At 45.4% G+C, this 72,089-nt stretch overlaps 1 pseudogene; it reads right to left on the reverse strand.

Moving 5' to 3' along the window:
• Positions 1-3,163: 3,163 nt before the first annotated feature.
• LOC141241989 (vacuolar protein sorting-associated protein 37A-like) lies at positions 3,164-32,505 on the reverse strand (annotated as a pseudogene).
• Between the last annotated feature and the right edge of the window lie 39,584 nt (positions 32,506-72,089).

A 72,089-nucleotide genomic window follows, 5' to 3' on the forward strand; every position in this document is an offset into this window, starting at 1 on the left:
AAACTTCTCAAAAACTTGGAGGTTCAGTTTCTGCTTTGAAAGCGTCAAAAAGACTCCTTGTACTCACAGCCTTAGTATGATTGAGAAAAAAGCCATGTCCATCAAGTTCTATGGAGTGATTGGTAAGGGGTGTAGATCCATCCAGAATGTCTGATCCAATGCTTTACTAGAGCCGAAAGCTGGAAAATCTGGGTTATGTTAATAAAAAATAAACCTTAGAAAAAACAGTTTTCTGCCCTTTTCTTTCTGGTGTCATGCATGTGGTTTTCTTCTGTAGAATACACTAGATGTGCGAGTATACAAGTATTCCATGTCACCTCTGTGAAGTTACTGAGCATTCACATCACTTTGTAGAAAGCACCATGTCCATGTACCTGAACATCGCTGGTTGTATGGGGATCAGAGCCAAAAAAGGGGGAAAAAAGGGCCGATTTGTAATGTGTTTTTAAGTCACTTTTCTTTTTATGTCGTTTAGTATTCCTACATATTTTTGCGCCTGATTCTTATAAATTGTGCGTGTGGTGTCATGAATTTGGGTGGATTTAGCACAAGTCTCATATGTTCCACTACAATGTCGCAAAAAAACGGAGTAAAAATTCCAGCCGTCTATAGAATAATTTGGGGTGGGGGCCTAGTACATTTCTGCAGAAGGGTCTAGGCTATTTTTGCTGTCACTTGAGAGCTTGAGGAAGGTGAGTGGTTTTTGCTCCTTTCATGTGGTGTTGGTGCAGTGTGTCGGCCATTGTTGCTGTGGTTTTGTGCTTGTGGGGCGGCGTGGCCTGGAGTCATGGGGACTCGGTCTGGCAGCATGGGTGCTGTGAGGCACCGGGCCGCCCGCCCTGCTGGTGCAGTGTCGCTGCGGCGGTGGGTGGCGCACGGCTCCGCTCCCGTTCAGGCAGGAAATGTTAGGACCCTCTATGAGGTTTGCCGTGACGTGGCAGTGGGCTTCATACAGTCTGATCATTACATCAAATGGATGAGTTTTTGGAGGTGCGCTCCATGCTCCTTTTTTTACATTTCTGTAAAGACTTTGTAACATTTTAAATAAACCCAGGCGAAGACATAAAATAGACTTTACAAAAGGGGCAAATTAAAACCGTATAAGGCCGAAATGAGAAACAGCCAAAAACACCGAAAACCACACAAAAATGTGCAAATGAAAACATGGATTGCGCCCAAAGTTTATTATTATAGAGCGATTGATACCTTTACTTATAAAAAGGGACTTAAAATGGGAGTCGCATCACAGCTCAATACAACCTACTTTATATTTCACCAAATACATTAATGTAATTATAGCGGAGCATGGTATCGATGGTGTATATAAACATGCAGACAAGATGGCGGTATATTATCATACCTATAGCGGTGCATGGTATGGATGGTGTATATAAACATGCAGACAAGATGGCGGTATATTATCGTACCTATAGCGGTGCATGGTATGGATGGTGTATATAAACATGCAGACAAGATGGCGGTATATTATCGTACCTATAGCGGTGCATGGTATGGATGGTGTATATAAACATGCAGACAACATGGCGGTATATTATCATACCTATAGCGGTGTATAGTATGGATGGTGTATATAAACATGCAGACAAGATGGCGGTATATTATTATACCTATAGCGGTGCATAGTATGGATGGTGTATATGAACATGCAGACAACATGGCGGTATATTATCGTACCTATAGCGGTGCCCAGTATGGATGGTGTACATGTACATGCAGAGGACATGACGGTATATTATACCTACAGCAGTGCATGGTATATATGCACATGCAGAGAATATGGTATATTATTGTACCTATGGCGGTGTATGGTGTATATGGACATGCAGAGGATGCGGTGGTATATTCTACCTATAGCGGGTGCATGGTATGGATGGTGTATATGTACATGCAGACAACATGGCGGTATATTATCGTACCTATAGCGGTGCATAGTATGGATGGTGTATATAAACATGCAGACAACATGGCGGTATATTATCGTACCTATAGCGGTGCATAGTATGGATGGTGTATATAAACATGCAGACAAGATGGCGGTATATTATTATACCTATAGCGGTGCATGGTATGGATGGTGTATATAAACATGCAGACAAGATGGCGGTATATTATCGTACCTATAGCGGTGCATGGTATGGTATGGATGGTGTATATAAACAAGCAGAGAAGATGGCAGTATATTATCGTACCTATAGCGGTGCATGGTATGGTATGGATGGTGTATATAAACAAGCAGAGAAGATGGCGGTATATTATCGTACCTATAGCGGTGCATAGTATGGATGGTGTATATAAACATGCAGACAAGATGGCGGTATATTATTATACCTATAGCGGTGCATGGTATGGTATGGATGGTGTATATAAACAAGCAGAGAAGATGGCAGTATATTATCGTACCTATAGCGGTGCATAGTATGGATGGTGTATATAAACATGCAGACAACATGGCGGTATATTATCGTACCTATAGCGGTGCATAGTATGGATGGTGTATATGAACATGCAGACAACATGGCGGTATATTATCGTACCTATAGCGGTGCATGGTATGGTATGGATGGTGTATATGAACATGCAGAGAACATGGCGGTATATTATCGTACCTATAGTGGTGCATAGTATGGATGGTGTATATGAACATGCAGACAACATGGCGGTATATTATTGTACCTATAGCGGTGCATGGTATAGATGGTGTATATGAACATGCAGACAACATGGCGGTATATTATCGTACCTATAGCGGTGCATAGTATGGATGGTGTATATAAACATGCAGACAACATGGCGGTATATTATCGTACCTATAGCGGTGCATAGTATGGATGGTGTATATGAACATGCAGACAACATGGCGGTATATTATCGTAGCTATAGCGGTGCACAGTATGGATGGTGTATATGAACATGCAGACAACATGGCGGTATATTATCGTACCTATAGCGGTGCATGGTATGGATGGTGTATATAAACATGCAGACAACATGGCGGTATATTATCGTACCTATAGCGGTGCATAGTATGGATGGTGTATATGAACATGCAGACAACATGGCGGTATATTATCGTACCTATAGCGGTGCATAGTACGGATGGTGTATATGAACATGCAGACAACATGGCGGTATATTATCGCACCTATAGCGGTGCATGGTCCTGGCTGTGCAGGGTTATGGACTGTTGCAGCTTCTCTACTGTGGCAGCACTGAGAGATAGGAGACAAATCGTCAGTGATGTGAATGGCTTCTAGAGACATAAGTGAAACATGACAGGACTCGGCTCTGCACAGATGCACAATATGATCTAGAGAGCAATTACAATGCCACCTTGGGCCATGGAGCCAGTGTCAGTCACTATCTTTGTCTTTCCTAGGCTTCTTCGTGCAGTCGTTGTATAGGTGCACTATAGGTGCATCAGTGACTGCCAGTCATACTGAGATAACACAGGAGGACATACAATACAAGAGGGCTGTATCCAGCACCAGATCGGAAGAAAATCATTGTAAAAACAACCATTTATTGAAAAGTTTTTAAAACTGACGCACTTCAGACTCTGCGCTCTTAATCCTTGTATGGCGTAGTTCTCCAGCGCTAGGTCGTGGTTACATAATGAAGGTATAGGATATGATGTAGACAGATCATTAGTTCTCTGAGCTGAATATATAGACATTTGTTTCTCCAATCAATGATTTATTTAGTTAATATCCATTAAATCAGTTCCAGCATGCATGCCATCTGGTTCTCTGATCTTTAATGTGAGGAGCCATGAAGCCTCTATGTTTTCTACTACGTGATCCATCGCCTCCTCTCTTGGGTGGAGGAACTTTCTCAGCCGCATTAACCCCGAGGCTTCTGACATCACCATTGTGCTGATGTGGAGGCACCGGATACCCTATACCTTCATTATTTCCCCCCACCTAGCGCTGGAGAGCTAGAACATACTAGGAGAACACATGGTGTGAAGCGCGGCAGTCGTGCATGCCTCGGAGAAATGCTTTTTTTATTAGATGAATTCTTGGTAACATTTTGTACAATAAATGGTTTTTACAATGATTTTCTTCGGCCCTGGTGCTGGGTGCACCCCTCTTGTAGCCATTTTGCCCTGCTGGGGGGAGTATGCACCATCAGCAGGGGAGCTGGATTAACCTCTTCTTTCCTCTCTAGGAGGACATACAATGTGGAGGCCATGGCTTCCCGCTCATCGGTACAAGCCGTGTCCGCTGCTCCACCAGATCCAGACCGCAGATAACATTCGCTCTATGGATCCAAGGCTGACCAGCCCAGATACTGAACCATTAATGGCAGCAATTCCCTGTATACAGACATATCTTAGGGAACTGCTATTCATGCAATTCCCCAGTATAAGGTGCACCACTATTAAACCAATACCACAGCACTTACTCTTCTCTTTTCCATGAACAGAGTTAAAAAATCATCTATTTCTGTTTTTCCCTCAAGGAAATTTTCGGCAAAATTGTCAGAGTCCTCTTCAGCTTGGTGGGCAGCGACCTTTAACCTGGCCTGTAGTGCGCTGAGACTGCAGCTCTGCGAGGGGGGAAGGAGCAGGACGTTACACCTCATCCCATATGGCACAGGGACTCACCTATTTTACTAGCGGCAGTAGGTTTCCCCAGCAAATGGGGCTCATTTACAGATCGTCCATTGCAGCCAATCATAATGCAGCTTTCATTCCTCAAACTGTTCCTAAAAAATGAAAGCCAAGCTCTGGTTGGCTGCTGTGAAAGCATCTGGTCATGTACCATTCACATGCTATAACCTCACAGTACTAATCATCAGGATTAAATACAAGTCTGGACAATTGGACCTATCATCTGTCTAGTAGAAAAGATCAGCTGATATAAAAATGTGTATTATATGGAAAACTGGGCGAGATGATGCTGAAAACATTGCATAGGACTATAGTGGCAATCTGGGAACATGTAGCGACTAGTGATGAGCGAGCGTGCTCGTTTAACCCTTTAAACGAGCACACTCGGGTACTCGCTGAATAGTTTCGTCGTGTTCAGCATTTCCGTTGCAGCCGGGGCGGCTGCATGTATCGCGGCTGTTACACAGCTGTGACACATGCAGGGATTGCCTGTTTGTTAGCCAGTCTCTGCATGTGTCACAGCTGTGTAACAGCCGCGACACATGCAGCTGCTGCGGCTGCAACCGATATGCACAGCACGCCGAAACTACTTGGCGAGTACCCGAGCGTGCTCGTTTAAGGGTTAAACGAGCACGCTCGCTCATCACTAGTAGCGACATCATACATATACTAATATTTCAATATTCAGCCAATTCTTGCATGGACCCCTTACAGTGCACGCCGTCCATATCCCCCCGCACTGTAAACCTTTCAGAACGTTCCCTTTGTTCTACTGAACAATAATGTAATTGGTGGCTTCAGCGGCTTTCTGCAGATTAGACGTCCAGTTTCCACAGGACACATAAAGGGCTTTTATTACCCTTTAACTTATCAAAGAGATCTACTGACAGCACAGTTCTGCAATTAAAGGGAATGTGTCATCAGAAAATGACCAGGACTTTATGTTAAAGGTAACCTGTCAGCTCCCCCGAGATCACAAACCGTCACCATGTATTTATTTCTCACTTTATACCCGTCCTAACAAACCCCTTTTAGTGGCTTTCTGATTTCTGCATTTGGCGAAAATCTATTTTATAATTGTGGTGGCAATTTGCTAATTAGAGGGTGACTAGTGGTGGGGCGCATTGCAATGCCCCCACAAATATTCACCTACTTATTATCACGGCCGCAGTTATAAAAATGCTAGAAATCAGTAAGCCACTATTAATGGGCTCTTTACACAGGGTACAAAAAGATGAATAAATCCATGGTGGCGCTTCGGGAGGCATGAGAAAGCTGACAGGTTCTCTTTACATGTTATTTTTAACTACTGAGTTTTTTTTCGATTTTCCATAACACAATCTAGATAAAAAAAAAATGCAAACTGGCCATTAATCCTAATACTAGACTCAAACTTCTTATTCTGTTCACAAGGCTTTGCATCAGTCTCATGATCATCACAGACAGGATAATAATGAAAGGTAACAATCAATATAGAATAGAATCCACCATTCACAAGAGGTGATATCACTGTCCCGCAGGCGTCATCTCCTCTAGCCCCGTATCCGCCACATTACCTCGCTCAGCTCATGGTGTCTTTGCTGGTTTTCCTTTGAGTCAGAAGCTCATACTGGAAGAGAAGAAAAACACAAGGAAATGAGGATGAATTCACGCGGGCCGCATTTGCTGCAGCTTTTACGGCCAGATCAGAGCAGGTTTATAAGGTAAGTGGATGAGACTTTACAAATCTCATCCGCAAACTGTAAAGATTGCCCATATAGAAAAATGAGAACGCCAAAGATGTTCCAAATCCCGGCATATCATTGTGGGGTGAAAATACAGCAGATTATCAATGTGAATTTCACCAACTTCAATATAGCAAGAGTGAGATCGTCAGAATTCCTCAGCACAATCCACAAATGAACCAAACCTACCGTAAAGACTGCGCCTGCCATGTCAGCCCCATCCACAGTGGCTTACCTTATCTAATAATGCTTGTCGCTTTGACTCCAGAATTGGCTCAATTTGAAGATTCTTTTCTGGATTAAAAAAATTAAAAAAAATTCTATATTAATATACACATACAGAGGAGAAAATAAGTATTGAACATGTCACCAATTGTCTAAGTAAATATATTACTAAAGGTGCTATTGACATGAAATTCTCACCAGATGTCGGTAACAACCCATCCAGTCCACACAGGCAAAGAAATCAAATCATAAATGTCCATGAATTATGTGTAATAATGAGAAATGACACAGAAAAAAGGTACTGAACACATGAAGAGAGAGAGAGGCAAAAAGCCATGGAAAGTCATGACACCAGCTGAAATCTATCAGTAATTAGAAACCCATCCTGCCACTTAGTGAAAAATAATATTAGGTGGTTCAACTGATGGCCTATAAAAAGGTGTCTCGTTAGCAAGATGCCACACAAGAAACATCTCATGATGGGTAAAACCAGTGAGCGGTCTCAAGACCTCCGCAACCTAATTGTTGCAAAACATACTGACGGTATTGGTTACAGGAGAATTTCTAAATTACTGAAGGCTCCAGTGAGCACTGCTGGGGCCATAATCCAGAAATGTAAAGAACATAATTTCATAATAAACCAGCCACGACCAGGTGCTCCCTGCAAGATTAATTATCAAAAGAGTTGTCCATGACCAAGGACCACCTGTGGAGAGTTACAGGACAAGGGTGGACATTTCAGCAAGACAATGATCCCAAACACACAGCCAAGGAAGCGCTCAATTGTTTTCAGAGAGAGATAATTAAAGCTGCTAAAATGGCCCACCCAATCACCTGACCTGAATCCAACAGAATATTTATAGAAGGAACTGAAGCTCAGAGTTCATAGAAGGAGCCCAAGGGATCTTCAGGATTTGTAGCGTATTTGTGTGGAAGAATGGGACAAAATCACACTTGAGCAATGCATGCGACTAGTTTCTCCATACAGGATGAATCTTGAAGCTGTCATCACCAACAAAGGCTTGTGTACGAAGTATTAAATACATTTCAGTAAGCATAGTCAATACTTTTTCCCCGTGTAATTTCTCATTATTACACATAACTTCATTTATGGACATCTATTGTTTGATTTCTTTGCCTATGTGGATTGGATGGTCTGTTACTGATATCTGGGGAGAATTTCATGCCTATAGCACCTTTAGTAACATAGTTACTTAGAAAATTGGTGAAGTGTGAGTATTTCACCCGCTGTGTATATCCAGTGGGGAAAATAAGTATTTGATACACTGCCGATTTTGCAAGTTTTCCCACCTACAAAGAATGGAGAGGTCTGTATTTTTTTTTTATCGTAGGTATATTTCAACTGTGAGAGACAGAAGAAGAATCCAGAAAATCACATTTTATGATTTTTACATAATTAATTAGCATTTTATTGATTGAAATAAGTATGTGATACAATAGAAAAACAGAACGTAATATTTGGTACAGAAACCTTTGTTTGCAATTACAGAGGTCAGAAGTTTCCTGTAGTTCTTGACCAAGTTTGCACACACCGCAGCAGGGACTTTGGCCCACTCCTCCATACAGATCTTCTCCAGATCTTTCAGGCTTCGGGGCTGTCGCTGGGCAACATTGGAGTTTCAGCTCCGTCTAAAGATTTTCTACTGGGTTCAGGTCTGGAGACTGGTTAGGCTACTCCAGGACCTTGAAATGCTTCTAACAGAGACACTCCTTAGTTTCCTTGGCTATGTGTTTCGGGTCATTGTCATGGTGGAAGACCCAGGCACGTCCTATCTTCAATGCTCTTACTGAGGGATAGAAGTTGTTGGACAAAATCTCGCGATACATGACCCCATCCATTCTCCCTTCAATATGGTGCAGTCATCCTGTCCCCTTTGCAGAAAAGCACCCCCAAAGTATGACATTTTCCCCACCATGCTTCACGGTTGGGACAGTGTTCTTGGGGTTGTACTCATCCTCCTTCTTTCTCACGGCGAGTGGAGTTGATACCAAAAAGTTCTATTTTGGTCTCATCTGACCACAAGACCTTCTCCCATGCCAGATGGTCATTGGCAAACTTGAAATGGGCCTGGACATGTGCTGTTGTTTGAGACTGTGGTCCCAGCTCTCTTCAGGTTATTGACCAGGTCTTCCTGTGTAGTGATGGGCTGATTCCTGACCTTTCTCAGAATCATGCTTACCCCACAAGGCGAGATCTTGCATGGAGCCTTACACCGAGGAGAATTGACAGTCATCTTGTGTTTCTTCCATTTTCTAATAATTGTGCCAACAGTTGTTGACTTCTCACCAAGCTCCTTGTCTACTGCCTTGTAGCCCATGCCAGCCTTGTGCAGGTCTACAATTTTGTCCCTGGTGTCCTTAGACAGCTCTTTGATCTTGGCCTTGGTGGAGAGGTTGGAGTGTGATTGATTGAGCATGTGGACAGGTGTCTTTTATACAGGTTTATATGGTGCAATTAATAAAAGGTAATGAGTGCAGAGTAGGAGGGCTTCTTAAAGAAACACTAACAGGTCTGTAAGAGCCAGAATTCTTGCTGGTTGGTAGGAAATCAAATACTAATTCCATGCAATAAAATGCAATTTAATGATTTGAAAATCAAACAATGTGGTTTTCTGGTTTTTATTTTTAGATTCTGTATCTCACAGTTGAAGTGGATATACGATAAAAATTACAGACCTCTCCATTCTATGTAGGTGGGAAAACTTGCAAAATCGGCAGTGTATCAAATACTATTTTTACCACCATGTATATGTATGTGTGTGTATATACACTACCCACAAAAAGTTAGGAATATTTGGCTTTTGGGTGAAATTTCAGGATGAACCTAAAATGCCCTCTAACCTTTTCAGGTGAACTTAATGTGACCTTCTCTAAACTTTTGAATGCACATGTCCAACTGTTCAATGTTTCAGTACTTTTTGCACAACTTGCTGTTCTCTAACAAGGAGCTTAATGGCAAAATTCACATCAGGTGTTTGATCCATGTATCGCCCAATAAAATTTGGGGTTCAATTAGAATTGGTATTAAACAGCCCCTACTACTTGAATAACAACATTAATCCTGTCATTGTCCCTCTGCGTTCACAACACAGGCCTAATTTCATCTTCATGGATCACAAGGCTCCAGCTCATTGAGGTTGCATCATTAGGGAATGGCTGCTGGAGACAGGGGAACCTCAAATGGAGTGGCCTGCATTTTCTCCAGACCTGAATCCCATAGAAAACCTATGGGATCAGCTGAGTCGCTGTGTAGAGGCTCGTAACTCTGTACCCCAGAACCTCAATGACCTGAGAACCGCCCTTTCCAGGGCTGTGGTGTCAGTAAGCCAAACTTCCGACTCCCGACTCTGACTCCACAGCCCTGGTCACTACTGAGCGTGTACATAAAGTGCAGCACAGATTCATCTGAACTAAAAGCCGAGATCCTTAGATCAGGAACAGAACAGACATTTATAGGACATTTCAGAACTTTCACAAATTCTTATGGAAACATTTACAGCACATCCTGTATTGTACTGCTGTACCCAATTTATTCTATATTTTAGGAGTCGGAGTAGGTCCATTTTATACCGACTCCACCAAAATAGACACCGACTCAGACTCCACAGCCCTGCACCCTCCAAGAAGAGTGGGATGCCATGCCTCAGCAGACAATAACTCCACTTGTGAACAGCAGGAGAATTCATTGTCGAGCTGTAATTGATGCTGCTCAAGGCCACATGACAAGTTATTGAGACATTGACATTTTTTGTTGGGGTATACCCACCACTGTTGTTGGCATTTGTTTCAATAAATGGTATGAGATGAGGAAATCACCGTTACATGCTTCTACTTAAACGCCCTACTTGTATTATAATATATTACTGTAGAGGGAACTTTTTACATTTTCCATACATTTCACCAGAAAGCCACATATCCCTAACTTTTTGTGGTCAGTGTAGATATACAGGTGCTACTCACAAAATTAGAATATCATCAAAAAGTTAATTTATTTCAGTTCTTCAATACAAAAAGTGAAACTCATATATTATATAGAGTCATTACAAACAGAGTGATCTATTTCAAGTGTTTATTTCTGTTAATGTTGATGATTATGGCTTACAGCCAATGAAAACACAAAAGTCATTATCTCAGTAAATTAGAATATTTTATAACAGCTTATAAAATGATTTTAAAATCCGAAATGTTGTCCTACTGAAATGTATGTTCAGTAAATGCACTCAATACTTGGTCGGGGCTCCTTTTGCATCAATTACTGCATCAATGCGGCGTGGCATGGAGGCGATCAGCCTGTGGCACTGCTGAGGTGTTATGGAAGCCCAGGTTGCTTTGATAGCAGCCTTCAGCTCCTCTGCATTGTTGGGTCTGGTGTCGCTCATCTTCCTCTTGACAATACCCCATAGATTCTCTATGAGATTATGGTCAGGCGAGTTTGCTGGCTAATCAAGCACAGTGATACTGTTGTTTTTAAACCAGGTATTGGTACTTTTGGCAGTGTGGACAGGGGCCAAGTCCTGCTGGAGAATGACATTTCCATCTCCAAAAAGCTTGTCGTCAGAGGGAAGCATGAAGTGCTCTAAAATTTCCTGGTAGACGGCTGCGCTGACTTTGGTCTTGATAAAACACAGTGGACCTACACCAGCAGATGACATGGCTCTCCAAGGCATCACTGATTGTGGAAACTTCACACTAGACCTCAAGCAGCTTGGATTATGTGTCTCTGCACTCTTCCTCCAGACTCTGGGACCTTGATTCCCAAATTAAAATTGGAACTTTGGGACCTTGTGGAGTGTGTCAATGACTGCCTTCTGGACATCTGTCAAGTCAGCAGTCTTCCCCATGACTGTGGAGCCTACTGAAACAGATTAAGGGGCCTTTTTAAACACGTAGGAAGCCTTTGCAGGTGTTTTTTTCTTAATTATTCTAATTTACTGAGACAATGACTGTTGTGTTTTCATTGGCTGTAAGTCATAATCATCAACATTAGCAGAAACAACCACATGAAATAGATCACTCTGTTTGTAATGACTCTATATAATATATGAGTTTCACTTTTTGTATTGAAGAACTGAAATTAATTAACTTTTTGATGATATTCTAATTTTATGAGACGCACATATATATATATATATATATATATATATATATATACAGTACAGACCAAAAGTTTGGACACACCTTCTCATTTAAAGATTTTTCTGTATTTTCATGACTTTGAAAATTGTACATTCACACTGAAGGCATCAAACTATGAATTAACACATGTGGAATTATATACTTAACAAAAAAGTGTGAAACAACTGAAAATATGTCTTATATTCTAGGTTCTTCAAAGTAGCCACCTTTTGCTTTGATGACTGCTTTGCACACTCTTGGCATTCTCTTGATGAGCTTCAAGAGGTAGTCACCGGAAATGGTCTTCCAACAATCCTGAAGGAGTTCCCAGAGATGCTTAGCACTTGTTGGCCCTTTTGCCTTCACTCTGTGGTCCAGCTCACCCCAAACCATCTCGATTGGGTTCAGGTCTGGTGACTGTGGAGGCCAGGTCATCTGGCGTAGCACCCCATCACTCGCCTTCTTGGTCAAATAGCCCTTACACAGCCTGGAGGTGTGTTTGGGGTCATTGTCCTGTTGAAAAATAAATGATGGTCCAAGTAAAAGCAAACCGGATGGAATAGCATGCCACGGCAAGATGCTGTGCTAGCCATGCTGGTTCAGTATGCCTTCAATTTTGAATAAATCCCCAACAGTGTCACCAGCAAAGCACCCCCACACCATCACACCTCCTCCTCCATGCTTCACGGTGGAAACCAGGAATGTAGAGTCCATCCGTTCATCTTTTCTGCGTCGCACAAAGACGAATGCCAAGAGTGTGCAAAGCAGTCATCAAAGCAAAAGGTGGCTACTTTGAAGAACCTAGAATATAAGACATATTTTCAGTTGTTTCACACTTTTTTGTTAAGTATATAATTCCACATGTGTTAATTCATAGTTTTGATGCCTTCAGTGTGAATGTACAATTTTCATAGTCATCAAAATACAGAAAAATCTTTAAATGAGAAGGTGTGTCCAAACTTTTGGTCTGTACTGTATATATATATATCTATCTATATTTTTTTTCCCAAGAACCAGAAAAACTCTTCATTCCTCAAAACCGTATTCAACTACCATCCACCAAATCTTACTTGCCAGCTCCTCGATATTTTTCACTAGCTCCTCTTTATCAGATATAATCTGTTTTAGTTGTGGAAGATTTACAAACTGCTCCAGAAGAACATCCTCTTGCTCCATCATATCGGTGAGCTGTGACACGCTGAAGTAGAAAAAAAGAGAAACGAGCGTCGAAGACTTTCATGGAAATGTTACAACAGGGTACAGAGAAGCTAGTGTGCAGAATAAGCCCCCACAGACTTATCTATAGGGTGGCCCTGGGGAATACTAGGATGGATGTCATTTTATCATTAGAACTAATATAGAATTCAGAATTTTTTTTTTGACAAATAAAAATTAAACTTTTTTTATTTTTTTATTTTAGTTGTAAAAATACAAACCTCAAATCTGACAGCTCAGGAAACGTTTCAGGGAGATCAGGCATCTTGTATGTAAAGCCGTTCACACCCACCTAAGAAATATATACAGGTACTGGTGAGAGACTACAGAAACAGAAATGTTCGGTGCCTAGGTTACCGGCCACTGCTGCTGTCTATCAGTGGTGGCCAGTCTCCTAGGCAAGGAAAGCAGTTTGCTATACAGCTTGCAAGTGCAGCTCTGAAGTTGGCCGGATCCCTGGATTCAGTACCTCTGTGCTCCTCCGACGCTGCAAAGTCAAAGCGGTCTCTGCCGACAGCAGAGGAAAGTGCATAGTTCAGACCAGCGGCGCGACCATGCCGCTGGTTGAAACTGTCCATCTTCAGGAGAGCACTGCCCCCAGCAAGGAGGTAGCCAGCAAGACAGAGGAGCAGTGTGCTCCTGATGAAACAAGATTAGACAAGCTCTTAAAGGGGTTTTCTGATCCGACATGACACTGACTGCAGACTTGTGAATTCTCACATAGTGTGCACTGCTGTGTGCAAGTACGCGCTATGCATACTCCCAGCCAGAATCCAACTACAGTTCAAGGCCTCACACAATACACTTGCATTGAGCGCGCTGGAAACAGTGTAGCCAGATTGTGGCCGGAAGTACGCATATTGTATACTTGTGGCCACCTGACCGCCTTTCCCGGTGTGGACACCACAGAATCCTCACTGTGTGCAGTGTGCTCTATGTGAGGATTCACAAGTCTGCAGTCATACACAGTGACTGCAGACTTGTCGTTTTAGACCAGACAACCCCTTTACAGAAACATCTTCCCTGCCCACCTATTAAAGTGTAATTGACATTTTTTGGCTTTTTCTGATCACGGCTGCGCACTTACTTCAGACGGGGGGACAGGCACCGGCAGATCTGTAATTAGGCCGTATGCGGGGGCGGCAGTTTTGGCAGAGTTGTATGTGGAAGGAACAGGTTCAGATACTGGCACTGATCTATTGTTATCTTGTGTAGGGAAAGGTGGAAACAAAGAAAAGCCAGAAAGAGGGTACGGAGGCCTCCCTGCGGGATTGCTGTACAGGCGGAAAGACAAGAAAGGGTTTCCCTCATTAGATTAGTATTCTCCCAAGCACCATCGTAATGAAATAGGACATACAATATCTGTAGGTAGATGCTGTGTCGCCAACATGCCAGCAGATAGATCAGCCTATTATGTGCTGTAATTCTGCAGCTCTGAACATACTGTGTACGGACAGATACACACTATTAACACACAGTTACCCTGCAATCCTATTAGTATACCAGAGATGTTAATCTGCAGATAAGGTTACTGACAGGCTTCATGAGGACACAATGTAGCCCGTACTCCACATGGGCTGCCAGATGATCACCTCTCCTCTACTGCTAGTGTAGCCGCCATGCAAGGTGCACAACGGGAGAGAACTGTCCGGGCCCTGCTTACCGGCAGCAGCAACATACAGCACATCCACGGACAGAAAATGTACAAGAGAAGTAAGAGGAGCCGTCTGGATGGTATATAGCACCCTGTAATGCTGGGTTTAGTCATTATACCCATTCTGCCCATCAGCAGCATCATATCCATAGGCAGTCACTTCTGGAGATGTTTAGACAGGCGAGCCGCCCTTCTGTCCGCACAGAACGATGGTTAATATGATAGAATCTCAGCAGCACACGATCTGATCACACAGGGCGATGATGTGCTGCCAATAACGCTACAGCTTAAGCAGTCTTGAAAATGACCGCCCCATCGCACCAGCTTTGTGCTCCAAGTCTCTTCTATTCACCGCCACAGATTTCTGCTGAGTGATGGAGATAAATTGACATCACTGTGACTCCAACTTATCACTACAACTGAAGACTTCTTTGGTCTCTGAAGTGTAAATGATTGTGAACACACCGCCATTTCCACAGCTCCCATAGCATTAGCCTATGTTCACATGTCCAGTAATCATCAGTTAGGATGGATCCAGCAGCGATCCATTCACACACAAAAAAAAAATAATTGACACAACTTTTTTGTCCACCTGAAAAGAAACTAATTTCAACTCGGTCCATTTTCTTAACACTGACGTCTATGGAAAACGGATCCGTTTCTTAGCCATCTGTTTTCTTCCTTTTGAAACTGATCCAGTAAATAGAACAATTAACCTTTTGCAAAATGAAAAAAAAATGGATGGCTAATTAACAAATCAGTTTTCCATAGGGTTCAATGTTACAAAATGGATCAAATTGAAATAAGTTTTTTTTTTTGCCACATAAAAATAAGTTGGGCCTGCACAACTGTTCTGTTATCAGATTGCTGCTGGATACGGACTATGTTCACACATCCAGTAATCATGTTAGAACGTTCTAATGGATGATTACTGACGTGTGAACATAGTCTCATGTGCAGCGGCATCATGCAGAGTTTCCCCGACACACCGGGTCTGCAAATTGAGAATCTGGTTTGGCTTTTATCCTAAGTCATATGGCAAGGCTCGTTAAAGGGTCGATATTGACTTTTAGGATTACTTCCAAAAGGTGGCGCTAAAGTTCTAATCCTCTTCCTCTCTGAAGAGACAATTTGCATATTTAATTGCCCAGAGGAGCATGCACGGCTTATACGTCTCCTCACTCTGACATGCCAGGCTTGGCTTGGCATTCTCCACAAGGAGAAACGCTAGCCCTTAGACCCCAACCACTCGGTACAAAACTCTCAGCATTGGTGTACAGTGGGTATTCCCATCAAACAATATGGAAAGGAGGGGACCCATAATTTGTAAAGTCTGAATTTTGATAATGTTAAAAGTCTAAAGGAGAGAAAAAGAAATGTTCAGGTACAAGTTAAGGTACAACTCTACAAAGAAACCTGCAGTCAAAATTAGAACTTACTGTCATTTGCTACATGGAACCACAAATTCAGCCGCAATGTGAGGGTAAACAATCGTTCAGATGAGCAGAAATAAGTGCTAAAAGCGGATGTGCCATCTTATCAAGTAGAAGTGCACCGCTCCCCAGCCTCCTCGCTTCCCAATTTATGGGGAGCAGTGCGCTCCTGCTTGATTGACAGCTTGGTGCAGCGGCATGTGTTGTGCGGCTTGTCCGAACTATGCGCTCTCTGGTGCTGCAAGCAGAGATCATTTTGCCTTTGCAGCATCTGGGAAGCAGCGGCACTGAAGCCGGCAGTGCGCTCCAGCCATCCAGCCAGCTTCGGGCAGTGCTTACAAGCTCTACTGGGAAGGACTTGTATTTTGCCACCGCAGAAGCAGAAAAGAATAAAATTAAATATACTTCCATTGTTGAGAATGGAAAGGATTTTTAATAACAAGTAAATTACTAAATTGCTTGATTTTACAAGAATTTTGCAATTTCACCACTTTAAGAATATTGGAATAACCCTTTAAACTTAGATGATATTCCACCATAACAATGGAAGGATCTGAGATCTCAGGACAATATAATTACTTACTAGGGGAAAGAGCCAGAGGTTGGGGCCAGGGTTGGAGGGCTTTTCCAAAACTCTTCTAGTAAATTCTGGACTATTTTCCCAAGATCTGAGGGCATAGTAAACTAAAAAAGGAGAAAATTGTTAAGATGTTAACAGCTGTAAACTCTCATCAGAAAGAATCATGTGGCTAATGCCATAATAACACCTAACATGATCAGAGATTCCTGGCTTTACACTGTGTTCCAAATTATTATGCAAATAATATTTTCTCAGATTTTCCCAAATTACCTATATGAATTGCAGTCATTGTAATTTTCCAGTCAAATAACTATTCGAGTACAATTGAAAGGTTTTTGTACAAACTGCCTATGATAACAGTATATTTAAAAAAATAAAAAACTCAAACTGTTCTCAAAATGCATGTTCCAAATTATTATGCACAGCAGAGTTTTCAACCTTTTCATTTTAATAAAGAACAAAAAAATGGTCATTTTTGAAATTATAAGCATTAGCAGGTTATTACAAACTGAAATCAAACAGTTTTCAACTCAAAACTTTATTCTAGGTGATGTTACATTTGCACATAGGACCCCTTGTTCGAAAGGAGCTTCTGAACTCTCTCGTCCATTGAATTTGTCAGGTTTTGGATGGTTTCTGCTTCAATTGTTTTGCATGAGGACAGAATACCCTCCCAGAGCTGTTGCTTAGATGTGAACTGCCTCCCGCCATCATAGACACTCCTTTTGATGATGCTCCAGAGGTTCTCAATGGGGTTGAGGTCAGGTGAGCATGGGGGTCACACCATAAGTTTGTCCCCTTTTATGCCCATAGCAGCCAGAGAAGCAGATGTGTTATGTGCAGCATGAGACGGGGCATTATCATGCATGAAATGATCTCGATGGTCCAGATGGATGGAGTGGAGGATGGCTGGTTGATGGACACCCCATGCAAACACGGCTACGGCGCTAACAAGAAGGAGGTGGAGTAATGTTTTGGGCTGGAATCATGGGGAGAGGGATTGTCGGTCCTTTTAGGATCCCTGAAGGGGTAAAGATGAACTCCATAATGTATGTTGAGTTTCTCAAACAGCACTTCCTTCCATGGTTCAAGAAGAAGAACCGTGGATTCCGCAGTGAGATCATTTTCATGCATGATAATGCCCCGTCTCATGCTGCACATAACACATCTGCATCTCTGGCTGCTATGGGCATAAAAGGGGACAAACTTATGGTGTGGCCCCCATGCTCCCCTGACCTCTACCCCATTGAGAACCTCTGGAGCATCATCAAAAGGAGTGTCTATGATGGGAGGCAGTTCACATCTAAGCAACAGCTCTGGGAGGGTATTCTGTCCTCATGCAAAACAATTGAAGCAGAAACCATCCAAAACCTGACAAATTCAATGGACGAGAGAGTTCAGAAGCTCCTTTCGAACAAGGGGTCCTATGTGCAAATGTAACATCACCTAGAATAAAGTTTTGAGTTGAAAACTGTTTGATTTCAGTTTGTAATAACCTGCTAATGCTTAGAATTTCAAAAATGACCATTTTTTTGTTCTTTATTAAAATGAAAAGGTTGAAAACTCTGCTGTGCATAATAATTTGGAACATGCATTTTGAGTGCAGTTTGAGTTTTTTATTTTTTTAAATATACTGTTATCATAGGCAGTTTGTACAAAAACCTTTCAATTGTACTCTAATAGTTATTTGACTGGAAAATTACAATGACTGCAATTCATATAGGTAATTTGGGAAAATCTGAGAAAATATTATTTGCATAATAATTTGGAACACAGTGTATACAGACCACAAAGTATGGCAGTATCAGCGATCAAGCAGACAAGGGCTGGAGAGAGCAGGAGAGACGCTAGAAAGACGCTCGAGAGAGAGAGAGCAGGAGAGACGCTCGAGAGAGAGAGAGCAGGAGAGACGCTCAAGATCAGGAGAGACGCTCGAGAGAGAGAGCAGGAGAGACGCTCGAGAGAGAGAGCAGGAGAGACGCTCGAGAGAGAGAGCAGGAGAGACGCTCGAGAGAGAGAGCAGGAGAGACGCTCGAGAGAGAGAGCAGGAGAGACGCTCGAGAGAGAGAGAGCAGGAGAGACGCTCGAGAGAGAGAGCAGGAGAGACGCTCGAGAGAGAGAGAGCAGGAGAGACGCTCGAGAGAGAGAGAGCAGGAGAGACGCTCGAGAGAGAGAGCAGGAGAGACGCTCGAGAAAGATCAGGAGAGAAGCTCGAGAGAGAGAGAGCAGGAGAGACGCTCGAGAGAGAGAGAGAGCAGGAGAGACGCTCGAGAGAGAGAGAGCAGGAGAGACGCTCGAGAGAGAGAGCAGGAGAGACGCTCAAGATCAGGAGAGACGCTAGAGAGAGAGAGAGCAGGAGAGACGCTCAAGATCAGGAGAGACGCTCGAGAGAGAGCAGGAGAGACGCTCGAGAGAGAGAGCAGGAGAGACGCTCGAAAGAGAGCAGGAGAGATGCTCGATTGAGAGAGAGAGCAGGAGAGACGCTCGAGAGAGAGAGAGAGCAGGAGAGACGCTCGAGAGAGAGCAGGAGAAAAGCTCGAGAGAGAGAGAGCAGGAGAGACGCTCGAGAGAGAGAGAGCAGGAGAGACGCTCGAGAGAGAGAGCAGGAGAGACGCTCGAGAGAGAGAGCAGGAGAGACGCTCGAGAGAGAGAGCAGGAGAGACGCTCGAGAGAGAGAGAGCAGGAGAGACGCTCAAGAGAGAGAGAGCAGGAGAGAAGCTCGAGAGAGAGAGAGCAGGAGAGACGCTCGAGAGAGAGAGAGAGCAGGAGAGATGCTCGAGAGAGAGAGAGCAGGAGAGACGCTCGAGAGAGAGAGAGCAGGAGAGACGCTCGAGAGAGAGAGAGCAGGAGAGACGCTAGAGAGAGAGAGACGCTCGAGAGAGAGAGCAGGAGAGAAGCTCGAGAGAGAGAGCAGGAGAGACGCTCGAGAGAGAGAGCAGGAGAGACGCTCGAGAGAGAGCAGGAGAGACGCTCGAGAGAGAGAGCAGGAGAGACGCTCGAGAGAGAGAGCAGGAGAGACGCTCGAGAGAGAGAGCAGGAGAGACGCTCGAGAGAGAGAGCAGGAGAGACGCTCGAGAGAGAGAGAGCAGGAGAGACGCTCGAGAGAAAGAGCAGGAGACAAGCTAGAGAGAGAGAGCAGGAGAGACGCTCGAGAGAGAGAGCAGGAGAGACGCTCGAGAGAGATCAGGAGAGAAGCTCGAGAGAGAGAGAGCAGGAGAGACGCTCGAGAGAGAGAGAGAGCAGGAGAGACGCTCGAGAGAGAGAGAGCAGGAGAGACGCTCGAGAGAGAGAGCAGGAGAGACGCTCAAGATCAGGAGAGACGCTCGAGAGAGAGAGAGCAGGAGAGACGCTCGAGAGAGAGAGCAGGAGAGACGCTCGAAAGAGAGCAGGAGAGATGCTCGATTGAGAGAGAGAGCAGGAGAGACGCTCGAGAGAGAGAGAGAGCAGGAGAGACGCTCGAGAGAGAGCAGGAGAAAAGCTCGAGAGAGAGAGAGCAGGAGAGACGCTCGAGAGAGAGAGAGCAGGAGAGACGCTCGAGAGAGAGAGAGAGCAGGAGAGACGCTCGAGAGAGAGAGCAGGAGAGACGCTCGAGAGAAAGAGCAGGAGAGACGCTCGAGAGAGAGAGCAGGAGAGACGCTCGAGAGAGAGAGAGCAGGAGAGACGCTCGAGAGAGAGAGAGCAGGAGAGAAGCTCGAGAGAGAGCAGGAGAGACGCTCGAGAGAGAGAGAGCAGGAGAGATGCTCGAGAGAGAGCAGGAGAGACGCTCGAGAGAGAGAGCAGGAGAGACGCTCGAGAGAGAGCAGGAGAGACGCTCGAGAGAGAGAGCAGGAGAGACGCTCGAGAGAGAGAGCAGGAGAGACGCTCGAGAGAGAGAGCAGGAGAGACGCTCGAGAGAGAGAGCAGGAGAGACGCTCGAGAGAGAGAGAGCAGGAGAGACGCTCGAGAGAAAGAGCAGGAGACAAGCTAGAGAGAGAGAGCAGGAGAAACGCTCGAGAGAGAGAGCAGGAGAGACGCTCGAGTGAGAGAGCAGGAGAGAAGCTCGAGAGAGAGAGCAGGAGAGACGCTCGAGAGAGAGAGCAGGAGAGACGCTCGATAGAAAGCAGGAGCAACTGTCAATCACTTCCTCACTATATGACTCAGTAATGATACCTATAGCATATTACTCAGGGTGACAACATGGCAGGTCACAGAGTTACTTTCATGATCTAGATTTGCTAAATTGGAGACATATCATGATACAGAGCCCATGTCCATGACTTATGTCAGCTCCAAAGTGAAATATGTATTGAAAAAAATTTAAAAAAATTATATATATACTCACACATATACATACACTGCTCAAAAAAATAAAGGGAACACTCAAATAACACATCCTAGATCTGAATGAATGAAATATTCTCATTGAATACTTTGTTCTGTACAAAGCTGAATGTGCTGACAACAAAATCACATAAAAATCATCAATGGAAATCAAATTTATTAACTAATGGAGGCCTGGATTTGGAGCCACCCCTAAAATTAAAGTGGAAAAACACACTACAGGCTGATCCAACTTTGATGTAATGTCCTTAAAACAAGTCAAAATGAGGTTCAGTATTGTGTGTGGCCTCCACGTGCCTGTATGACCTCCCTACAACGCCTGGGCATGCTCCTGATGAGGTTGCGGATGGTCTCCTGTGCGATCTCCTCCCAGACCTGGACTAAAGCATCCGCCAACTCCTGGACAGTCTGTGGTGCAACGTGACGTTGGTGGATGGAGCGAGACATGATGTCCCAGATGTGCTTAATCGGATTCAGGTCTGGGGAACAGGCGGGCCAGTCCATAGCTTCAATGCCTTCATCTTGCAGGAACTGCTGACACACTCCAGCCACATGAGGTCTGGCATTGTCCTGCATTAGGAGGAACCCAGGGCCAACCGCACCAGCATATGGTCTCACAAAGGGTCTGAGGATCTCATCTCTGTACCTAATGGCAGTCAGGCTACCTCAGGCGAGCACATGGATGGCTGTGCGGTCCTCCAAAGAAATGCCACTCCACACCATTACTGACCCACTGCCAAACCGGTCGTGCTGAAGGATGTTGCAGGCAGCAGATCGCTCTCCGCGGCGTCTCCAGACTCTGTCATGTCTGTCACATGTGCTCAGTGTGAACCTGCTTTCATCTGTGAAGAGCACAGGTGGCCAGTGGCGACTTTGCCAATCCTGGTGTTCTGTGGCAAATGCCAAGCGTCCTGCACAATGTTGGGATGTGATCACAACCCCCATCTGTGGACGTTGGGCCTTCATACCACCCTCATGGAGTCGGTTTCTAACCGTTTGTGCAGACACATGAACATTTGTGGCCTGCTGGAGGTCATTTTGCAGGGCTCTGTCAGTGCTCCCCCTGTTCCTCCTTGCACAAAGGCGGAGGTAGCGGTACTGCTGCTAGGTTGTTGCCCTCCTACGGCCCCCTCCTTGTCTCCTGGTGTACTGGCCTGTCTCCTGGTAGCACCTCCAGCCTCTGGACACTACGCTGACAGACACAGCAAACCTTCTTGCCACAGCTCGCACTGATGTGCCATCCTGGATGAGCTGCACTACCTGAGCAACTTCTGTGGGTTGTAGAGTCCGTCTCATGCTACCACGAGTGTGAAAGCATAACCAACATTCAAAAGTGACCAAAACATCTGCCAGAAAGCATTGGTACTGAGATGTGGTCTGTGGTCCCCACCTGCAGAATCAATCCTTTGAGGGTGTCTTGATAATTGCCAATAATTTCCATCTATTGTCTATTCCATTTGCACAACAGCATGTGAAATTGATTGTCAATCAGTGTCGTTTCCTAAGTGGACAGTTTGATCTACTTGGAGTTATATTCTGTTGTTTAAGTGTTCCCTTTATTTTTTTGAGCAGTGTATATATACAGTACAGACCAAAAGGTGGACACACCTTCTCATTTAATGATTTATCTGTATTTTCATGACTAAGAAAATTGTACATTCACACTGAAGGCATCAAAACTATGAATTAACACATGTGGAATTACATACTAAACAAAAAAGTGTGAAACAACTGAAAATATGTCTTATATTCTAGGTTCTTCAAAGTAGCCACCTTTTGCTTTGATGGCTGCTTTGCACACTCTTGGCATTCTCTTGATGAGCTTCAAGAGGTAGTCACCGGAAATGGTTTTCACTTCACAGGTGTGCCCAGTCAGGTTTAATAAGTGGGATTTCTTGCCTTATAAATGGGGTTGGGACCATCAGTTGTGTTGTGCAGAAGTCTGGTGGATACACAGCTGATAGTCCTACTGAATAGACTGTTAGAATTTGTATTATGGGAAGAAAAAAGCAGCTAAGTAAATAAAAACGAGTGGCCATCATTACTTTAAGAAATGAAGGTCAGTCAATGCGAAAAATTGGGAAAACTTTGAAAGTGTCCCCAAGTGCAGTTGCAAAAACCATCAAGCGCTACAAAGAAACTGTCTCACATGAGGACTGCCCCAGGAAAGGAAGACCAAGAGTCACCTCTGCTTCTGAGGATAAGTTTATCCGAGTCACCAGCCTCAGAAATCGCAGGTTAACAGCGATTAGACTTGTTTGGGCTAAAGAACACAAGGAATGGACATTAGACCAGTGGAAATCTGTGCTTTGGTCTGATGAGTCCAAATTTGAGATCTTTGGTTCCAACCACCGTGTCTTTGTGCGATGCAGAAAAGGTGAACGGATGGACTCTACATGCCTGGTTCCCACCGTGAAGCATGGAGGAGGAGGTGTGATGGTGTGGGGGTGCTTTGCTGGTGACACTGTTGGAGATTTATTCAAAATTGAAGGCATACTGAACCAGCATGGCTACCACAGCATCTTGCAGCGGCATGCTATTCCATCCGCTTTGCGTTTAGTTGGACCATCATTTATTTTTCAAAAGGACAATGACCCCAAACACACCTCCAGGCTGTGTAAGGGCTATTTGACCAAGAAGGCGAGTCATGGGGTGCTACGCCAGATGACCTGGCCTCCACAGTCACCAGACCTGAACCCAATCGAGATGGTTTGGGGTGAGCTGGACCTCAGAATGAAGGCAAAAGGGCCAACTAGTGCTAAGCATCTCCGGGAACTCCTTCAAGATTGTTGGAAGACCATTTCCGGTGACTACCACTTGAAACGCATCAAGAGAATGCCAAGAGTGTGCAAAGCAGTCATCAAAGCAAAAGGTGGCTACTTTGAAGAACCTAGAATATAAGACATATTTTCAGTTGTTTCACACTTTTTTGTTAAGTATATAATTCCACATGTGTTAATTCATAGTTTTGATGCCTTCAGTCTGAATGTACAATTTTCAAAGTCATGAAAATACATAAAAAGTCTTTAAATGAAAAGGTGTGTCCAAACTTTTGGTCCGTACTGTACATACACACACACACACACACATATATATATATACATACACGCACGCAGTAGGGAAAATAAGTATTTGATACACTGCCGATTTTGCAAGTTTTCCCACCTACAAAGAATGGAGAGGTCTGTCATTTTTATCATAGGTACACTTCAACTGTGAGAGACAGAATCTAAAAATAAAATCCAAAAAAAAATCACATTGTATGATTTTTAAATAATTAAATCGCATTTCATTGCATGAAATAAGTATTTGATCACCTACCAACCAGCAAGAAATCTGGCTCTCACAGACCTGTTAGTTTTTCTTTCAGAAGCCCTCCTACTCTGCACTCCTCACCTGTATTTATTGTACCTGTTTGAACTCGTTACCTGTGTAAAAGACACCTGTCCACACACTCAATCAATCACACTCCAACCTATCCACCATGGTTAAGACCAAAGAGCTATCTAAGGACACCAGGGACAAAATTGTAGACCTGCTCCAGGCTGGGATTGGCTACAGGACAATATGCAAGCAGCTTCGTGAGAAGGCAACAACTGTTGGCACAATTATTAGAAAACGGAAGAAACACAAGATGACTGTCAATCTTCCTCGGTCTGGGGCTCCATGCAAGATCTCGACCCGTGGGATAAGGATGATTCTGAGTCCCCTGCTCACGCCAGCACATGTCCAGGCCAGTTTGAAGTTCGCCAATGACCATCTGGGTGATCCAGAGGAGGCATGGGAGAGGGTCATGTGGTCAGATGAGACCAAAATAGGACTTTTTGGTATCAACTCCACTTGCCGTGTTTGGAGAAAGAAGAAGGATGAGTACAACCCCAAGAACACCGTCCCAACTGAGAAGCATGCTGGGGGAAACCTTATACTTTGGGGGTGCTTTTCTGCAAAGGGGACAGGACAACTGCACCCAGCAACAGTCCCGAAACTTGAAAGATCTGGAGAAGATCTGTATGGAGGAGTGGTCCAAAATTCCTTCTGCAGTGTCTGCAAACTTGGTCAAGAACTACAGGAAACGTCTGACCTCTGTAATTGCAAACAAAGGTTTCCGTACCAAATATTAAGATCTGTTTTTCTATTGTATCAAATAATTAATTTGCATAATTGCATGAAATAAGTATGTAAAAATTATAAAATGTTATTTTCTGTTTTTTATTTTTAGATTCTGTCTCTCACAGGTGAAGTGTACCTGCGATAAAAATTACAGCCCTCTCCATTCTTTGTAGGTGGGAAAACTTGCAAAATCGTCAGTGTATCCAATACTTATTTTCCCCACTGTATATACTTTGTTACTAAAAAAGAAAAAACCCACCGGTCTTCTATGTGAACATAACAAAGACTATAACTAAAAATCTTATATATTAAAAAAAAAAACTAAAACAAGGTTGACCACATTTTCTTATGGTATTTTTATCTGAAACTTCCTTGGAAAATTCACTGGAAATATCAGAAATGTCTGAAGTGGGGACCTCAATGTAAGACCCCCACCCATTAGATGTAAGGTGGCTCCCAAACATCAGGTGTCGATGCAGCACAGCCATCTGCAGCCACATTTTACGTAGAGCACACGCAGAACCGGGTCATTAACACATACATTAATCCTTTCATTTCGTTCTCCTCTGCTGAAGATGTGTTTGACAAAGACCTCATCTACCAAAATAAAGAGGTGTATTCCCTATGAAGTAACAATACCGTGGCATCTCTTCTTCCCAGGTCCTCTGCGTTGTGCCAATCTTCTGGAAATGTGTGGATACATTGACAACTGGCCACTGCCAGGCCCCTGGTCGTAGTGATTATGCCTACTGTCCAAACTGATTAGACATGGACAAGGAGTAAGGTAACACCCCATTGTCAATTAGATGTAAGGCTATGTTCACACTAGGCGTTTTTTCACTACACATTACTTTCAATGGGTGAAATACACTGAAAGAAGTGACGTGCTCTATTCAGCAAAAAACAATGCAAATCACAAAATACTGATCATACAAAAACCAGGGTGTGAGCACGAGATTTCTGAAATCTCATAGACTTTGCTTGTACTGTAAAACACAGCTGAAAATTTGCATTAAAAAAACGCTGAAAAAAACGCAATGTGTGAACATAGCCTTCAAAGGCACTGCACAGTGGTCTGAAACACAAACTCTGCACATTTGTGATTTTATAGGGTTTATAAGATTACTAAAACAGATGTGTCAGGAGACCACACAGATCCACTTTATAAAAAAAAACACCTCAGTCATTGAAAGGTTAAATTACAACATTCCTAAGTCCAGTGCTCAAAATCTCCCAAGTCTCCTTACATTATGTAGTAAAGGACAGGTGACATTGGGGCCTTGCTTGTCCACCAGGTGATGTCTTATCGGTGGAAAGACTGTGATGAGAGGTTTGTCTTGAGGAAATTGTGGCGGAAGTAAACTGCAATAAAAACAAAGTATTAGAGCAAGACGCGGGATACATGACTGCAGCCTACAGAAACGTGACAGGTCCGGGGAAAATACCCAACAGCCTCATCTCATCTCAATGGAAAATCCATTTAGGTGGCACGTAGCGTAAGGCATAAAGGGACGTCAGCACCCTGACATATGATCGTAATGGTGTTATAAGACATCTGATGAGTCCATCATGACAAATCTAGTGTGGAAAACATATGCAAATCCGTCTGGAAGTGCACTGGGGCGTATCCCTGCACTTAGACAGCTCCTTTCAAGTGCACGGACACGCCCCTCTGCACTCCCACACCAATCTGCAGACACTCCATTTCCTTTTGACTGGCACATCGGAGCTCTGCAAAAAAAAGAAAGGATAATTTTTCTGGGGAGGGACAATCGACGATACTGTTCTACCACTACTTCCATATGTAAAAGGAAGCTGAGAGGACCCTATAAGCCTCCATATTGATTTAAAGTGATTTCTTATTAGTAGCAATTAAACAACTTGCATTAATACACATCATCTATAGTGACGTCATGAGCCGTCAAGCAACATCATTTAATGGCTCCAGTGCTACAAGACATGACTATGGATGACAAGTCATTGTAGGGTACCGATTACACGCAGTGGGGTCTATCAACAGCATGGGACAACGATATTCTAGAAGTACCTAATATGGTCTGCTTTCTTTCAGGGGTTGCCCACTACCTTGATATTGATCACTTACCCATTGGATAGGTCATTAATATGGAATCAGTGGGGGCCATCTTCACAAGTGAATAGGAGCATGCGGCTCCCTCTCTGGGGGGCTGTCAGAACCCCATCGATTTGATATTGATACCCAATGCTGATGTTATCAATATCAAAGTAGAGGACAATCCCTTTAATTCCCATTAGGTTCACATTTAATAACCCCAACAAATGCAACGTAATCTCTCAACTAAGACAATAGCACCCCGTGTCACTTACATATTGATGCTGATGGTGAAGTTCTTAAAGGTGATTGGCAGTCTGTACTCCACATCTTTCTGAATTTCAGTAATACTGGAAAGATAAAAAAAAGAAAACATTAATGATGACAATTCTACAAACTGCTGTGTCCCAAAAGAAAACACAACAGGTGGATATGTGTAAACCTAACCGATGCTCCAGTATTGTGGGTGCTGGAGCGTGCAGTCTCACAAGACACGATTTGTCTACCGTCTTGAATTGGAGGTGCCCCAGCCCCCAATAATGATCTAGGTCTGATTCGGCAGAACAGCATGAGGTCCGGCAAATCTGACCGCTTTATGGATACAACATGCTCCATATTACGACCACAAGAAAAAAGCCAAATAAAGAAGTGTGAGAACAGGACGGCGATGGGTGTATGGAGGATGGCAGAGAGATGACTGCAGAACGCAGCATAAAGCACTCAGACATTAATCATCCCTGACAAAACATAATACAAGTCCTGCTTCATGCTGGCTACGCTTCTCAGGTAACCCTATACTGAAGGACTTGTACTGTTCATAGACCTAACATACAACACATTACATACAAGTTATCCCGCATCAAGAGACACATGACATAAAATAATAACCATCCTAGACATCAAGTTCCCCTTTGAGAGGTCACAAGGTAATATTCGATGGCTCTAAAATGGAATCTGCCACCAGGTTTTGCTATCCCATCTGCATGATGTAAGGGCAGAAACCTGATTCCAGAAATGTGTCCCTTATTTCGCTGCAGTTTTGATACATTTTAGTTTTATCTACTGCAGATCTAGCAGTGCTCTGAATGCTGAGCTCCGTATAACCGGCTGCACCACTGATTGGCAGCTTTCTGTGTACACTGTGCATAGGCAGAAGGCTGCTATACAGACCTTGTGAAAAATGAGAAAACAGAAAGGGAGAAAAAGCGCGCCATGTACCACCTGAGGAAGATAGTTCACTATCGAAACGCTTTGTGGAAAGGGCTCATTAAATTTATTTTTTAGTCCTAAAATTTTTTTCACTTCTAGTGTTCATTCTTTTAGCGCCCTATAGACCGCTTTTTTATTTAATTTGGACCACTCCTGAAAAATGAGGGATACCTGGTTGCAGGTTTACTAGTCTTCTAGTCACAACCTCCTACTGATAAAACAAAGATTTTATCAAAACACCAGCAAGCAGCCCAGAAAGTGACACATCGCTGGAATCAGGGTCTCTGTCTCTACATCATGCTGCTCTCAGAATATATGGCAAAAACCTAGTGACAGATTCCCTTTAAGCTCTCATCTCTAGTGATCAGGACCCTAGAATTTTCTTCTGAGGTGGGTTTCCCTTTAGCTCAGCACCTACCTAGCGTCACTGCATGGCTGCGGAAATAAAAAAAATAAATAAATGAAAAAAAAAATCTTTCTGAATTCTGAAGAGAACGAGCAGTTGTGGAGTGTCTATATAATAGATGTAGAGAAGTGGGATGACGGCGGCCTGTGCTGAGCATTGCCCGGCTGATCGGGTGATGACTGATGGGTCACATGAATGAGTTATTACAGCAGAAACCGCACCCGTCCTGATAACTATTCCTGCAAGGAACCGGCCGCCCCTAACCCTGCAGCTACATAATAGAGATGGAAAGAAACAAGGAGAAAGAAAGGAGGCAATGACCGGGATCACCAAGGAATATCAAAAATATAGAATTTTATTAAAGACTAAACATACAAGACATGTTAAAAAAACAACTAAAAAGCAACAATTGCGCCAATGAATAACAAAACCATTGCAAGGTACTGATATGGTTAATCCTCACATATACAGTACAGACCAAAAATTTGGACACACCTTCTCATTTAAAGATTTTTCTGTATTTTCATGACTTTGAAAATTGTACATTCACACTGAAGGCATCAAAACTATGAATTAACACATGTGGAATTATATACTTAACAAAAAAGTGTGAAACAACTGAAAATATGTCTTATATTCTAGGTTCTTCAAAGTAGCCACCTTTTGCTTTGATGACTGCTTTGCACACTCTTGGCATTCTCTTGATGAGCTTCAAGAGGTAGTCACCGAAAATGGTCTTCCAACAATCTTGAAGGAGTTCCCAGAGATGCTTAGCACTTGTTGGCCCTTTTGCCTTCACTCTGCGGTCCAGCTCACCCCAAACCATCTCGATTGGGTTCAGGTCTGATGACTGTGGAGGCCAGGTCATCTGGCGTAGCACCCCATCACTCATTCTTGGTCAAATAGCCCTTACACAGCCTGGAGGTGTGTTTGGGGTCATTGTCCTGTTGAAAAATAAATGATGGTCCAACTAAACACAAACCGGATGGAATAGCATGCCGCTGCAAGATGCTGTGGTAGCCATGCTGGTTCAGTATGCCTTCAATTTTGAATAAATCCCCAACAGTGTCACCAGCAAAGCACCCCCACACCATCACACCTCCTCCTCCATGCTTCACGGTGGGAACCAGGCATGTAGAGTCCATCCGTTCACCTTTTCTGCGTCGCACAAAGACATGGTGGTTGGAACCAAAGATCTCAAATTTGGACTCATCAGACCAAAGCACAGATTTTCACTGGTGTAATGTCCATTCTTTGTGTTCTTTAGCCCAAACAAGTCTCTTCTGCTTGTTGCCTGTCCTTAGCAGTGGTTTCCTAGCCGCTATTTTACCATGAAGGCCTGCTGCACAAAGTCTCCTCTTAACAGTTGTTGTAGAGATGTGTCTGCTGCTAGAACTCTGTGTGGCATTGACCTGGTCTCTAATCTGAGCTGCTGTTAACCTGCGATTTCTGAGGCTGGTGACTCGGATAAACTTATCCTCAGAAGCAGAGGTGACTCTTGGTCTTCCTTTCCTGGGGCGGTCCTCATGTGAGCCAGTTTCTTTGTAGCGCTTGATGGTTTTAGCAACTGCACTTGGGGACACTTTCAAAGTTTTCCCAATTTTTCGCACTGACTGACCTTCATTTCTTAAAGTAATGATGGCCACTCGTTTTTCTTTACTTAGCTGCTTTTTTCTTGCCATAATACAAATTCTAACAGTCTATTCAGTAGGACTATCAGCTGTGTATCCACCAGGCTTCTGCACAACACAACTGATGGTCCCAACGCCATTTATAAGGCAAGAAATCCCACTTATTAAACCTGACAGGGCACACCTGTGAAGTGAAAACCATTTCCAGTGACTACCTCTTGAAGCTCATCAAGAGAATGCCAAGAGTGTGCAAAGCAGTCATCAAAGCAAAAGGTGGCTACTTTGAAGAACCTAGAATATAAGACATATTTTCAGTTGTTTCACACTTTTTTGTTAATTATATAATTCCACATGTGTTAATTCATAGTTTTGATGCCTTCAGTGTGAATGTACAATTTTCAAAGTCATGAAAATACAGAAAAATCTTTAAATGAGGTGTGTCCAAACTTTTGGTCTGTACTGTATATGCCCAACTAGTCACAGAAAATCTCAATATATGACTACAGACTGCCCACCACAATATAATAAAGAGCAAGGTAGCAGCAAAGTATCTATTCACAAAGGCATTAATCTACAAATAAGCCTATAAAAATAGTGCCCATTATATAAAGCCACAATGAAACCTGCTGCTGACACAATCGCCCCAAATGTGAAACAATACAATTGGATTGCTAAAAGAGCAAGCTAACGCTGTTAGGTCGGGCAGTAGAAAAAAATGATGTAAATACACCTGAACCATCAGGCAACCTACAGAAATGTGCATGGAGGATGTTGTTTTTACATAAGAGTTATGTATACAGAAAAGCTATATGTCCTATACAGGAAAAGTGTGGGATGAGGAGCTTACAAGACCACTAAAGTAAGACATTCACAAGCTCCTTCTGTATACTCCCTGGTGCCGGGGGTCCGACCCCACTGATCTTACACTGAGAATGTATGGGACTCCTGTAATGTCACCCTTCTTTTCTACAATGTAATCAAGGCAGATTTATATGTCTGAACAAGACTTGTATCGACCCATAAAAGAAAAGAGCCGCAGCTCCACCATACTGAATCCCTGCACAGCGACGCTATCAGCCGTGCAGGGACACAACGCAGCTGCCGTCACTTATATAATGGCCGAATGTGCAGGGGAAAGCCACAACGGACCTCATTGTTCTGAAGGCTGCAGCGTATCCGAGCTATATGTGATACTACTCTGACATAGGGAAAGGGACAAAAACCCTTCAAATAGCAGGGAGTGACGTCTGATTAATATTTAGATTTGTATTGAACATAAAAGCACAATCTTAGGACCATTACATACATTACCAGACTACTTTATAGATGATCAATTGCCAGCACAAGTTATATTACGCCCAAAATATCTCTGCAGCACCACCAAATTGCTGTATGAAAAATATGAGGAGTTCTAGAAGTGTGCGCCCACATATTATCTGTGCAGGTCCATATATCAGCCACTATTATGTGAAATATGTAATAAAATACACTATTATACATTATTAATGTTCTGTCCCTTTAAAATTCTGTCACCATGGTAACGACAGTCATACTCAGCCAATAGGATTGCTCGGTTTGAATTTAAAAAAAAAAAAACCTCCTATGTGGTCAGTTTGTTCCATCTGATCTGAGTGTGAAGACAGACACCTGCGATCAGCGAGAGATTATAGGTATAAGACGTGATATAATATAATGGACGGAGCCACATCCCATCACACGCACTCAGCGACCACAACTGACAGGAATCAGCCCATTTACCAGAGGAGAAGTCATTATTCCCCAACACATGATACGCTGAGACACCAGTGGGGGGCGCCACACTCATCACATCTCCCATCTGGAAGGATCCAGCGATCACTTCTAATGGAGGTCACTGCCCTTTTTTGGTGATTGCTGGAGTTTCCCGCGGTCGGACCCCACTGATCTATCAGTCGTCACCGAGCCCAGGGATAAGGGGATGACTTGTTCCATCTGATAATTCCCCTTTAATGAAGCTCAGATACAGAACAGTAAATATCCTCCACATTTCCCAATTTGCCCTTTCCCCAGCAGAGCCCCCGAATTATTTGTAGCCAATGTTTCTAAGACCAAAGAAATATCAGCCAATCCCCAAACCCTCTGCTGACGCCCCCTGATGTTTTATAGATTGTGGAGACATTTCTACAAGAGAAGATATCAGCGGACACCATGGGGATGGAGTATTCTGCCAGCGTTGGAGCAGGTAGTGTCCATCACTCACTCACCGTTCTCTATACTCTTCTTACATGGCTTTCTGGGGCTTTCATTAAACAGACTCATCTGTGGGGACATTTTCTTTCCTTTAATGCATATACTTGGTGGTAAATATTTTTCTGAGTTTTATTGAAAATTGTGCACAGTTTGCCTCCTGTACCCTCTGTGCTGTACTGTCTATTGCTGGCTGCAGAACTAGTTAACTGAGAATCCATCAGTGAGCTCCTTCTGACAGTCTTAACATACATACGTCCTCTTTGTACGGTGAGGATTGCTCCTAATATCTGGTTGTGTTTTCTGCAGATTACATCAGTCCTGAGGAACAGCTGAGGAGACTGGCGTATTGTGTGAAGTTTCTCCCTTCTCCCCTCTACAAGAAGGAGGTCAGTGAGACGACTCAGGGCAACGCTACGGCCTCTTCTATAAGGTAGCTGTGTATTCGGATCTTCCTTGTAGCCTCCTAACTTCATCTCTTCTCTTCCAGCGCCTTATGCCGACCAACCCCATTGCCCAAAGAAGATGCATCGAAGAGTATAAAGCCAGGGAGAAAAGGAAGAGGGAAGAAAGGCGCAAGGAACTAAAAGAACGGCGCAAGTACCTGGATGAAGAGGAAGACGAGGAAGAAGAGAAGGAAGAAGAGGAGAAAGCAGCAAAGAAGATAAAGCTGGACATCATGGATTTAAGACAGAAGACACTAAAAGAACTGTGCGCCTACCTGGATGAAGAGGAAGAAGAGGAAGAAGAGAAAGAAGAGAAAGCAAAGAAGATGAAACTCCACATCAAGATCCCTAGGGGGGAAGTGACGGCCAAAGGCCAGAAAAGAAGACAACCGATCCCAACAACAAGAAGGAAGAAGGAGAACCAGACCAACTTCCGCCAGTACATCAACCGGTAATTGAGAGGAAAGAGGAACATCATGTGGACCATCCTGCTGGAACCTCTCTGCCGATAACATCACATACGGCAATACCGGCTGGTGAGTATCAGACCACCAAGTAACAGCAGGATAGTGTAATATAGTGCTAGTGTATCAGTATTAGTGTAATAAGAGTAATAATACTAGTGATAATAGTAAGAAATAAATAAAATAGTAATAAAATAACAGTAGTAATAGTAGTAGGTAGAATAGCAGTGTGATCCAGGGTCCTAGGACTGATCGCCTTTTCTCGGGGTCAAGAAGGAATTTTTCCCCTGTGACACAAATTGGCTGAAGGTGTCCTGGGGTTTTTGCCTTCTTCTGGATCAATACTGTAGTTATAGGGTAGTATTAGTAGTGATAGGAAAGAATAATAATAATGTAAAAATATAGCAGGTTATTAATAATAATAAGAATATTAAATAGCTATATTTATAAAAATAAAAACATAAATTAAAATAACTCCAGTAGTACAATAAGTAATATATTAATTATACAACTAATAATAACATTATTAGGTTTGATCCAGGGTCCTAGGACTGATCGCCTTTTCTCGGGGTCAAGAAGGAATTTTTCCCCAGTGACACAAATTGGCTGAAGGTGTCCTGGGGTTTTTGCCTTCTTCTGGATCAACACTCTAGGTATAGGGTAGTATTAGTAGTGATATTTTAAGTAGTTATAGAAAACTTAGAATAGCAAAGTAATAAGATAGCAGGACATAAATAATATATTATCTATAAAAAGTACAAAAACCTAAATTAAAATACTAATAACTACAGTAGCAGTACAATTAGTTGTGTAATATTAATAAGAATTATTAATAACTAGTAATAACATTATTAGATTTGATCCAGGGTCCTAGGACTGATCGCCTTTTCTCGGGGTCAAGAAGGAATTTTTCCCCTGTGACACAAATTGGCTGAAGGTGTCCTGGGGTTTTTGCCCTCTTCTGGATCAACACTAAGTATAGGGATTTTAGTAATACCATTATCATAAACACAAGAGTAATAAAAAATTATAAAACTAATTAAAAAAATGAATTATAACAGGTACAATTGATTGCATTAGTACAGTAATAATAAACATTAAAAATGGTGGTCCCAGTTAGTAAGTTAGTGTAGTGTTACTGTAGGGACCCATCTGAAGAGGTCGCCTTGACGTTGGCAGATGGGCTCGCACAATTTGCTCAAAGTGTGCGCTAAGAACCTCATATTTCTATGTACAGGAGATCTAGCAGTAATACCATTCAGGAGATAGGTATTTGTGCACACACATTTTGTTATATACTTTTGCGCCGCACACAGGGCAGGTATACAGGTACAGGACGCTCATATGTAGTGAGAGTGTTGCAGTAATATTATAACTGGACCTTAAGGGTAAAATGTTGATAACTACAGGTCCTGGAAACACATCAGAAACTAGAACCTGTAAGTAACTGGTTCCCAGCTAGTGATTAATATGTAAAGGGCAGTCTGGTACCAGGACCCGCGTTATAGGACACATTATCATCAGGCAGGTGCAGTCAGGGCTCTTACAAGATCTGCGGCAGTCGTGTGGCGGTATAACACAGTCCCGCTCCTGCCTCAGGCGCCAGCAGTGGAGCCAACTCTGATCCTGGCAGCTTAACCCCTTATATGACACAGTCAGTGGCTTTCACAGCATTTAGGCACTTAAGACCGGAGAGGGAGGAGCGATCATGGTGCCGATGAGTTTCTATGGCAGCCGAGATCTAACAATGGACCCCATGACGGCCGTCTTACTGCTCTTATTAGACCCCGGCTGAGGAGAGGTCTATGAGGACACCGGTCAGAGTTATGTCGCCTGCTCTGCAGCTATTAGAAATATCTAGGGCTGATTAGTTTGCTATCTGTAAATCGGATCTAGCCTTGCCCCCCCCAGCAGCACTGGGCTACCACTGGTGTGATCAGGGCTATTGGGCTCCTAGATTGGGCAGAGGAGCTCAGTCTTCAGCAGGAGCTGGCTGAGGAGAGCGGAGCGACTTGCATGGGGCTGCTGCACAAGAAGCAGCTCACAAGGTGGAGATTTATCCGGAGACGCGGTACCCGGGCTGTGATCTGCTTTGCAGGCTGCATAGTCGCTGCCTCCTAGGACCCGAACTTCACCCCTAACAGGCACAGCAGAGCTCGGACAGCTGCAAGTGCCGGAGAGTGGTTGATTAGTGACTGCTGTGTCTCCTGCACTCAGATAAGAGCGGGGGCTCAGTAATGGTGAATACGGGAAGTGTTCACCCCTCACATGCCCTATATGTGGCCCCCAGAGGTAAAGTCTTCCCTGTACCCAGCGCCTCCTCCCGCCTTCACTGCTGGCGTGCGCCATTGCTTAGAGGGGATGTCTGAAGATAACAAGTTACATACATAGTAACATAGTTTTTAAGGTTGAAGGAAGACTAAGTCCATCTAGCTCAACCCATAGCCTAACATGTTGATCCAGAGGAAGGCAAAAAAAAACCCTGTGGCAAACACTAAGCTCCACATTGGGGAAAAAAATTCCTTCCCGACTCCATACGACAATCAGACTAGTTCCCTGGATCAACGCCCTATCATGGAATCTAGTTTTTGTAACCTGTAATATTATACTTTTCAAGAAAGGCATCCATGCCCTTCTTAAATTTTAACAGTGAATCACTCATTACAACATCATGCGGTAGAGAGCTCCATTGTCTCACTGCTCTTACAGTAAAGAATCCCCGTCTGTCATTATGATTAAACCTTCTTTCCTCCAGACGTAGAAGATGCCCCCTTGTCCCCGTCTCAGGCCTCAGAGTAGAAAGATCAGTAGAAAGGTCTTTGTACTGTCCCCTCATATACTTGTACATAGTAATAAGATCACCCCTAAGCCTTCGTTTTTCCACAGCAAATAACCCCAAGTGTAATAACCTGTCTTGGTATTGCAGACCCCCCAGTCCTCTAATAACCTTGGTCGCTCTTCTCTGCACCCGCTCTAGTTCAGCTATGTCTTTCTTATACACCGGAGACCAGAACTGAACACAGTATTCTAAGTGTGGTCGCACTAATGACTTGTATAGAGGGTCATGAGGTTATTCTTCTTCAGATACTCTATTATAGCATCTCTTAGGAAACCCTCCAGGATTTTACCCACAGTAGAGGTTAAGCTTACCGGCCTATAATTTCCAAGTTCGGTTTTTGTCCCCTTTTTGAATATTGGCACCACATTTGCTATACGCCAGTCCTGTGGTACAGACCCTGTTATTATGGAATCTTTAAAGATTAAAAATAATGGTCTATCTATGACGTTACTTAATTCCTGCAGTACTAGCGGGTGTATCCCATCCGGGCCTGGGGATTTGTCAACTTTAGTTATCACTTATCCACAGGCTCAGTGATCACTTACTGATCGTGGGGTCTGACCACTGCGAACCATCGTCTGATCGGGAAGGAACGGAAAGTCAGGGAACAACTGCAGCTCCATTCATTCTCTATGGGGCTCTGGAAAAAGCCGAGCTCAGCGCTTGGATGCCACATAGGGAATGAATGGAGCAGGTCCTGGAGTAATAACATGTCCTCCTCAGCTTTCTGTCTGTGTAGGTGGCTCAGCCCTCGTCTCCCCTTCTGTTCCCGACTTCTGTTTTGTTCCCTGTGGACTTTCTCTCAGTCCTCTGCAGCCATTATGTGTGTAGACAACTTCAAAAAGAAAAAGTAGCAGAACATCAGTCATCTAATAATCCACGATATTCAGGGGGGAAAACAAAACGGTGATGTTCTTACACAGTCGCCTCCTCCTGAGCTGATGAAGATGTCGGTGGCAGCACATTGCGGTTTGTGTTCTCTGCCTGAATATCGCGGATTATGTGACGTCCCGCAGCTTCTCATCATCCATGTTGGGCTGTTGGACGACGTGTGGACGCTCGGCTTGTTGGATTCTTGTGTTACTACCAGCACTGACTTTATATTGGGACTCCTGTGCCGATTCCCATTTCTAATAGCAGCGTGTTATACCAGCACGTGACGGCTGCCACAATCACGTGACGGCTGCCACAATCACATGACGGCTGCCACAATCACGTGACGGCTGCTACAATCACGTGACGACTGCTAGGCAGGGACGCCGCCCCCCTCACCTCTCCGCTCCGTGCCCGGCGTCTTCCTCCCGCTCTGCTGGCAGCGCACGCTGCTTCCTGGTCAATGTGCTTAGGGCGCGCGCGCGCTCCCTCTCTCTTAAAGGGGCCGCGCGCACAGTCCTAAGGAGTCCCCGGCCAATGGCCGGAGGACCTCACCATATATAAGGCACCTCCTCCAAAATGGAGGTGCCCGAGCTCTGTTGTTGCAAAGCCTTTCAAATCTGCTTCAGCCCTCAGGTCCCGTTGCCTGATACCTGCCTGATATCTGCCTGATTTCTGTCTACCTGCTTGCAATCCTGTGGTCCGACAGTCTGCCTACCAGCACCTGCCAGTCTGTCTATGGATCAGTCCGCCAGCGGACCAGGAACTACCTGCCAGATACCTGCCTGCCTGTCCAGAGACTCTTACCCGCTCACCTGGGAGCGCTCACCTGCTACCCGCCTGCTAGCCTACCTGGAGGCTTAGCCGTCACTTGCTGTGACCACCTGCCTGTCCAGAGACTCTTACTCGCTCACCTGGGAGCGCTCACCTGCTACCTGCCTGCTAGCCTACCTGGAGGCTTATCCGTCACTTGCTGTGACCACCTGCCTGTCCAGAGACTCTTACTCGCTCACCTGGGAGCGCTCACCTGCTACCTGCCTGCTAGCCTACCTGGAGGCTCTGCTGTCACTTGCCGTGACCCCCTGCCTGCCCAGAGACTCTTACCCTGTTGTCACTTGCCGTGACCACCCGCCTGTCAAGAGACTGTCCCCGTCACTTGCCGTGACCACCCGCCTGTCAAGAGACTGTCCCCGTCACTTGCTGTGACCGCCCTGCCCTTCTACCCTGAGACTGTCCTTGTCACTTGCAGTGTCTACCTACCCGCCTTCCCTGGGAGCCACCCACTTCCTTACAAGGACTGCCCTTTGTATAGTAGCTCAGAGGTTCCACCTCCCAGACCCGTTACAGTTTGCTCGGGCCATGGAACCCGGTGGCACCCAAGCTCCCTCGCTCTCGGACCTATGTCATGAACTTTCCCGTCAGAGGTCCCAACAGGAGTCCATCCTGAGTCACCTGCGTAGTGTTAACTCTCGCCTGGACACACTGACTGTCTCATCGGGAGCTGCTTCCACTCGCACACTTACTACCCCGGCACCGCCGCTGCCCATCAATACCATAGCATCCCTTCCCGGTCCCCGTCTCTCCGCCCCGCCTCGTTTTGGCGGAGATCCCGGTCAGGCACGGGGCTTCACTAACCAGTGCACTCTGCACTTCGAACTTTTGGCACACCAGTTTTCCACCGACCGAGCCAAAGTAGCCTTCATCATGTCCCATCTCACGGGGGAGGCGCTGGCTTGGCTAAATCCTCTATGGGAGAGAGGAGATTCCCTGGTGTCCAACCTGCCAGCCTTTCTCACGGCTTTCCGGAAAGTCTTCGACGAACCAGGACGGAAGACCTCATCCGCGTCATCTCTGCTACGCCTCCGTCAAGGAAGTCTCACTGTGGGCCAATATGCCATACGGTTCCGTACCCTTGCTTCGGAGCTTGCCTGGGATAACGACGCCCTGGTGTCCGTCTTCTGGGAGGGTCTGTCCGGCCGTATTAAAGATGAACTCGCCGGTTGGGACATTCCTACCAGTCTCGACGACTTAATAACACTCGCCACCCGGATTGACATCCGGTTCCAGGAGCGCACCAAAGAGGTCACCCGTGAGAGGAGGTTTCCACGCCTTGCCCCTACCTTTCAGAAACCCGTCACTTCCTCCGTTCCTCCGTTACTCCTCAGGCGCACTCACCCGAGCCTATGCAGGTCGACCAGGCCAAGATGGTCAAAACCCGTCAAGAATTACGCCGTGCCGAGGGGAGCTGCTTCTACTGTGGCAGTAAGGAGCACCGGATCCGTTCCTGCCCGGAGAGGTCGGGAAACGCCTGTGTCTAGGATCGCTCAGAGAGGTCGTCCTAGACAAGAGTAAACCCTCTCCATCTCTGATGCTGTCGGTCTCTATCATCTGCGGGGAGAACAGTTTCTGTGAACTAGCTCAATTTGACTTTGGAGCTGCCGGAAATCTCATTTCTCTATCCCTGGTAGAGAAATACCACATTCCCACCAAACCCCTGGCTGTACCCTTATCTGTCGCCTCCGTGGATGGGGGTCTCTTACCGCATCCCATTCAACTCATCACCGAATCCATAACTCTGCAGGTGGGAATGCTGCACTCTGAGAGCATCTTCTTCCATGTTCTGCCTGGACTCTCTCACGCCCTCTTGCAAGGCCTACCTTGGCTCCAGAAACATGCACCCGTGCTTGATTGGCAGACCGGAGAAGTCCTTCGCTGGGGAGAGGACTGCCATAAGATTTGTTTAGTTCCCGTTCTTCCTGCCCGTCCTTCTCCTACCCCAGCCAATCTACCCGGCCTACAGGTTACCTACTGGTCTTATGCGGATGTCTTTAATAAAAGAGAAGCAGAGACATTACCCCCTCATAGACCATACGATTGCCCAATCGACCTGATACCCGGCGCTACTCCTCCCCGTGGGCGTATTTACCCTTTGTCCGCTGCTGAGACCCGGTCCATGTCTGAATATATTGAGGAGAATCTGGCCCGGGGATTTATCCGGAAATCTACCTCCCCGGCGGGAGCAGGCTTCTTCTTCGTCAAAAAGAAAGACGGCTCACTCCGTCTATAGACAATGGGCCATAAAGGTTTCTGAACCATTCCACTACTAGCCTCTCTAGGACTTATACGCCAGCCAGAAAAACAGACCAAAAACATCAATCCCGGGACACATCCACAACACAATCATTGGATCCATACTTTGATTCTTAAATTCTCCAAAGGATAGAAGGCAGGACTGTCAATTTATCTGAGGGAGATTCTACTGGTTCAAAGGGACCTGAGCCAGACAACAATCTGTTGAATTACCTGGGAGCCGACTGCTCGGGGGTGAGGGAGTCTCTTCTATGCAGTGATATAATTAGGTAGAATATAACAGTTATTCTTACCTCAGCGCTGTATATATCACCAACAGAGAGCTTCACTCGTCCCATGTCTCGGACCGGTCGAGCACCCTTGGGTAGATTAACTCAAGGTCCCTGTTCGAGGCGCCAGTTGTGGTCACTGCATTCTGAGTCTTCTATCCTTTGGATTACGATATCGGAGAGTGAGACACAGGACAGGATGTGTGTCAAACAAGCTCTAAACTTTATTACAAAGCATAGGTTTTATATCCACCCTGAAGGCAGGAAACGGATTTACCATATATGGTTTGATTATAGAATTTTAGCACACAAAGACTAACTTCTATTCTCGTGCTTGTGTTGAAACATTCAATCGGACACATTGAATTAGACACATTAAGGCTGTGTGCCCACGTAGCATTTTTCAAGCGTATATGCTGCGGAATTTCCGCAGCGTAAACGCTTGAAAAACGCATGTATATCCGCACCCCATGTTCCCCAATGGGATTCCGCAAGTTCTATGCACATGCTGCGGATTTTTCCGCAGCGTTTATGCCGCGTTCAAAAATCCGCAGCATGTCATTTAATTTTGCGTTTCCGCAAGCGGAATTGCCTTTGTCCAATGCATAAAAAACGCAAGGCAATTCCGCATGTGGAAAACGCGTGATAAACGCGCGAAAAATGCGCGATAAACGCGTGCGGAATTCCGCATGCGTTTTTCCGGGAGAGGACTTGCATTTATGCAGCAGAAATTTTCTGCTTCATAAATGCAACGTGGGCACATAGCCTAAATCAGATACATTTTGATGACTGGCAAGGACGCATTATTGATTCAAGAAGGAACATTCATAGCTGGTGTTTTTCTTTTGACCTAAAGTAACTTTCAGACTTATATAGCATAGATGGGGCTTTTGACTTGAGGGGTCTCATCTTCTGCTATAACAACTGCCTGTCAGTGTAGTATTAACGACCCCATACACATGAGATAAGTGTTTGCTGAATGGTCATTTGGCAGACGGCTATCTCTCATAACTCCCCTATACACACAAATGTTCAAATTTCCTATGGTCTGTATAATAGAGTCGGCTGCAGACTCCTCTACAGGAAGAGCAAACGGATTAGTCTCTGAAATTCACGATGCCAAATCCTTCTCTGCCCTGACATCATAGGTCGGAAGGCCCCCAAATAAATGATATAGTCGACCAACCCCCCCGAAATCAGTGCTTTCATGCAACTTTAGTCTAATGTGAATAGGGGGCGATAAAAGGTAACTTATTGGAAGCTGTCTCTGGTCCGGCATAGTAGACTTTCATACATTGCAGGCCCAGACACCATTATTAGACATTTAAGTATCATAGTAACTAAGTAGCCCCATACAATCGAGTACTTGGGGGAGGAGGGGCATTTAGTTGAATTCTGTCAAACCTTATTAGATGCCATGTTTGCTTTTGACAGCAGCAAGTGGTTAAACTACCAGGGTTTTTGTTACAGCCGCACCTGTGCCATCCCTGCGGTGAACATCTATGTTCTGGTGCCCAAAAGAGTTCATTTTTTTTACAACAAATGTTTAACGTGTTAAAAAATAACAAAATGTGTTCTTTGGTTTTTGCATGTTCTTTTCTTTTTACAAGAATTGTTGATGCCAATAATATCTACTTTTTTCTGGTGTTTCTCTTGTAATATAGGAAAGCCTAAGGCCAGAAATAAACCACATAAAACACTGTACATGTAGACTTTGGTATCAAATCATTTCTGCCCTCGGTGTTTGTGCAAACAAATAAGCTTTATAAATGCCTCAAACTTCTGTGTGTGAATCAGACATCAGATCTAAAGTGATAGAAGATTTCAGTCCGGTGAAGACGGGAAACATTCATATAGATGACAGGTGGTGATGTAGTCAGTGACGGACTCTGGATAACTATGTTTCTAGAGCCGTAGTAGACGATGAAGATGTCGTCCTCATCATGAAGTAATTACTTCTCATGTCGTGTAATGAATATCTCCTGCAGTATTGCTAATCCAGTGTCCATAAAAGAGACGAGATGTAAAGAAGAAAACTAAATACTGTAAAATAATAAATCTCCTCATATGTTTCCCTCATTGTCTCCAGTAATTGTATTATTACACAGGATTTTTATGATGTTACATAGGCTCATCTTCTTCCCATTCAGATCTCTACAATATCAGATCCTCTCAGTGAAGATCTTCTATATAAGAGAGTTTTCCTTATTTACCCATCAAATATGGATATGGACAGAAACAAGATGGCGGAGAGGATATTACACCTCACCCTGGAGATCCTCTTCCGGCTTACTGGAGAGGTGAGAGATTCTGATGACGTCACATTACATCATTCTTATCTATGGGAATAACAGATGAACAGAACTGGAGAGGTGAGGACTCTGGAAATGTCTGTAGTGAGATTTATTAATGTGTCTCTCCATAACCAGGTTTATACAGTAGTGAAGAAGACCTCTAGTGGGCGCTGTCAGGACCCTGTGTCTGAGGGAAGGGAGAGACCTCTGAGCCCAATAACGGGGCCTCCGCCTCACCCCCTGATACATGAGGACATCAATGACCAGAAGATCCTAGAACTCACCTGCAAGATGATTGAGCTGCTGACTGGAGAGGTGACACTGCTGGGACTGCTGGGACATTATACAGTAACGCTATGAAAGGATCGGGGGATGACGGTATCATTGTATGTGTCAGGTTCCTATAAGGTGTCAGGATGTCGCTGTCTATTTCTCCATGGAAGAGTGGGAGTATTTAGAAGGACACAAAGATCTGTACAAGGACGTCATGATGGAGGTTCCCCAGCCCCTGACATCATCAGGTAATAGACAGGACTAAATACACACGGCCTATAATTATCTGTATGTAAAGAATGAATTCAGTCCCTGTATGTGTTTCCTCCAGTTCTATCCAGTAAGAGGACAACACCAGAGAGATGTCCCCATCCTCTTCTTCCACAGGACTGTAAACAAGAAGATCCCAATGTTCCTCAGGATCATCAGGTAGATGGAGATAAGGTGTCATGAGATCTCCCCTATGATGTGTAGACGGCTGTGAAGGTCTTGTGCTCAGTCTTGTTTTATCCACCAGTATTATATGTTTTATACTTGTGTAATGAGAACGGTGGAGATGGCAGGATTAGAGCTGATCATAGATGGGACTTCTCCATCTGTCTGTGATTCTTACAATATTTGTTTCAGGGTGAAGATCTGACCCATATTAATACTACAGAGACATATGTGAGGGGTGATGAGCGGTGTTAAGAGGAGTTTCCTACATATGACTACCCAGGTAAGTAGTAACCACTAAATGCAGAGAAGTCACAGATTCTTCCCAGTCACCGGCTGTGGCTGCTTTATCGGTCGTGTAGACTCATAAAAGAACAAAGCGATCAAGATCACCCAAAAGAATGTTTCTCAATATAAAAAACAAATTTTATTGTATAAATATAAAATGCAAAATGCAATACACATGCTTGACAGAAATTGTGTAAATACATACACTATAAAAAATCCATCGTAATGTAGGACCGACGCGGTCCGTTCTGTGAGAATCACAACAGCTCAGTGGCCATGTGCACTATCATTAAGTGACCCACCTAGCCATACTAGAGTCCAAGTAAATATACGAGCATAGCAGTTAAAGTTGTCCAGGAAAATAATACTGGTCTATGGTAAACAGTTCATTGAATAGTCACCAAATAGTTAGGCATCAAACTATCCACAAGAGATAGATGTATGGACAATTAATTCATACCTGGACACAGGACCTTATGGTGTGAGAGCTCACAGAAGGGCCACGCGTCCACCCCAACGTGCGTTTCGGCACTGCCTTCTTCAGGGGGCGTAAACCATCTCAGGAGGTGTGTCTCTTTAAATGATAGCCCAGCCAATGGGTGACGATGGGAGGACCATGGGTGACGCATGTAGCATCGCGGTTGCCGGGTCGACCCGTGACGTCGGCGTCATGCGGCGGATCACGCGGAAGTCACGTGGGCCCATGTGACTCCGCAGGTCCTTGCAGGTGGACACCAAAGACCACGGGGCGCTGTGCCAGCCCGCGAAGCGCATGCGTACAGGTCCTATCGGCCCCAAACACTATCCCAGTGCTCAAAGAATGCAATGCATAACCACATATACGGCATACCCCCCAATGTTACATGTCACCTTTACCACAACTCATACAATGCGATCTGAAGGTCAGTTTAGCAATACTGGGCTCCAGGGTACTGCCATCGGGGCAGCATTTTCCCCGGCTTATGCTAATCTTTTCCTGGGGCTGTGGGAGAGGGACCTTTCCCTGCTGGATCGGCGGGCATCAATGGACTGCGTCCCTCTGTGGACGCGGTACATTGATGACATCCTGCTGATCTGGCAGGGCACTGTTGAAGCTTTATTTGAGTTCATGGAATCCTTCAATAAGAATGATATGAACATTTTTATCACATATACGTGGGATAGAAATGTAATTAATTTCTTAGATGTGACCCTTACCAGGGATCGAAATAATTTCTTACAGACTAGTATCTATAGGAAAGACACTTCCACAAATATGCTACTCCATGCGACATCCTCTCATCTCCCTCATATGATTCAGGCTGTACCAACAGGCCAATTCCTACATTTGCTTAGGATTTGCTCTGATGACATAGAATTTGTTAGACAGTCAGAAGAACTGAAAAATAGATTCTACGAGAGGGGCTACAGCAAACGCATTGTAAAAAGAGCATATCATCGTGCCAAATACTCTAGTCGACATGAATTATTATATAATAAAACAGCCCCAAGATGGAGGACAAAGTGAGATTTATAACAAATTACCATGGGCAGTTTGGACGTATGAGGGAATGCTTGACCAATGCGTGGCCAATTTTATTGAGAGATCCCACGCTGTCAAAAATTCTTCCTGATCGTCCATCTATCACTGTACGTCGCTCCAAAAATCTACGGGACCAATTAATACATAGTCATTACCAGACTGAATCCGTGACTACAATTTTGGGTGCCTCAAGTCCTGTGTGTGGAAGTTTTCCTTGCGGTCGATGTGTTGCCTGCCCTAATGTGGAAAGAGTGAATACTTTCACTAATGCAGCTGGCACTAAGATATATGGAATCAGGAGCCTGATCACCTGTATCTCACGCTATGTCATCTATTATGCCACTTGTCCTTGTGGACTAATTTATATTGGCCTAACTACGCACCAACTGAAAGTGCGAGTAAGGGAAAATGTGTTGAGTATTTTGGCAGCCACCGACTGCGTGGACACTTCCACACTCAGGACAATACCAAGACACTTCAAGCTATGTCATGGCTGTGATAGTTCCCTATTAAATATTAGAGGGATTGATTCACTTAAGTATAGAATTCGTGGAGGAAAACGTAGTCAGCGTTTAGCTCAATTAGAGTCACGATGGATTTGGAATTTAGGTACGGTACATCCAAATGGATTGAACGAGAACCTCAATTTTCTCCCTTTTCTCTGATCGCTCTCTGCCTGCAACATACATCTATATTGTTTTTAAATTGTTCTTAATTTTGATTTTATTTTTCACAGCGTGTATCCATCTATATTTGTTGCTAAATCTTCTTGGGATGGATGTGGCCTAGTTACATCTCTTCTGATGCCCTTTATATTCGACCATGGGTGGAGAGGAAAATTCACTTGATCCAGGAATGACAAGTGCCTTACTGTGCATCGATTGGTTTCCGGACCCGTTGATACTGTGATTTTTTTGTACCCATTGTATGAGAGCTTATCCATTGCAGTTTGGCCATGTGTCTTATGTAGTGCATAAGACACATGCATAAGGGGGTGTCCAGGTTGGGTCATGTACGGACTCATTTGGGGTTTTGTAGTGCCCAGCGTGGACACCTCCTGTCCATGATATTTTGTCTATATTGGTGGGTGCACACACGTTCCCCTATAGGGACACTTACATTCTTGTGGGATGTAGTGCAAGCCTATATATATATTTTGGACCCCATAGTGACTGCTTTACATGTATGGATGGTTTAGGTGTGAGGACTGTAGTGGTTGTGATGTATGTCATTTTTATTATATGTGAGCTATTGTCTGTACACTGATATGTTAACTATCTATATTTATGTGAATGAAGACATTATAAAGTATGTACATGTTGTCATTGGGTTGGTTAATGTATGAAACTTTTCTATTAATTATAACATATCTGATATATTGCGTTGTATATGATAATGTATTACTATCCAGATCTAAATGTATTGCTAAACTGACCTTCAGACCGCATTGTATGAGTTGTGGTAAAGGTGACATGTAACATTGGGGGGGTATGCCGTTTATGTGGTTATGAATTGCATTCTTTGAGCACTGGGATAGTGTTTGGGGCTGATAGGACCTGTACGCATGCGCTTCGCGGGCTGGCACAGCGCCCCGTGGTCTTCGGCATCTACCTGCAAGGACCTGCGGAGTCACATGGGCCCACGTGACGTCCGCGTGATCCGCCGCTTGACACCGACGTCACGGGTCGACCCGGCAACCGCGACGCTACATGCGTCACCCATGGTCCTCCCATCTTCACCCAATCGCTGGGCAATCATTTAAAGAGACACACCTCCTGAGATGCTTTACGCCACCTGAAGAAGGCAGCTCGTTGGGGTGGACGTGTGGCCCTTCTGTGTGCTCCCACACGATATGGTCCTGTGTCCAGGTATGAATTAATTGTCCATACATCTATCTCTTGTGGATAGTTTGATGCCTAACTATTTGGTGACTATTCAATGAACTGTTTACCATAGACCAGTATTATTTTCCTGGACAACTTTAACTTCTATGCTCGTACATTTACTTGGACTCTAGTATGGCTAGGTGGGTCATTTAATGATAGTGCACATGGCCACTGAGCTATTGTGATTCTCACAGAACGGACCGTGTCGGTCCTACATTACGATGGATTTTTTATAGTGTATGTATTTGCACCATTTCTGTCAAGCATGTGTATTGCATTTTGCATTTTATATTTATACAATAAAATTTGTTTTTTATATTGAGAAACATTCTTTTGGGTGATCTTGATCGCTTTGTTCTTCTATGAGTCTTTATGGGTGGCGATTAGTGTTGAGCATTCCGATACTGAAATATCGGGTATCGACCGATATTCGCTGTATCGGAGTTCCGATACTGAGTTCCGATACTTTTACAATATCGAATACCGGAATCGGAAGTTCCCATAATGCCTGCGCTCTGCAGTGTCTCTCAAGGATGACAAGCTGGATGTCAGCGCTCAGTTGCGATCCAGCCTGTCATCAGAAAGCCATCGTGGGAGAATTCTGCTGCTCAAGCGCTGTTCACAGTGAAACATGAAAAGCCGGCAATTCATCAGTGGCATACACCGGTACCCGACAATTTAGAACAGAAAGATAGAGCATCACACATAGATTAGATAGATAGAAACATGTCAGTCACATATATAAGAAGTACAGTCACAGTGTTGGTTACTGTACTTGTCATTTAGTGTTAAAGGATTTATTAAAAAAAATAATAGTGTTTTCATGCACCGTCTCTTTAAAAAAGCCAGTCGGCAATTCAGCATAGGTACCCGACAATTTAGAATAGAAAGATAGTGCATCACACATAGATTAGATAGATAGAAACATGTCAGTCACATATATAATAAGTACAGTGATAGTGTTGGTTACTGTTCTTGTCATTTAGTGTTAAAATAAAGGATTTCTTAAAAAAAAAATTGGCGTGGGGTTCCCCGTAATTTTAGTCTCTAGCGGAGGTTAAGCAGACGGCTGGGGCAGATGTTTGAAGCCTGGGAAGGGGGTAATACCCACGGAGCTTCCCAGGCTACTAATATCAGCCCCCAGCTGAATACCTAGCCTTTACTAGCTATTAAAATGGGGGACCCCCCAAAAAAAATGACATGGGGTCCCCCCTATTTTAATAGCTAGCAAAGGCTAGGCAGACAGCTGGGGGCTGATATTAATAGCCCAGGAAGGGTGCCATGAATATTGGCCCCCTCCCAGGCTAGAAACACCAGCCGTCAGCTGCCCCAGAAATGGCACATCCAATTCTGACACTTAGCCTCGCTCTTCCCACTGCCCTGTAGCGGTGGCAGTGGGGTAATAGGGCTGGGGTTGATGTCAGCTTATAATGTCAGCTGACATCAAGCCCAGGTTAGTAATGGAGAGGCGTCTATAAGACACCCCCATTACTAACCCCATTGTCAAAGTTAAAAAAAAACACAGACACCCAGAATAAAGTCCTTTAATTGAAATAAAGACACAATTCTTTATTGTTCTAAATTAAACCATACTTACTGTATCGCCCATTCCAGCTGAAGCCAACGATCTCCTGCAATAAAAGTAAAATAATATACCAACATCATCCTTACCTTTCCATGGTTCCCAGGACAGCTCCAGCTCTGCTACATCGAGATGACAGGCTGGATCGCTGCAGAAAGCTGCCATCCAGCTTGTCATGCCGCAGACACTGAGAAGAGCAGGCATGCTTGCGCTCCTCAGTGTCTGGCTGTGGCGGCATCCAGATGAGCCGAGGTCATGTACAAAGAACTCAGCTCACCTCATGCACGTCACTGACAGCGTGGGAAAATTCTCCTGCGCATGTGGTAAGCGTGAGAGAATTCTCCTGCGCTGATGGCAAGCGCAGGATAATTTTCCCATGCTGTCAGTGACGTGCATGAGGTGAGCTGAGTTCATTGTACATGACCTCGGCTCATCTGGATGCCGTCACAGCCTGACACTGAGGAGCGCAAGCATGCCTCCGCTTCTCAGTGTCTGCGGGATGACAGGCTGGATGGCAGCTTTCTGCTGCGATCCAGTCTGTCATGTGAATGTAGCAGAGCTGGAGCCGTCCTGGGAACCATAGAGAGGTAAGGATGATGTTGCTTTATTATTTTACTTTTATTGCAGGAGATCTTTGGCTTCAGCTGGAATGGGCGTGACGGTAAGTATGGTTTAATTTAGAACATTAAAAAATTGTGTGTTTATTTCAATTAAAGGACTTTATTGACTTTATTCTGGGTGCTGTGTTTTTTTAAATACTTTACTAGAAATTCATGGCGGTCATGTCTAATATTGGCGTGACCCCATGAATTTCGGGCTTAGGGCCAGCTGATAATACCAAGCTGGCCCTAACCCCTTTATTACCCAGTGAGCCACCGCGCCAGGGCCCTGGATGAGTTGGGTACAGCGCCAGAAGATGGCGCTTCTATGAACGCGCCATTTTCCGGGGTGGCTGCGGATTGCAATTTGCAGCGGGGGGTGGGGCCAGAAAGCTTGGCGCTCCCTGCACTGCGGATTCCAGCCCCCAGCTGCCTAGTTGTACCTGGCTGGACACTAAAATAGGGCGAAGCCCCACGTATTTTTTTTTTTAATTATTTCATGAAATTCTTGAAATAATTTAAAAAAAAAGGGCTTCCCTATATTGTTGTGTCCGGCCAGGTACAAATAGGCAGCTGGTGGTTGGGGGCAGCCCGTTCCTGCCTTCTGTACCTGGCTGGACACAAAAATAGGGCAGAGCCCCACGTCAATTTTTTTTTCATTATTTCATGAATTTCATGAAATAATTTAAATAAAAATACGTGGGGCTTCGCCCTATTTTTGTATCCAGCCAGGTACAGCAAGCAGGAACGGGCTGCCCCCAACCACCAGCTGCCTATTTGTACCTGGCTGGAAACAAAAATACAGGGAAGCCCTTTTTTTAATTATTTCATGAATTTCATGAAATATTAATAAAAAATGGGCTTCCCTATATTGTTGTGTCCGGCCAGGTACAAACAATTCATGAAATAATTAAAAAAAAATTTGACGTGGGGCTCCGCCCTATTTTTGTGTCCAGCCAGGTACAGCAGGCAGGAACGGACTGCCCCCAACCACCAGATGCCTATTTGTACCTGGCTGGAAACAAAAATACAGGTAAGCCCTTTTTTAATTATTTCATGAATTTCATGAAATATTAATAAAAAAAGGGCTTCCCTATATTGTTGTGTCTGGCCAGGTACAAATAGGCAGCTGAATTTCATGAAATAATTAAAAAAAAAATACGTGGGGCTTCTCCCTATTTTTGTGTCCAGCCAGGTACAACTAGGCAGCTGGGGGCTGGAATCCGCAGCGCAGGGAGGCCCAAGCTTTCTGCCCCCCCCCCCCCGCTGCAAATTGCAGTCCGGAGCCACCCCAGAAAATGGCGCGTTCATAGAAGCACCATCTTCTGCCGCTGTACCCAACTCATCCAGGGCCCTGGTGCGGTGGCTCACTGGGTAATAAAGGGGTTAGGGCTAGCTTGGTATTATCAGCTGTCCCTAAGCCCGAAATTCATGGGGTCACGCCAATATTAGACATGACCGCCATGAATTTCTAGTAAAGTATTTAAAAAAAACACAACACCCAGAATAAAGTCCTTTAATTGAAATAAACACACAATTTTTTAATGTTCTAAATTAAACCATACTTACCGTCACGCCCATTCCAGCTGAAGCCAACGATCTCCTGCAATAAAAGTAAAATAATAAACCAACATCATCCTTACCTCTCCATGGTTCCCAGGACGGCTCCAGCTCTGCTACATCGAGATGACAGGCTGGATCGCAGCCGAAAGCTGCCATCCAGCCTGACATGCCGCAGACACTGAGAAGCGCAGGCATGCTTGCGCTCATCCGTGTCTGGATGTGTCTTTATTTCAATTAAAGGATTTTATTCTGAGTGTTTGTGTTTTTTTGTAACTTTGACTATGGGGTTAGTAATGGGGGTGTCTTATAGACGCCTCTCCATTACTAACCTGGGCTTGATGTCAGCTGGCATTATAAGCTGACATCAACCCCAGCCTTATTACCGCACTGCCACAGCACCAGGGCAGTGGGAAGAGCGAGGCTAAGTGCCAGAATTGGCGCATCCTATGGATGCGCCATTTCTGGGGCGGCTGACGGCTGGTGTTTCTAGCCTGGGAGGGGGCCAATATTCATGGCACCCTTCCTGGGCTATTAATATCAGCCCCCAGCTGTCTGCCTAGCCTTTGCTAGCTATTAAAATAGGGGGGACCCCACGTCATTTTTTTGGGGGGGTCCCCCATTTTAATAGCTAGTAAAGGCTAGGTATTCAGCTGGGGGCTGATATTAGTAGCCTGGGAAGCTCCGTGGGTATTACCCCCTTCCCAGGCTTCAAACATCTGCCCCAGACGTCTGCTTAACCTCCGCTAGAGACTAAAATTAGGGGGAACCCCACGCCAATTTTTTTTTTTTATAAATCCTTTATTTTAACACTAAATGACAAGTACAGTAATCAACACTGTCACTGTACTTCATATATATGTGACTGGCATGTTTCTATCTATCTAATCTATGTGTGAAGCTCTATTCTTTCTGTTATAAATTGTCGGGTACCGGTGTATGCCGCTGCTGAATTGCCGGCTTTTCATGTTTCACTGTGCACTGTTCCCATCGATTTGGGCAACCACCTCCCCCAATACATTCTACATTATTGTTAGTTGTTTTCCTTCATGTAGAATTAACCTACAAGGAAAGAAAGGGTTTATTTTCATTCCGATATTTGTGTCCCATTGACTTGCATTGGTTTCCGGTATCGGAATCGGCGATGTCCAATACTTTTTGGGAATCGGCCCGATCCAATCCGATCCGATATTTCCTGATATCGGAAGGTATCGCTCAACACTACTGGTGAGATCAGTCAAGGACAATCCTCAGACCACCTCCAGAGAGCTCCAGCATCAACTTGCTGCAGATGGTGTCACTGTGCATCGGTCAACTATACAACGCACTTTGCACAAGGAGAAGCTGTATGGGAGAATGATGCGAAAGAAGCCGTTTCGGCAAGCACGCCACAAGCAGAGTCGGCTGAGGTATGCAAAAGCACATTTGGAAAAGCCAATTTCTTTTTGGAAGAAGGTCCTGTGGACTGATGAAACCAAGATTGAGTTGTTTGGTCATACAAAAAGGCGTTATGCATGGCGGCAAAAAAACACAGCATTCCAAGAAAAACACTTGCTACCCACAGTAAAATTTGGTGGAGGTTCCATCATGCTTTGGGGCTGTGTGGCAAATGCCGGCACCAGGAATCTTGTTAAAGTTGAGGGACGCATGGATTCCACTCAGTATCAGCAGATTCTTGACAATAATGTTCAAGAATCAGTGACAAAGTTGAAGTTACGCAGGGGATGGATCTTTCAGCAAGACAATGATCCAAAACACCGCTCCAAATCTACTCAGGTATTCATGCAGAGGAACAATTACAATGTTCTGGAATGGCCATCTGTAGCGTCGGCGTCCCTGCCTCCTGCTAGGCAGGGACGCTGTTCCCCTCACCTCTCCGCTCCGTGCCCGGCGGCTTCCTCCCGCTCTGCTTGCAGCGCCCGCTCTCCCCCGGTCACTGTGCTTAGGGCGCGCGCGCGCGCGCTCCCCCTCTCTTAAAGGGGCCGCGCGCGTCGCCCTAAGGAGTCCCCGGCCAATGGCCGGAGGATCCCTCCATATATAAGGCACCTCCTCCAAAATGGAGGTGCCCGAGCAATGTTGTTGCACTGTTCACTACTCTGCTTCAGCCCTCAGGTCCCGTTTCCAGTTACCTGCCAGTTTCCTGCCAGTTTGCTGTCTGATTCCTGCCTGTTATCCGCTTACCCGTTTGCTAGCCTGAGGTCCGACGGTCTGCCTTCCGACTCCTGTCAGTCTGTCTATGGACCAGCTAACCAGCTCACCTGGGAGCGCTCATCTGCTACCTGCCTGTTAGCCTACCTGGAGGCTCCGCCGTCACGTGCTGTGACCACCTGCCAGTCCAGAGACTCTTGCCCGCTCACCTGGGAGCGCTCATCTGCTACCTGCCTGTTAGCCTACCTGGAGGCTCCGTCGTCACGTGCTGTGACCACCTGCCAGTCCAGAGACTCTTGCCCGCTCACCTGGGAGCGCTCATCTGCTACCTGCCTGTTAGCCTACCTGGAGGCTCCGCCATCACGTGCCGTGACCACCTGCCAGTCCAGAGACTCTTGCCCGCTCACCTGGGAGCGCTCATCTGCTACCTGCCTGTTAGCCTACCTGGAGGCTCCGCCGTCACATGCTGTGACCACCTGCTTATCCAGAGACTCTCGCCTGCTCACCTGGGAGCACTCATCTGCCATCTGCCTGCTAGCCTACCTGGAGGCTCAGCCGTCACAGGTCGTACCTGCCCGTTTACCCAGAGACTGTCCCGGTCACTTGCTGTCACCTCCTGCCCGTTTACCCAGAGACTGTCCCGGTCACTTGCCGTGACCTCCTGCCCGTTTACCCAGAGACTGTCCCGGTCACTTGCTGTGACCTCCTGCCCGTTTACCCAGAGACTGTCCCGGTCACTTGCTGTGACTGCCTGCCTGTCTTCCCTGGTTGCCACCCGCTTCCTTACAAGGACCGCCCCCTTGTATAAGTTGCTCAGAGGTTCCGCCTCCCAGACCCGTTACAGTTTGCTCGGGCCATGGAACCCGGTGGCACCCAAGCTCCCTCGCTCTCGGACCTTTGTCATGAACTGTCCCAACAGAGGTCCCAACAGGAGTCCATCCTGGGTCACCTGCGGAATGTCAATACTCGCCTGGACACTTTGACTGCCCCACTAGCAACCACCGCTAGTGTCATGACTCGCAGCCCGGCTGCTCCGCTGCCCACCAATACCATAGTATCCTGCTCTGGAATCCGGCTTTCTGCACCTCCTCGCTTCGGAGGCGACTCCGCTCAAGCTCGGGGCTTCATTAACCAGTGCACCCTGCAATTTGAACACCAGTCCCACCAGTTTAATTCCGACCGGGCCAAAGTAGGCTTCATCATGTCCCATCTCACGGGAGAGGCACTGGCTTGGCTAAATCCTCTATGGGAGAGAGGAGACCCTCTGGTGTCCGACCTGCCAGCCTTTCTCACGGCTTTCCGGAAGGTCTTCGACGAACCCGGACGGTAGACCTCATCCGCCTCATCTCTGCTACGCCTCCGTCAAGGGAGTCTCACCGTGGGCCAATATGCCATACGGTTCCGTACCCTTGCTTCGGAGCTGGCCTGGGATAACGACGCCCTGGTGTCCGTCTTCTGGGAGGGTCTGTCCGGCCGTATTAAAGATGAACTCGCCGGTCGGGACATTCCTACCACTCTCGACGACTTGATTACACTTGCCACCCGGATTGACATCCGGTTCCAGGAGCGCGCTAGGGAGGTCACCCGTGAGAGGAGGATTCCACGTCTAGTCCCTACCTTCCAGAGACCCGTCACTCCCTCTGTTACTCCCCAGGCACACTCACCTGAGCCTATGCAGGTCGACCAGACCAAGATGGTCAAGACCCGTCAAGACTTACGTCGTGCCGAGGGGAGCTGTTTCTACTGTGGCAGTAAGGAGCACCGGATCCGTTCCTGCTCTGAGAGGTCGGGAAACGCCTGTGTCTAGGATCGCTCAGAGAGGTCGCCCTAGACAAAAGTAAACCCTCTCCATCCCTGTTGCTGTCTGTTTCTATCTTCTGCGGAGAGAACCGCTATTTTGAACTGGCTCAACTTGACTCTGGAGCTGCTGGAAATCTCATCTCTCAATCCCTGGTAGAAAAATACCACATTCCCACCAAACCTCTGGCCGTACCTTTATCTGTCGCCGCCGTGGATGGGGGTCTCTTACCACATCCCATCCAACTCATCACCGAATCTCTGACTCTACAGGTGGGAATGCTGCATGCTGAGAGCATCTCCTTTCATGTTCTGCCTGGACTCTCTCACGCACTATTGCTTGGCCTGCCTTGGCTCCAGAAACATGCACCCGTGCTTGACTGGCAGACCGGAGAGGTCCTTCGCTGGGGACAGGACTGCCATAAGACTTGTCTAGTTCCCGTTCGTCCTGCCCGTCCTTCTCCTACCCCAGCCAATCTGCCCGGTCTTCCGGTTCCCTATTGGTCTTATGCGGATGTCTTCAATAAAAAAGAGGCAGAGACTTTACCTCCTCATAGACCATACGACTGCCCAATCGACCTGATGCCCGGCTCTACTCCTCCCCGTGGGCGAATCTACCCTTTGTCCGCTGCTGAAACCCGGTCCATGTCTGAATATATTGAGGAGAACCTGGCCCGGGGATTTATCCGGAAATCTACCTCCCCGGCGGGAGCAGGCTTCTTCTTTGTCAAAAAGAAGGACGGCTCACTCCGTCCATAATAAAGACTATAGAGGCCTAAACCAGATTACTGTGAAGAATAAATACCCCCTTCCGCTTATTCCTGAATTATTTGACCGTCTGAGGGGGTCTAGAATCTTCACCAAACTGGATCTCCGTGGGGCGTATAACCTGGTCCGTATCCGTCAGGGGGATGAGTGGAAGACGGCATTCAATACCCGGGACGGCCACTATGAGTACTTTGTGATGCCCTTCGGTCTCTGTAACGCTCCTGCCGTCTTTCAAGAGTTGGTCAATGACATCTTCCGTGATCTTCTCTACTCCTGCGTGGTGGTGTACCTGGACGATATCTTGGTCTTCTCTCCGGATCTTCCTACTCACCGGAGGGACGTTCGTCAGGTCCTGCTCAGGCTCAGGCAGAACCACCTCTACACTGAATATGAGAAGTGCATCTTTGAGCAGACCTCTCTTCCATTTCTGGGCTACATAATCTCTCAGACAGGTCTACAAATGGATCCTGAGAAACTGTCTGCCATCCAGAAGTGGCCCCGACCAGAGTGGTTGAAGGCTATTCAGCGGTTCCTGGGCTTCGCCAACTATTACCGCCTGTTCATACCGCACTTCTCTTCCCGGACCGCCCCTATCTCTGCTCTCACCCGTAAAGGTACGAACCCCAGAGAATGGCCGCCCGAAGCAGAGGAGGCATTTCTTTCCTTAAAACAGGCCTTCCTCTCCGCCTCGGTGCTGCATCGTCCGGACGGCAACAAACAATTCTTCCTAGAAGTTGACGCCTCCTCCGCCGGAGCTGGGGCGGTACTTACCCAAAAATCTTCTTCCGGAAGAAAGGTAACCTGCGGCTTTTTCTCCAAACTTTTCTCCTCTTCTGAGCGCAATTATTCTATAGGAGACCGAGAATTGTTGGCCATTAAGATGGCACTGGAGGAGTGGCGTTACCTGCTCGAGGGGGCTCTCCACCCGGTAATAATTTACACTGACCACAAGAACTTGGCATATCTCCAGAGCGCCCAGAGACTTAACCCGCGCCAAGCCCGGTGGTCTTTGTTTTTTGCCCGCTTTGATTTCATTCTTCATTTTCGTCCGGCTGACAAAAACATCAAAGCTGACGCCCTGTCCCGATCCTTTCTGGTGTCTGATCTTGAGGAGGAGCCTAAACACATCATCGATCCCGCCAGAGTAATGCAGGTAGCCCCCGTGGGCCTAAATCGTCTCCCTCCCGGTAAGACGTTCGTAACGGAGTCCGATCGGGAGAAGATCCTACACTGGGGTCACTCGTCTAAGCAAGCTGGGCACGCCGGTCAGAAAAAGACCCTCCAGCTTATTATCCGGCACTACTGGTGGCCTACCCTGCACAAGGATGTAATTGACTTTGTTTCTGCCTGTGTGTCCTGCGCCCGCAACAAAGTTCCGAGACACCTGCCTGCCGGCCGCCTTCTTCCTCTGCCTGTGCCTGCTGCCCCGTGGCAACATATAGCTATGGACTTCATAACAGATCTCCCCGTCTCTGCCGGTTGTACGGTCATTTGGGTGGTCGCTGACCGCTTTTCCAAAATGGCTCATTTTATTCCCCTGCCAGGCCTCCCGTCTGCTCCCGAGCTAGCTAAAGACTTTATCCGCCACATCTTCCGTCTCCATGGTCTGCCTCTCCACATCGTGTCGGATCGTGGGGTTCAGTTCACCTCACGCTTCTGGAGAGCCACATGTAAACTGCTCGACGTCACCCTGGACTTCTCCTCCGCTTACCACCCACAGTCCAATGGTCAAGTGGAGCGGATCAATCAGAATTTGACCAGTTACCTCCGGCACTTCGTTAATGCCCACCATTCAGACTGGGTGGATCTCCTACCATGGGCCGAGTTCTCTTACAACAATCACGAGAGCGAATCTTCTTCTAAATCCCCGTTTTTTGTAGTCTTCGGTCAGCATCCTCGGATCCCTTTTCCTGTCTCCACCTCTGTGGACAACCCGGCCGCGGAATCTCTCGTTAGCAAATTTTCCTCCATTTGGGAGAGTACCCGATCCGCACTCCTTCAGTCGTCCGAGCGGATGAAGAGACACGCCGACAAAAAACGCCTGTATTCCCCACAATTTCGTCCCGGAGATAAAGTCTGGCTCTCATCCAAATATGTCCGGCTCAAGATTCCTTCCTATAAGTTAGGGCCTCGGTTCATCGGCCCACTGGAGGTTATCAAACAGATCAACCCGGTGGCCTATAAATTGAAACTCCCGGCCAACTTACGGATCCCTAACTCCTTCCATGTATCTCTTCTCAAACCCGTGGTACTTAACTCCTTTTCCAAGTCTACAGGTACGCCTCCTGCTCCGGTTTCTGCTGAAGATGAGTTTGAGGTAGAGAACATTCTGGCCACCAAAAGGGTAAGAGGAAAGACCTTTTTTCTAGTGGATTGGAAGGGGTTTGGTCCTGAGGAGAGAACATGGGAGCCCCGGGAGAACATCCATGCCCCTCTCATCCTTGCTAAATTTCTGTCTGGCCTAAAAAAGGGGGGGCCTAAAGGGGGGGTACTGTAGTGTCGGCGTCCCTGCCTCCTGCTAGGCAGGGACGCTGTTCCCCTCACCTCTCCGCTCCGTGCCCAGCGGCTTCCTCCCGCTCTGCTTGCAGCGCCCGCTCTCCCCCGGTCACTGTGCTTAGGGCGCGCGCGCTCCCCCTCTCTTAAAGGGGCCGCGCGCGTCGCCCTAAGGAGTCCCCGGCCAATGGCCGGAGGATCCCTCCATATATAAGGCACCTCCTCCAAAATGAAGGTGCCCGAGCAATGTTGTTGCACTGTTCACTACTCTGCTTCAGCCCTCAGGTCCCGTTTCCAGTTACCTGCCAGTTTCCTGCCAGTTTGCTGTCTGATTCCTGCCTGTTATCCGCTTACCCGTTTGCTAGCCTGAGGTCCGACGGTCTGCCTTCCGACTCCTGTCAGTCTGTCTATGGACCAGCTAACCCGCTCACCTGGGAGCGCTCATCTGCTACCTGCCTGTTAGCCTACCTGGAGGCTCCGCCGTCACGTGCTGTGACCACCTGCCAGTCCAGAGACTCTTGCCCGCTCACCTGGGAGTGCTCATCTGCTACCTGCCTGTTAGCCTACCTGGAGGCTCCGCCGTCACGTGCTGTGACCACCTGCCAGTCCAGAGACTCTTGCCCGCTCACCTGGGAGCGCTCATCTGCTACCTGCCTGTTAGCCTACCTGGAGGCTCCGCCGTCACGTGCCGTGACCACCTGCCAGTCCAGAGACTCTAGCCCGCTCACCTGGGAGCGCTCATCTGCTACCTGCCTGTTAGCCTACCTGGAGGCTCCGCCGTCACATGCTGTGACCACCTGCTTATCCAGAGACTCTCGCCTGCTCACCTGGGAGCACTCATCCGCCATCTGCCTGCTAGCCTACCTGGAGGCTCAGCCGTCACAGGTCGTACCTGCCCGTTTACCCAGAGACTGTCCCGGTCACTTGCTGTGACCTCCTGCCCGTTTACCCAGAGACTGTCCCGGTCACTTGCCGTGACCTCCTGCCCGTTTACCCAGAGACTGTCCCGGTCACTTGCTGTGACCTCCTGCCCGTTTACCCAGAGACTGTCCCGGTCACTTGCCGTGACCTCCTGCCCGTTTACCCAGAGACTGTCCCGGTCACCTGCTGTGACTGCCTGCCTGTCTTCCCTGGTTGCCACCCGCTTCCTTACAAGGACCGCCCCCTTGTATAAGTTGCTCAGAGGTTCCGCCTCCCAGACCCGTTACACCATCCCAGTCCCCAGACCTGAATATCATTGAACATCTGTGGGATCATTTGAAGAGGGCTGTCCATGCTCGGCGACCATCAAACTTAACTGAACTGGAATTGTTTTGTAAAGAGGAATGGTCAAAAATACCTTCATCCAGGATCCAGGAACTCATTAAAAGCTACAGGAAGCGACTAGAGGCTGTTATTTTTGCAAAAGGAGGATCTAATAAATATTAATGTCACTTTTCTGGTGAGGTGCCCAAACTTATGCACCTGTCAAATTTTGTTTGAATGCAGATTGAACATTTTCTGTTAGTACAATAAACCTCATTTCAAGGCAGAAACATTACTGTGTCCAACAGTTATTACATATATCAAACTGAAATAGCTGTTGCAAAAACACCAATTTTTATAAAACAATAAGCTTAAGATTAATAGGGGTGCCCAAACGTTTTCATATAACTGTACATAGAAATCATGTGGCCCAATAACAGAAGTTCTAATTGAGCCACCCCACCCAAAAAAAACCTACCTCCCCATGGTCCTCCTCACAATATAATGCACCCCCTTATGGTCCCCTATACCAGTATAATGTGCCCCCCAAGATCCTCTATACAGTATAATGCACCCCCATGGTCCCCCACACAATATAATGCGCCCACCATGATCCTCCACCCAGTATAATGCACTCCCCATGGTCCTCCAAACAATATAATGCACCCCCCATGGTCCTCTATACAAGTATAATGCACTCCCCATGGTCCTCCACACAATATAATGCACCCCCCATGGTCCTCTATACAAGTATAATGCACTCCCCATGGTCCTCCACACAATATAATGCACCCTCCATGGTCCTCTATACAAGAATAATGTACCCCCATAGACCTCCATATAGTTTAATGCACCCCCATGGTCCCCCACACAATATAATGCGCCCACCATGATCCTGCATACAGTATAATGCACCCCATGGTCCTCCACACAGTATAATGCACTCCCCATGGTCCTCCACACAATATAATGCACCCCCCATACTGTATTATGGCAACTGGTCCCTGATTTTAAAAAAATTAATACAGTACTCACCTCTCCTGGTTCCACCCAGTGCTCCAGTCTCCTCAGCGTGCATTGTGAAGCGCCGGGCATCTCAGAGCAACGGGCGCCATGTGTTGGCGTCATCGCAACCGCTGCTCTAAGACGTCAGACGACGAGGAAGAATTATGGGGTGGAAGTGACTGCTGACCCTCCCTCCTCCATCATCATTGCTTGCACTGGGCCCCCCCCTCCGGCCATCAGCGCGAGCAATGATGATGGAGGAGGGAGTGTCAGTTGACGCTTCCACCCCCATCATTCTGTGTGGGCGGTCGGCCAGGAAGTACGGGTGCTGATGGGCGGAGGTGGGGCCCCGTGCGGGGAGGGCCCAGTGTGTTGCGCCCCCCTCCCCGGTTCACGTCCCCATAGCAGTGATGGCCTGCCTCCATTGGCGGTACGCCACTGTGTGTGTATGGGATGTTTGGCTTGAGATGAGAAGGCTATGGGGCTCTCGTGCTGGACATGGGGAGGCTATGGGGGTCTCATGCTGGACATGGGGAGGCTATTGGAGTTTTATGTTGGATAAAACTATATGCCAAAAGAAAGATAAAGAAGGTGGGGTGTAAAGTCAAACAGTAACCAAAGCAAAAAAAACAAACAAACTTAAAATAACTTTTAATAGATAAATCTAAAAGTACCCTTATCAATATACATAAAGACACAACCCAGGCTATCCCTAGAATTCTCTATTGGACTCGTGGCCTTCTTAGCAGTGGAGGTTGACACCCTAGCGAATGGATTTGGTGTCCCCTCTCCACGTCGGCTCTCCCTTAACCCTTTTTACCCTTAAACAGACATACACATACATAAAAAAGTCATCAAAGATTGAAAGATACCGGCAGTCGTGTTACTGCCCACCTCCGCCCATCAGCACCCGTACTGCCTGGCCGACCACATGCACAGAATGATGGAGGTGGATGCGTCTGCTGACGCTCCCTCCTCCAAGCAGTATATAATACATCAGTCAAGCAGAAAAGCAAAAACAAGGGAAATGCAAAAATAAATATAGTGCACTGATATGGACAACTAAGTCAAATGTACCAATGAGTGAGTACGTTGATAGGATGTAAAAGTATTAGCTCAAAAAGCCATGCTAGACAAATAAAGTGCAGCAGTGCTGATAATTCGGGGCAAGGAGAGGACAATAATATGCCCCTACTGTAATGAGAAGCCCATATGTTCAGTCGCAAGAAATAGACAACAATTTTTCATGCTGGACATGGAGAGGGTATGTGGGGCTCATGCTGGACATGGGGAGGCTATGTGGGGGCTTATACTGTATATAGAGAGGCTATGTGGGCCTCATTCTGTAAATAGGAGGCTATGTGGAGCTCATGCTGTATATGGGGAAGCTATGTGGGACTCATGCTGTATATAGAGGCTATGTGGGGCTCATGCTGTATATGTGGAGGCTATGTGGGGCTCATGCTGTATATAGAGGTTATGTGGGGCTCATGCTGTATATGTGGAGGCTATGTGGGCATCATGCTGGACATGGAGAGGCTATGTGGGGCTCATGCTGGACATGGGGAGGCTATGTGGGGGCTTATACTGTATATAGACAGGCTATGTGGGCCTCATTCTGTAAATAGGAGGCTATGTGGGACTCATGCTGTATATGTGGAGGCTATGTGGGACTCATGCTGTATATAGAGGCTATGTGGGGCTCATGCTGTATATGTGGAGGCTATGTGGGGCTCATGCTGTATATAGAGGTTATGTGGGGCTCATGCTGTATATGTGGAGGCTATGTGGGCATCATGCTGGACATGGAGAGGCTATGTGGGGCTCATGCTGGACATGGGGAGGCTATGTGGGGGCTTATACTGTATATAGACAGGCTATGTGGGCCTCATGCTGTAAATAGGAGGCTATGTGGAGCTCAAGCTGTATATGTGGAGGCTATGTGGGACTCATGCTGTATATGTGGAGGCTATGTGGGACTCATGCTGTATATAGAGGCTATGTCGGGCTCATGCTGTATATGTGGAGGCTATGTGGGGCTCATGTTGTATATAAAGAGTCTATGTGGGGCTCATGCTGTATATAGAGAGGCTATGTGGGCCTCATGCTGTAAATAGGAGGCTATGTGGAGCTCAAGCTGTATATGGGGAAGCTATGTGGGACTCATGCTGTATATAGAGGTTATGTGGAGCTCATGCTGTATATGGGGAAGCTATGTGGGGCTCATGCTGTATATGTGGAGGCTATGTGGGGCTCATGCTGTATATAGAGAGACTATGTGGGGCTCATGCTCTATATAGGGAAGCTATGTGGGGCTCATGCTGTATATAGGGAGGCTATGTGGGGCTCATGGTGTATATAGGAAGGCTATGTGGGGCTCATGCTATATATAGGGAGCCTATGTGGGGCTCTTAAGGTTTATAGGGGCTGTGTGTGGGCTCTTAGGGTATATAGGGGGGCTCATATGTTATATAGAAGGGGAAATATTTATATATACACGGTATATAGGGGGAAATAAGCATACTTAATTCTGTTCAATATTAAGTGTTCTAATTATTTTATATTAATATTAATTGTAATTAATATGTTAATATTAATATTTAGCAAAATCAATTATAAACCCTCCATAGACTTTATTATACATGATTATATTGAATAGCATTGGCTGCAGGGCTTGTCCTAGGCACATTCTAGAATGTTGTGACATCACAAGATCTTCACCATCGTCACCTCTGCCTGGATATTATGACATCATGAGGAATATATAAGCAACCGCTCACCCGGAACTCCTTTGAGAGTTTATAGTAGGCGTTCAGAGTGAGTAAGTGTTTCTTCTACTCCTGGTCTGTCCGTATTATTTCCCATTTTCTGTCTATATACGTTTCTGATTTCTTAGGACAAGCTTCATCTACTCCCCAATTCTCATTTCCCATACATTTTTAATGAGAAAGCCTTATATTTATTAATTAGCTCGTTATGGCAATATTTACTATTGATTCAATTGGTTTTTAAGATCAGGCTATTCATAAGGAAACCTCTCTATTTCTTCAATTCAGGATTTTGCAGTTATTTAGATTTGAAAAATATCGAGCAAAAATCGAAGCTCAATTTATGTACCGGTAAGTCCTAAATAAGAAAAGTCATGTAATTCAGAACAGTGATTGTAATGCTGTCTCTATAAGTATATATAATAATGAATTTCTGTTTTCTGATGTCCGTTCTTTACGCACGGCAAATGCCCGGACCAGTCAGGCCAGTACGATTACCACGATACCAAACTTGTATTTTTTCATTTAAGTGGTGAAAAAAAATTAGCAAAAATTAGCTTGAGTCTGCATTTTTGAATACCCGTAACATTTTAATTTGTTGTCGATGGAGCTGTGTGAGGACTTGTGTTTTGCATGGTGACCTGATGGTTTTATTGATACTATTTTGGGGTAGTTTCAACGCTTTGATCGCTTCTTAATGCATTTTTTGTGGAATTGTAGCAATCAAAAACCTGCAATTTTGCCATTTTGATTTCTTCTTTGCTGTACAGTTTTTACAGATTGAGTCAATTAATTTTATATTTTCATAGATTGGACTTTTCTGAACACGTTGATACCAAATATGTGTATTTTTTTATTTTTTTTCTTTCTTTAATGTTAACTGGAGAAGAGGGGGTGTGATTTGAACTTTTTTTTTACTTTTTTAAACACGTTTTTCTTCACTTCTTTCTCTGTTTGTTAGTCCTCTTAGGGGACTTGAATCTGCGATTGTCTGATCTCTTATGCCACATACAGCAGTATTCCGGTATATAGTAAAAATCACTGTCTTCTATGACGCCCAACCACAGGCAGAACGTCACAGGAGAGAGAAAAGTTTTTTTCACTGGCCCTTATATTCTATGGAGCTAGTAACCTGTCAGGTTTGGGGTGAATTGTGGATCACACTCACCCATTGACTATTAGGAAAAACTTGGGAAATTTCCATCAGCTTTTTTATTTTTTCATACAAAGATAAATGGATGACATACTGATGGTAAAAATGGACACATGGACCAAAATAAAAAAAGATGAAAATCGGAAGCCGCACACTAATGAAAATTAGATTGTTTGGTTTTGTGCAGATGAGAAAAAAAATCACGTGTGAATATGGCCTAAAAATGAGTCGCCCAACTGAGTGACTTTTATTAAATACTTCAGTAAATCTAATTCTAAACTATTGTTTGTGTTTTCAGATGCAAGTGTAAATCACAGGTAAAAGTCCTTCCTCTCACTGTACAGTGGTGTGGTGCGCACAGGGCCGGTTTTAGACAAAGTGGGCACTGGGCAAAAGTTTAAAGAGGGACCCCCAATGTTCACATATTGCAGCATCACACAGAAACATTTCAGTTGTATTCACATGTGCTGAGTTCAGGCCGTTAAACGAGCGCGATCAACAATATTGAAGTCGTTCAACCATTGTTTCCCGACCTCTTTACACCGACTGAGGAAGAACGATGGACACAATCACTGATAGATCAATCTGTCCCCAAACAGTATCATGTTATCAGCAGCATATCTGAACTTTTCTCTGAGCGATGTGCTGCAGAGAACAATGATTTTTGTACCGACAAACAATCCAGTCACTGAATGAATAGGCAGCATTTTGATTGTTTAGTGTAATGCACAGCCCATAGTCCTCCATATAGTATAATGCACAGCCCACAGTCCTCCATATAGTATAATGCACAGCCCATAGTCCGTACATGTAGTATAATGCACAACCCATAGTCCTCCATATAGTATAATGCACAGCCCACAGTCCTCCATATAGTATAATACACAGCCCATAGTCCGTACATGTAGTATAATGCACAACCCATAGTCCTCCATATAGTATAATACACAGCCCATAGTCCGTACATGTAGTATAATGCACAGCCCATAGTCCTCCATATAGTATAATACACAGCCCATAGTCCTCCATATAGTATAATGCATAGCCCATAGTACTCCATATAGTATAATGCACAGCCCATAGTCCGTACATGTAGTATAATGCACAGCCCACAGTCCTCCATATAGTATAATACACAGCCCATAGTCCGTACATGTAGTATAATGCACAGCCCATAGTCCTCCAAATAGTATAATACACAGCCCATAGTCCTCCATATAGTATAATGCACAGCCCATAGTACTCCACATAGTATAATGCACAGCCCATAGTCCGTACATGTAGTATAATGCACAGCCCATAGTCCTCCATATAGTATAATGCACAGCCCATAGTACTCCACATAGTATAATACACTCCCCATAGTCCTCCATATAGTATAATGCACAGCCCATAGTACTACACATAGCATAATACACTCCCCATAGTCCTCCACATAGTATAATACACTCCCCATAGTCCTCCGCATAGTATAATACACCCCATAGTCCTCCGCATAGTATAATACACTCCCCATAGTCCTCCACATAGTATAATACACAGCGCATAGTCCTCCATATCGTATAATGCACAGCCCATAGTACTCCACATAGTATAATGCACAGCCCATAGTACTACACATAGCATAATACACTCCCCATAGTCCTCCACATAGTATAATACACAGCCCATAGTCCTCCATATAGTATAATGCACAGCCCATAGTCCTCCACATAGTATAATACACTCCCCATAGTACTCCACATAGCATAATACACTCCCCATAGTACTACACATAGCATAATGCACAGCCCATAGTCCTCCATATAGTATAATGCACAGCCCATATTGCTCCATATAGTATAATGCACAGCCCATAGTCCTCCATATAGTATAATGCACTCCCCATAGTACTCCACATAGTATAATACACTCCCCATAGTCCTCTGCATAGTATAATACACTCCATAGTCCTCCGTATAGTATAATGCACAGGCCATATTCCTCCATATAGTATAATACACCCCATAGTCCTCCGCATAGTATAATACACTCCATAGTCATCCGTATAGTATAATACATTCCATAGTCCTCCATATAGTATAATACACCCCATAGTCCTCCATATAGTATAATACACCCCATAGTCCTCCATATAGTATAATACATTCCATAGTCCTCCATATAGTATAATACACCCCATAGTCCTCCATATAGTATAATACACTCCATAGTCCTCCATATAGTATAATACACCCCTCCTCATAGTCCTCCATATAGTATAATGCACAGCCCATAGTACTCCACATAGTATAATGCACCCCATAGTCCTCCATATAGTATAATACACAGCCCATAGTACTCCACATAGTATAATGCACTCCCCATAGTCCTCCATATAGTATAATACACAGCCCATAGGCCTCCATACAGTATAATGCACAACCCATAGTCCTCCATATAGTATAATACACTCCCCATAGTCCTCAATATAGTATAATGCATCCCATATTTCTCCATATAGTATAATACACTCCCCATAGTCCTCAATATAGTATAATGCATCCCATAGTCCTTCATATACTATAATGCATTCCACATAGTCCTCCATACAGTATAATGCAGCCCCATATAGTACATATATAGTACACTGCAGCCCAATAGAGTACACTGCAGTCCAGTAGAGTACACTGCTGCCCCACAGAGTACACTGCCGCCCCACAGGGTACAATGCCGCCCCACAGGGTACAATGCCGCCCCACAGGGTACAATGCCGCCCCACAGGGTACAATGCCGCCCCACAGGGTACAATGCCGCCCCATAGAGTTCAGTGCCGCCCCATAGAGTTCAGTGCCGCCCCATACAATATAGTACAGCCCCATACAGTATAATGGCGCTCCAAAAAGTATAATGCCATCCCATAGAGTACAATGCCGCCCCTTAGAGTACAATGCCGCCCCATAGAGTACAGTGCCACCCCATAGAGTACAATGTCACCCCATAGAGTACAGTGTCGCCCCATAGAGTACAATGCCGCCCCGCACAGTACAATACTGCCCCACCATAGAGTATAATGCCGCCCCATTGAGTATAATGCAGCCCCATAGGGTACAATTCAGCCCCATAGAATATAATACAGCCTCATACAGTACAATGCCACCCCACCATAAAGTATAATGCAGCCACATAGAGTATAATGCTGCCCAATAGAGTATGATGCCGCCACATAGCATAGCATACAATGCAGACCTATAGAGTACAATTCTGCCCCATAAAGTATAAACCAGCCACCCCATAGAGTATAATTCAGCCACTCCAAAGAGTATAATTCAAACCCCCTCAGAGCATAATGCAGCTACCCCATAGAGTATAATGCAGGCCCATAGAGTACAATGCCGCCACATAGAGTACAATGCCACCCCACCTGAAAGCATAATGCAGCCCCATAGAGTACAATGCTGCCCCAGAGAATACAATGCTGCCCCATAGAGTACAATGCTGCCCCATAGAGTACAATGCTGCCCCATAAATTATAATGATGCCCCATAGAGTATAATGCCGCTGCATAACATAAAATGCAGACCCATAGAGAACAATGGCGCCCCATATAGTACAATGCTGCCCCATAGAGTATAATGCTGCTCCATAGAGTACAATGCAGCCCCATAGAATATAATACAGCCTCATACAGTATAATGCCACCCAACCATAAAGTATAATGCAGCCACAGAGTATAATGCTGCCCAATAGAGTATGATGCCGCCACATAAAGTATAATGCAGGCCACCCCATAGAGTATAATGCAGGCAACCCCATAGAGTATAATGCAGGCAACCCCATAGAGTATAATGCAGGCCACCCCATAGAGTATAATGCAGGCCACCACATAGAGTACAATGCCGCCCCATAGGGTACAATGCCGCCCCATAGGGTACAATGCCGCCCCATAGGGTACAATGCCGCCCTATAGGGTACAATGCCGCCCTATAGGGTACAATGCCGCCCCATACAATATAATGTTACCCCATAGAATGCCATAGAGTACAATGCAGCCCCATAGAGTACAATGCAGCCCCATAGAGTACAATGCCGCCCCATAGGGTACAATGCCGCCCCATACAATATAATGTTACCCCATAGAATGCCATATAGTACAATGCAGCCCCATAGAGTACAATGCTGCCCTACAGAGTATAATGCCGCCCCATAGAGTATAATGCCGCCCCATAGAGTATAATGCCGCCCCATAGGGTACAATGCTGCCCCATAGGGTACAATGCCGCTCTCATAGAGTATAATACAACTAACCGATAGCTAATAATGCAGCCCATCTCATAGAGTACAATGCAGCCCCACAGACTACAATGCTGCCCAAAAGAGTACAATGCTGCCCCACAGAGTACAATGCTGCCCCACAGAGTACAATGCTGCCGCGTAGCATACAATGCTGCCGCTTAGCGTATGATGCTTCCGCATAGCATACAATGCAGACTTATAGAGTACAATGCCACCCCATAGTGTATAATTCTACCCCATAGAGTATAATATAGCCACCCCAAAGAGTATAATGCAGCCCCCCCTCATAGAGCAAAAAGCAGCTACCCCATAGCGTATAATGCAGGCCATCCCATAGATTACAGTGCATCCACATAGAGTACAATGCAGCCCCATAGAGTACAATGCAGCCCCATAGAGTACAATTCCGCCATATAGAGCATAATACAGCCCCATACAGTATAATGCCGCCCCACCATAGAATACAATGCAGCCCCATAGAGTACAATGCAGCCCCATAGAGTACAATGCAGCCCCATAGAGTACAATGCAGCCCCATAGAGTATAATACCGCCCCATAGAGTACAATACCGCCCCATAGAGTATAATACCGCCCCACAGAGTATAATGCTGCCCCATAGAGTATAATGCCTCCCCATAGAGTACAATGCAGCCCCATAGGGTATAATACAGCCCCACACAGTATATTGCCATCCCACCATAAAGTATAATGCAGCCCCATAGTGTATAATCCAGCCCCACAGAGTATAATGCTGCCCCATAGAGTATAATGCCGCCGCATAGTGTACAATGCAGACCCATAGAGTACAATGCCGCCCCACAAAGTATATATCCGTCCCATAGAATACAATGCCGCCCCATAGAGTACAATGCCGCCCCACAGAGTATAATGCCGCCCCAAAGAGTATAATGCCGCCTCATAGAGTACAATGCCGCCCCATAGAGTACAATGCAGCCCCATACAGTATATTGACATCCCACCATAAAGTATAATGCAGCCCCACAGTGTATAATCCAGCCCCACAGAGTACAATGCAGCCCCAAAGAGTATAATGCAGCCCCCCTCATAGAGCACAATGCAGCTCCTCAAAGAGTATAATGCAGGCCATCCCATAGATTACAGTGCCTCGCCATAGAGTACTGTGCAGCCCCATAGAGAACAATGCAGCCCCATAGAGTACAATTACGCCATATAGAGTATAATACAGCCCCATACAGTATAATGCCGCCCCACCATAGCGTACAATGCCGCCCCATAGGGTACAATGCAGCCCCCTAGAGTAAACTGCGGCCCCATAGAGTATAATACAGCCCCATACTGTATAATGTCGTTCCACCATAGAGTACAATGCCGCCCCATAGAGTATAATGCCGCCCCATAGAGTACAATGCAGCCCCATAGAGTACAATGCAGGCCCACAGGGTACAATGCAGCCCCACAGGGTATAATACAGCCCCATAGGGTATAATACAGCCCCATAGGGTATAATGCTGCCCCACAGAGTATAATGCTGCCCCATAGAGTACAATACTGCCCCATAGAGTACAATGCCGCCCCACAGAGTATAAATCCGTCCCATAGAATACAATGCAGCTCCATAGAGTACAATGCCGCCCCATAGAGTACAATGCAGCCCCATACAGTATATTGCCATCCCACCATAAAGTATAATGCTGCCCCATAGTGTATAATTCAGCCCCACAGAGTATAATTCCGCCCCACAGAGTACAATGCAGCCCCATAGAAAACAATGCTGCCTCAGAGAGTACAATGCCGCCCCATACAGTATAATGCCGCCGTATATCATACAATGCCGCCCCATAGAGTATAATGCCACCACATAGAGTATAATGCCGCCGCATAGAGCATAATGCAGCCCCACATAGAGTATAAATCAGCCCCCCTCAGAGTATAATGCAGCTACCCCATAGAGTATAATGCAGGCCATCCCTTAGAGTAAAACACAGCCACAGAGTATAATGCTGCCCCATAGAGTACAATGCAGCCCCAAAGAGTACAATGCAGCCCCATAGAGTACATTGCAGCCCCATAGAGTATAATACAGCCCCACAGTATATAATGGTTTCGCAGAGCGTACAATTTACCACCCTTTTACCACCTTGCAGCAAGATTTAACCTGTTTACTACCTGGCAGCAAGATTTAACCCTTTTTTTTTTACCTGGCAGCAAGATTTAACCCGTTTACCAACTGGCAGCAAGATTTAACCCTTTTACCACCTGGCAGCAAGATTTAACCCTTTTACTACCTGGCAGCAAGATTTAACCCTTTTACTACCTGGCAGCAAGATTTAACACTTACCACCTGGCAGCAAGATTGAACCATTTTTTCTACCTGGCAGCAAGATTTAACCCGTTTACCAACTGGCAGCAAGATTTAACCCTTTTACCACCTGGCAGCAAGATTTAACCCTTTTACTAAATGGCAGCAAGATTTAACCCTTTTACCACATGGCAGCAAGATTTAACCCTTTTTTCTACCTGGCAGCAAGATTTAAGCCGTTTACCACCTGGCAGCAAGATTTAACCCTTTTACCACCTGGCAGCAAGATTTAACCCGCAAACTACCTGGCAGCAAGATTTAAGCTGTTTACCACCTGGCAGCAAGATTTAACCCGTTTACTACCTGGCAGCAAGATTTAACTCGTTTACTACCTGGCAGCAAGATTTAACCCTTTTACCACCTGGCAGCAAGATTTAACCCATTTACCACCTGGCAGCAAGATTTAAGCCGTTAACCACCTGGCAGCAAGATTTAATTCTTTTTTTTCCACCTGGCAGCAAGATTTATCAACTTTTTTCCACTTGGCAACAAGATGTAACCCTTTTTTTTTCCACGCGACAGTAAGATTTAACCTTTTTTTCCCACCTGGTAGCAAGATTTAATCCTTTTTTTCCCACCTGGCAGCAAGATTTAACCCCTTTTTTCCACCTGGCAGCAAGATTTAACCCTTTTACAACCTGGCAGCAAGACAAGATTTAATGCTTTTAGCACCTGGCAGCAAGATTTAACCCTTTTACCACCTGGCAGCAAGATTTAACCCGTTTACTACCTGGCAGCAAGATTTAACTCGTTTACTACCTGGCAGCAAGATTTAAGCCGTTTACCACCTGGCAAGCAAGATTTAACCCCTTTTTTCCACCTGGTATCAAGATTTAACCCTTTTACCCCCTGGCAGCAAGATTTAACCCTTTTACCACCTGACAGCAAGATTTAACCCCTTTTTTCCACCTGGCAGCAAGATTTAACCCATTTACCACCTGGCAGCAAAATTTATCCCCTTTTTTCCACCTGGCAGCAAGATGTAACCCTTTTTTTTTCCACGAGACAGTAAGATTTAACCCTTTTTTTTCCACCTGGCAGCAAGATTTAACCCCTTTTCTCCACCTGGCAGCAAGACTTAACCCTTTTACAACCTGGCAGC

The sequence above is a fragment of the Phyllobates terribilis genome, unplaced genomic scaffold (genome assembly GCF_046119375.1).
Source record: "Phyllobates terribilis strain yellow unplaced genomic scaffold, ASM4611937v1 Scaffold_1030__1_contigs__length_461401, whole genome shotgun sequence".
In the NCBI taxonomy this organism is placed as follows: domain Eukaryota; kingdom Metazoa; phylum Chordata; class Amphibia; order Anura; family Dendrobatidae; genus Phyllobates; species Phyllobates terribilis.